This window comes from Tenrec ecaudatus, chromosome 12 (assembly GCF_050624435.1).
Source record: "Tenrec ecaudatus isolate mTenEca1 chromosome 12, mTenEca1.hap1, whole genome shotgun sequence".
Lineage (NCBI taxonomy): Eukaryota > Metazoa > Chordata > Mammalia > Afrosoricida > Tenrecidae > Tenrec > Tenrec ecaudatus.
In genome coordinates, this window is record NC_134541.1 from 30,427,655 (window position 1) to 30,491,504 (window position 63,850).

The 63,850-nt window shown below is 51.5% G+C and overlaps 2 protein-coding genes and 1 non-coding gene across 5 annotated transcripts; 2 read left to right on the forward strand and 1 right to left on the reverse strand.

Moving 5' to 3' along the window:
* Nucleotides 1-1,048: 1,048 nt before the first annotated feature.
* PDRG1 (p53 and DNA damage regulated 1) lies at nt 1,049-5,949 on the forward strand. 3 transcript variants are annotated; one of them, XM_075563809.1, is made up of 5 exons: nt 1,054-1,217; nt 1,832-1,907; nt 2,656-2,730; nt 4,627-4,707; nt 5,173-5,949. In XM_075563809.1, exons 1-5 carry the CDS (start codon nt 1,131-1,133, stop codon nt 5,253-5,255), a joined length of 402 nt encoding a protein of 133 aa, XP_075419924.1. In that variant the 5' UTR covers nt 1,054-1,130; the 3' UTR covers nt 5,256-5,949. The 3 variants fall into 3 exon arrangements, with proteins under 3 accessions (XP_075419927.1, XP_075419924.1, XP_075419926.1); XM_075563811.1 differs by having other exon boundaries at nt 1,062-1,196; XM_075563812.1 differs by lacking the exons at nt 4,627-4,707; nt 5,173-5,949 and adding an exon at nt 3,568-3,689 and having other exon boundaries at nt 1,049-1,217.
* Nucleotides 5,950-7,650: 1,701 nt separating this feature from the next.
* TTLL9 (tubulin tyrosine ligase like 9) lies at nt 7,651-54,239 on the reverse strand. The gene is made up of 15 exons (XM_075527848.1): nt 54,225-54,239; nt 52,275-52,318; nt 46,546-46,638; nt 40,490-40,601; nt 39,561-39,746; nt 26,800-26,868; nt 26,149-26,223; nt 25,288-25,378; nt 24,275-24,315; nt 23,541-23,628; nt 16,293-16,351; nt 15,420-15,616; nt 13,269-13,382; nt 12,045-12,169; nt 7,651-7,727 (listed from the first exon to the last, which is right to left on the reverse strand). The coding sequence occupies exons 1-15, from the start codon at nt 54,237-54,239 to the stop codon at nt 7,651-7,653; spliced, it is 1,386 nt and encodes a 461-aa protein (XP_075383963.1).
* Nucleotides 51,667-51,773, forward strand: LOC142423531 (U6 spliceosomal RNA). The gene has a single exon (XR_012779162.1). It is a non-coding gene; the product is annotated as a U6 spliceosomal RNA (small nuclear RNA).
* Nucleotides 54,240-63,850: the final 9,611 nt, after the last annotated feature.

The following is a 63,850-nucleotide window of genomic DNA, read 5'->3' on the forward strand; positions in this document are numbered from 1 at the left end:
TGGATGTCTTTTTTTTTTCATGAGTAAAGGTTTTTATTAAGGAAGCTAACACGTTGTAGTGGCAGTGGAAACACTCAGGATTGAGTTCTTTATCAGGATGTGTTACAAAATTCTTTGGGGTGTGTTAACAAATACCCACAGGAGCATAGCACTCTACTGGAAGCCTCAACCTGAAGGCATCCAGCGCAATCTCCGTGGGTCGGCAAGCCCTACTTCCCCAGTTCAGGGCCCAGTTCCACTCCACTCTGCAAGCCAGCCTCCCGCACAAAAGCACTCAGCTTGACGCGCTCTGTGGTTTGGGAAGTGCATTACTCTGTTCCATGCTTGGGCTCCTGATCCTGCTGCCGGGCTTCTGAGGATCCAGAAGGTTCACGGCAGAGAGGAATCCTGAGTCCAGAGGAATGGATGTATTCTTTGAAGTGGATCGCCAGGAGTTTCTTCCAAGGTGCCCACCTCTAGGTGGACTTGAACCTCCAACTTTTCAGTGAGCGGCTGAGCACGTTAATCATTTGCATGGCCCAGGGACTCTCTACCTGCCACACTCATCGCCAGTCTATTCCAACTCACACTGACGCGTTAGGGCAGAGCAGACCTGCGCCTGAGGTTTCTGAGACTAAGTCTTTCCAGAAGCAGTCGCCTCGTTCTCCTGTGAAGCAGCTGCTGAGTCTGCACTGCCAATGTCGTGGTTAACAGCCCAACGCTTAACACACTGTGCCACCAGGGCTCCTTCTACTTGCTATCATGCAAATTCCTTGTTTTGCCGTTAATTGTTGGAGTGTCTCACTTGGCTAACTCTCCATGAGGCTGAGGGACTTAATTTTGTTCGCTGCTGCAGCCTCAGCACACAAAACCGCCTGGCGCACTGCAGACGCTAACGTTCCAAGAGACAGCTTGAAGCGGAAAGACGCCGCGAGGCCGACACGCTCTCCGAACCTGCAGGGGGCGCTCAAGCCACGCCCAGGCGAAACCCCGCCCACGCGTCCGCCCGGCGTCCCTACGTAGGCGCAGAGGCACCGCCCTTCTTTTGATTGCGCTTGCGCGCCGGAAGTCTGTCAGGGTTGCGCAGGCGCAAGCACGGCCAAAGCAGATCAGTTATTTGTGCAGCGACCGGGCCCGAGCTAGCGGGCGCCATGCTGTCACCGGAGGCGGAGCGGGTGCTGCGGTATCTGGTCGAGGTGGAGGAGCTCGCCGAAGAGGTGCTGTCGAGCAAGCGACAGGTGGGCAGCCTGTCGCAGCTCCGGGGCGGGCGGCGAGGCCTGGCGGCGGGCGCTGGAGGGAAGCCCGAGGTCTGGAAGGTGGCTTCGCTTGGACGCGCAGTGAGAGCACCTGGGCTGGTGGGAGACGCGCCGAGACCGCAGACGGGGGCCGATGCGAGATTTTATGGGTTGTCAAACGCGTAGCACAGCGCCCTGCGTCGCTCCCGTTTTTCTCCCATGTTTAGTGAGCACCTACTCTGCTGGGCGACTCCTCTTTCAGGGGCAGCTGGTTGTGGTCCGGAGTTCGCTGTGCTTCCCTACTAGCTGTTAGGTTTTGCCCCCTGCCGCCCCAGTCTAGGCTTTTGAGTGTCTAGTGAGACTCGGTCTTAGTCAGCTGGAGACTCATCCCAAACCAGAGATTCTCAGGCTTGCTCCACCCAAGTGCCTCCAGGAGAAGTTTGGGAATGGGGGCTTTTAGCGTGCCCTCCTGGTGAGTCTGCTAAGCCCTCCGGCTTGAGGATTGGGGTTCCAGTGGATTCGGTCAGCACCTTCCTTGGGGGAGGATGCATTGTCTTTAAGGACTTGGAGAAAGTTGTGGGGGGGCTGAGTCTTTCCCCTGTCCGTTTGCTTTTCAGATTGTGGACCTGGACACCAAACGGAATCAGAACCGGGAGGCCCTTAGGGCCCTGCAGCAGGACCTCAGCCTCTCCGGTCAGTGTGATTTGCCTCACTGTGGCGTGGGGGCCTGGTCACTCTTCCTCTTGAGACTCACCTGGACCCTGGGAGAGGTCAGGCATGGCGCCACTGATGTGTGACAGCAGTTTTACTGTCAGCCTCGTGGGGACTTAGACAACCTTGAGGATGGGGACAAGTGTTGAAGGGCCTGACATAGACTGGCTCAGACTCTCCCCCTCTCCCCCCCAGTGACAGCGTGTTAGCTCCCAGCAGCCACTGAGCAATAAGGGTGAGCAGCTAGTACAGGGCTGTGGGCACCTAAGGAAAGAAGTTTGCGTTTTGTTTAAAGTTCAGTGGAAAGTGTAAAACCAACCAGTTGCTGCGCTTTTCCCCAGAGGGAAAGAAAAAGTTCTGCAAGGTCCACAGAGAACACCCCCCCACCCCAACTCTCCAGCATCATCTCTGCTCATGCCCCATTCACCAGCTCCTGCCACTTTTCCTAACCCCCATGGTGTGTTTTCCATAGAGCTCAAGCCCTCCCTTCTAGTCTACCCAGGTGTCCCATCATCAGGGAGACCTCCTCAGGCCATCAGGGACAAGCCCCCGCCCTGCACCCACCCCCAGTGTCAGACCCATCACACGTCTACAAGCTCCTTCTCTTCCCTGTCACATAAGCCCCATAAGGGTGGGGGTGGGGGTGTTGTGTCTTACGCCACTGTCTTCTCTGTGTCTACATCCGTGCTCAGAGAATACTGACCAAGGAAATGACCCTTTGCCCTTTCAGAAGACGTGATGGTCTGCTTCGGGGACATGTTCATCAAGATGCCACACCCTCAGACGAAGGCGATGATTGAGAAAGGTAAGGCATCCCGGGGCTTGGTCCAGATCCCACCCTCAGCCACCTCCTGGAACCACAGAGACAGGCTCTGGGCAGCCGCGGTCCAAGGTCAGACTAGCCCTGCGAGTTAGTGCCACGGCCTGAGGCAGCACCATGTCCACAGCAGGTTGTTTGGTGGGGTGGGGGTGGGGGCAGTGTCACTGTGCTCTGCCCAGTGGCTTTCTTGTAGAGGGGACCCACCTGTCCTGTAAGTAACAGTAAACTCACAAAACTCTACGCCTCCGTAAAATGAACTGAAGGCCCTGTTTTTCTTACATGAGAAATCGGCAAGAGGTAGCATCTGGCCTGGCACAGTATCTAGTATATTCTCGTGGTTGGTGCACTGGCACCATAGACTTTGTGTTCACGTGCCAGGCCAGAAGGCAGGCAGTAGGCTCTCTCCAGGTGTGGCCTATCCTGCTAGTTGGGAGCTAAGGGTGCCCCCTCCCCAGAGCCATAAGCTGACATCTCATTAGCCTACCGGATGAGTGTGCAGGGCCACCCGTCACAGCAGAGGGGCCTGGGAGAGAGTCCTTTTAGCCTAGTCGTACCCTGCATTAGAGGCTGCATTGAAAATGAGATTTGGGTAGAGCGAACCTCTAGGGCCTGCCCCTACCAGGGCACCCAGTATATGTGACAGAGTCCCCAGGCTCATCATGTGCCCTTGCTTCAAACGATTGAAACCACCACCCCCCCTACTTGCAGTAAACCCATCATCGCTGTCAGCTTCACTGTCACTGGCTGCAGGGGCCACTGTGACGGACTTGAAAGGCTTCAGGCCCTGTCTTACTCTAACACACTGCCATCCATCATTTCCAGCTCTCAGCCACCTGGGACAGGAGAACTGCCCCCACCCCCAGGTTTCAGAAGCTGGAAATAATTTTGGAAGCAGAGTTGTGTCCTGCAGAGCAGTGGGTGGGTTCTAATAGCTGACCTTCAGTTAGTAGCCCAGTGCTTTAACCATTTCACCACCAGGGTGCGGTCTTGGACTGAAACCCACTGCCATCCAGCCGTTTCCAACCCATGCGCACTGGCTACATGAGAACTGGGTGCAGCCGTTTTAATGAATTCCATCGAAAGACATGCTAGAGCAGGTCCCGTCAGTTACCCAGGATTGCCTGTACGCCAGTCTCCACAGCGGCCTCTGGAGGCTCTTGGGGGAAGCATAGTAAAGGCAAAAGCTGGGCTGACGTCTGTCTGTCGGTAGTATAACCCTGTGCTCTGCTTCCCAGACCAGGCAAATGAAGCACATTCTCTCCCCTGCCTTCTAGCAGACGTGTCAAGAGGACTAGCCAGGCTGCCTCCGTCCAAGAAGACAGGGTACCACTAGATGGTTGAGATACAGTGCCAGCAGTCACCAGCCTGTGGGGGAGCTCTCCGGATGTTCTTTGGAGCCCTGGTGGCCTAGTGGTTACACACGTTGGGCTGCTAACTGCAAGGCTAGCCGTGTCAAACACTAGCTCCTCGTCAGGAGAAAGCAGGCTTTTTGTTTGCTCTTAGAGAGTTACTGTCTTGGAAACTCACAGGGGGTAGTCTGCCTCGCCCGGGGGTCAATGAGAGTTAGAAAGGCATTGAGTTTGATTTTGGTTTGGTTGGAAAGCGCCCTCCAGCTTGCTGGTTGTAAATTCAGAGTGGCCCTCTCTTCCGAGGGATGCTGGACGGACTTGGTGCTCTTCTCTTGCGGGAATGTCCATGGCAGGAGGGCTGCTCCACCACTCACTGAGCACCCCAGGGGGTTCCGGCGGCATGCACACAAAGCTGGGAGCCTGGCTGGTGCACCTGCGCTGCCCCAATGCTCAGAGCCCTTGCTTACCAAGGGGGTGGGGGAGACCTTTGGGTGTGCCTGTCAGTAGTGTAACCCTGTGCTCTGCTTCCCAGACCAGGCTCACCTGGACAGTGAAATAGACACACTCCGGAAGCAACTTAAACTGAAGGTCAACCGCCTCTTTGAGGCCCAAGGTATTGATTACCCTGGAGGAGGGGAGTGGGGGTAGGGGAGGGAGTGGAAACCAGGGCTGTGGAGGGCCGTCAGTGAGAACTTTGGAGGGGCAGGAGTTATAAACCCCTTGGAACCAGGCAGTGGTTGTCTAAAGCCACCAAGAAGGGATGAACATAGGACAGCCGGGTCTCACAGCACAGACCAGGGCCCAGTGTGTGGCAGAGGCACTGTGGCACCAGGACAGCTGGCTCTGCGGGAACACAGAGCTGGGTGGGGAGAGAAGTCAGGGCTGGCCCACTGGGCAAGCCAGACACTCCAGAGCCCACAGTTCAGAGCTCTCTGGGCAGCAGCCGTGCCCTGGCAGGTTCTCAGAGGACCAGGGCACACACCGAGGCATCTGATGATGGAGGCTCAGGACTGGGGGTGGCGGCAGGGACGCGGCATCGGCCCCTCCCAGCCTGCTAATGAACGGTCTTCTCCCCTAGGCCAGCCAGAGCTGAAGGGTTTTAACCTGAACCCCCTCAACCAGGACGAGATGAGAGCCGTCAAGGTCATCTTGAAAGGATGAGGCTCAAAGACCCAAATGGGGGACCAAAGATCAGTGTCCCTCGGGGGGCTGGGGGATTCTCCCAGGGCCTTGGCCCCCCAGCCTGGAAGCCTGCCAGCAGAGGATCCTGTCCTGCCAGGGCCATGTGCACAGACCTCTACCCAGCACTGCTCCGAGAGCTGGTGGACCCTCAGCTGGCCAGTGCCCGCTGGGGCTGGTCGCTGGCTCCGTGGACCCAGACCCTTTGACAGGCCCCGGCAGCCAGCAGTGGGTGGCAGAGGGTGAGAATGACGAAGCCGACCCTTCTCAACAATGGCTCGCTGTTGGGCTGGGCGCCGGGAGCTTCATTCCAGCATTCCTCTCTGAGCAGCAGGCACGGTGGAGCCAGAGGGAAATGGGCTCCCAGGCAGTACTGTGTGTGTGCTGGTTCACCCCGGCCAGCTGTCTGTGGGGCACACGCTCCTGCCTGTGACCGCTCCTCCTGAAGTTTTGCCTGCTTGGTTCCAGAACGGAGCCCACAGGGGGCACTGCTTATCAACCAGGTGACTGCGCCACCTCGCTGCACACGGGCAACAAGGGCCCCTCCTGTGCCTCAGCCAGCAAGGCCTGCTGGACTGGCACCCGTTCTTCCTCCCCCGAACCCTGGCCAGCCGCGCTCAGAAGGCAGTGCCGGGGCCTGTGGTCAGTAAGGCTCAATAAATGCTTTCTAAACTAACAGACAGCTGGCTCCGCCTCCCTCCCCCCCCCCGGCTTCCATTGAGGGCACCCGCTGCTTTCAGAAGCCACCCATGGACGGGCTGGTTCCCGGGAAAGAAGCCAGGATTTCTGTCAGGAGTCCCCACCCCTCTGTGGACAGGGACCTGAACAGAGCCCAAGATAGCACCAGGTGAGGGCAGTGACAAAACAGGGCACACCCCACGTCCCCACAGTCTGGCCAGATCCTGGGCACTGATTCCCACGAGGAGTCAGACTTTGGGGCCTTAATAGTACACCTCTTATCTTTAACTTAAAAAGTTTTTTATAAGGCAGATAAACCCACACCTAGGATGCAGCATCCCCTGGAGGGATTTGGTGGGTGATTGTGCGTGTGCGCACGCAAGCACATTGATGCAGCCCTGATTAAGAACAGCGACGCTTTCCTGAGCACGAAACTGGAACTGGCTGCAAGATGGGGTGAGAGGGGCAAGTACCACCTGGTACCTGCGAGGCTGGGGGGCAGACAGAGACTTGTTCATGCCCTTGCACTCTGAGCCGACACTGCACATTGTAAAGTAGAAAGCAAGTAGGTTGTGGGGGTGCTCCAGGCTGGTAGACATTTCCCCATGGCCGCTGCCCGCCAGTCCGACAGCTGCCCTCTAGGCCAGAGATGTGCCCAATAAGTCTCTTTTCCTGGGATCTTGGAATCTGGAGGCCAGGCAAGGGTAGTCAGGGCTCTGTTGCAGGAACAGAGCCAAGGCCCCCAGACCTGACTTCCCTTTCAAAGCCCCCATTTGGGACAGTCAGGTCCTGCCATTTGCAGCTAACAGCGCTGCCCCCAAACTGGGAGGGGTTGGTACCCAAGCTGCCCAGGGTCCCTAGGAACCCTCAGGTCTCTGGGTATGTCTGGCTTCCTGATTCTTATCCACCTGACAAATAGGAGATTGGCTCATTGGTTCTGAGAGTTGGGAAACACCCGTGCCCCCCAGTAGGTAAGCTCTAGGTACTGTGAGGAGGGGACGGAGAGTGTGCTTGGAGCTTAGCCCTTTCCCAAAATAAAATTCACTGCCATCAAGTCAATGTTGACTCATAGTAACCCTTTAGGACTGGGTAGGATTGCCCCTGTGGGTTTACAGAAATAGAAAACTCCTTTCTAAGAGACTGATGGTTCCGAACTTCTGACCTTGAGGATTGCAGCCCAACACATAACCATTACACCACCAGGGCCCTTTCCTGGGCTCCCTTTAAAGGCACAGTCTAAAATTGCCTGCTTGGCAAACAACTTAGTCCTGGATCCTTGCTCCTGAGGGGTCCTTTCAGCCTTGAGCTCCCGAGAAGTAGCCAAGTGTCAAGAGCCGGGATGCAGCAGCAAGGCCTGGCGCTCCTTTATTAAGCCATGATCTCTGGAGCTGCAGCACTGCTGCATTTGTCCTCGGGCAGCCCGATAGAGCGCCAAGGTTATAGCCCATCCAGCCGTAGGGATTGGCCAGCTCCTGGTGCAAAGATGCCCGGGGGGAGACAGGATGGGTGGCATGGGGAGGGAGCTTCGAGGGACCCAGTCCAAACGGCCAGCAGCAGGCCGCTGAGCCAGCAAAGCTGCTGCCAGGCGGAGGGAGGGAGGTGAAGGCCTTTTGCTGGGCTGCGGCTGCGCTGGTGTGGGCAGTGGAGCAAGCACAGGAGTGGCGCCTCCCCCGGCCACTTGGCTCCAGGCTGCTGGGGATTAGCTGGACACTTTCTTCTGGCCCTGCAGGGAGCGGAACAGCTGCCTCAGCTGCTTTTTCCGATCATTGATGCAACCTGGAAGGGAAGTGGGATGTTTGCTGGGCCAACTGTCCTGGATGGGGCCAGGGGCCAGCAGGGGACTGCAGGCACGGGTGGCCTGTGGTCTGCATCCTTGGCCCTCAAGCCGGCGGTTGACCTCTGTGAGCATCAGTGTTCTCGTGTGTAGACTGGGAACACGATGCCTGCCTTTAGGACAGGATGCAAAACCAAACTCACTGCCATCGAGTCGATGCTAACCCATAGCCACCCTGGAGGACAGGGTGGAACCACCCCTGTGAGTTTCCAAGAGTGACTTTTACAGGAGCAGAAAGCCCCGTCTCTCCCACAGAGCGGCTGGTGGTTTCCAACTGCTGACCTTGAAGTTCGCAGCCTCATTCCTAACCACTACCGCACCAGGGCTCCTTGGACAGGATGCAAGGATCAGCCCGGGCTGCCCAAGGTGCTAGACCTGAATTCAATTCTTGCATCTTCATGCACAGGTGTGGGAGGTACAGACACTCCAGGTGACAGGAAAGGACACTGAGACTCAGCTTCTCTCCCGCAAGTCACACATGAAGGAGTGCCCTGGGATTTGAACGCAGGCCCAAGCGCTTAACTGCTTCCCTGGCACGCTTTTCTTCACCGTTTGCTCAGCGGAATGCATTCTGGACCAGCGCAGCGCAGGGAGCTCACAGTTGCTCAGGAAACAGTCTTCTTCCCCGTGTGCATGCTCTGCTAAGAGATGACTTGGGTGCAGGTGGGCCAGGGTCTCGGGGCAACATGCCAGGTGGTCCACGCAGAGATGCTACCCAGGATGTCATCTGGTCCCCTGCTTCCGGTTTGCTCTTGGAGCTGAACTGGAGGCCACTCCAGGGGCCATTTGAGACCTTGTCCCGAGTGAGAGCATTCGCAGAGGTAGTCTTGAGTGCTGCTGGGATGAGTGAATGAATCCCTGTGACCACATGGACTGACTGGAGTGCCATCAGTTTTTAGAACATCAAAATCTCCCAGCTGCCTCCTGGGCACTCACTCCCTACCCATCAGAGTTTTCCTGAGCTGAGAGTCACCGTGTAACCATGGGGCGACCAGTGTCACCATCAAGGGGATCTGCTCCACGTGGCAAGGCGCAGAGAGGCCGGAGGGAGTCCCTGCTGGCTTGCCCAGACCAAGATTTCCTGTGGCCAAGACAAATCACCCCAATTCACATCAACTCCTACAAAGATGGGACGCTTCCTTGCCTTAGGGGACCAAAAAAGCCAGCAACCGCATACAAAATTTAAAAAGCAAATGACAAACTCAGGGAAATGTTTACAGTAAGCTTGACAAAAGAGTAATAGCCTTAGCATATTACAGTCCACAGCCTTCACAGACCTGGGGAGGAAGGAGTAAACGTCCACCCACCGCACCCAAACAACACGGATCCGGAGCGTGTGGCAGTAGGAAGATGTGCAAAGGCAGAGACGAAACCCACACGTCTCAGCAACCAAAGGCACACGCGTCGAACGAGTCAGCATCTACACCTGCCAAGCTGGCAAACTCTTTTTTCCTCTCTTTAATTCAAAGCTGGTGAATTAGTGTAATCTTCCTGGAGAGCAATTTGGCTGCACTGAGTGCACCCCTGTGACCCAGGCGTTCTCTAGGAATCTGTCCTACGGGAACCGCTAGACTTTCTTCTGTAAGGGGAGGGCACTGTGGCGTTCTTGAGAAGGAGTGAAACACTGGGAGCGTTGCTAGGGTCCCATGATAAAGAAATCAGGTTGGAAAATTTTGCCCCGAGGAAGACAAAACTCCTTACAATGGGACTATGAACCAACATGCTACATGGTAATGAAATGGACATTGTCAAGGATTTAATTCTTCGGGACCATGGCAGTGGCAGAAATCACACCATATACTGCATCCGGAAAATCTGCTACAAAAGACATCCGGAAAGTGAGAGAGCAGAGATGTTACTTTGAAGACTGGTGAGCCCATCCACCCCATGGTACGTTCAGTCACCGCACATGCATGGGGGAGCTGGACAGGGACAAGGAAGACCAGGCAATGGGCACATGTGAATGGTGGGGACAGTGACCCCTGGCCCGTGAGACCAGAAAACAAACAAAACCAAACTCGCTGCCCGTCAAATCAATTCTGACTCAGAGTGACCCTACAGGACAGGGTAGAATGAGCCCGGTGGGTCTGAGGCCGGCCCTCTTCGCAGGAGTAGAAAGCCTCATCTTTTTCCCGTGGCGCAGCTGGGGGACTTGAACTGCTAACCGCTAGTTATCGACCCACTACACCCCCAGCAAATCCGCCAGAAAGCTCTTTAGAGGTGAGGGTGGTGAGCCTGTCTGAAGTACTGTGGCTATGTCATCAGATAGGGCCCATGGGTCAGTGGGCAAAGGGAAGACCCTCAATCAGGTCACTGACCGGTGGCTGCCGCACCGGGGCTCAAACGTAGTTTGGAAGGACGGCACGTGACAGGGCAGTGCTGTATTCTGTTACATGTGTGTACACAGTTGCCAAGAGGCGGGGCGAACGCAAAAGCACCGGACAACAAGCACAACCACCATGGCGGGAACCCGTGCAGCAGCGTGGCCACTCCGTGTGTGGCTCGAGAAAGGGGAGGAAGAGCCAGTAGTAGAGTTCAAGTCTTAGAGCCAGATGTGAGTTCAGACTTCTGGTTCGCCACTGGAAACAGCCCTTCGGCAAGTGACATCACGTGCCGAGCCCATTTCCTCTGCCACAAAAAGGCGGGAGAAGCCGCCTGAAGAGGAGCTATTGTAATAGCGATGTGGGTGCGTCCCAAATGGTGGTTCTGATCAACACTGTGGAATCACGTGGGAAAACAGTCCTTGGGAAAGTGGGCCCCAAACTCTGGCCAAGATGACATTGTGAAAGGAAAGGCATCAAAATACGTGCTTAAGTAAAAAGCTGTTGGTGTGTGTGCTTGGCTGAGGCGCCACCGGCGCGAAGCTACCTCTGTGGGGTCATGACTGACCGTCTCAAGTCAGGATCCCGCCCAGGAGGAACGACACACAGTGCCGCGGAGCCTCGGTGGCCTCGGATAGCCGGCACCCTGCCGTCCCCACCGGCCCACATGTGTGCGGACTAGGTACTGTCCGGAGTGCCCCTGGCCCAGGGAAACTGGGCGCGGCCGGAAAGGCAGCTGCCCCCTCGCCCGTCACGCACCGCATGTTCGTGGGGAGCCTGGTGCTAATCCATTCATAGACTACCTGCTTCTGGGTCGGGGTTTCGTATGTAGCAGAGCAGCTCCCTCGCTGCAATCTATTGAAAGTCAGCCCTCCACACAAGGGTTTGTAAAAAAAAAAAAAGCTGGGAAGAAATACACCAGATTAGGACCTGATGCAAGGGGCTTAAGTGGAGAGCAAATGCCTTGAGAATGATTGGGGCAGGGAATGTATGGATGTGCTTTATACAATTGATGTATGTATATGTATGGATTGTGGTAAGAGTTGTATGAGTCCCTAATAAAATGTAAAAGAAGAAAAGAGAAAAAAAAAAAAAAAGAAATACACCAGATTGTTCAGCCTGGTTATGTCTGGGTGGTTTCTAATTCCCTCCTTTAGTTTTCAAATCGTCTACAATGAGTGGGAATTCTTTTTATAATCGGGGAAATTCAAAACCAAGCTTCAAGTCAAGTCCTTAAATTCTCCAAACATATTATGGGTGTTTCTTTTGGGCTCCTTTCCACTTGAGTCTCTTAAACGCCACCTTCCCTTGCAGCTGCCGGATGCATCATCTCTGCACCCCGGCTCTATTCCAGGCATATACTGAGATCATGGTGACACCTGTCGCTGTCCAGTGAACTCTGACTCGCGGCGACCTCACGTGTGTTAGGATAAAATCGTGTTCCACAGGCTGTCAGTGGCTGGTTCTGAAAAGCAGACTGCCAGGGCTTTCCTCTGAGGCACCTTAGCAGTGGACTTGAAATCTCCAACCTTTCATTAAGCAGCTGAGCACGTTCCCTATAGATGGAGCCCCAGTAGCGTACTGGGTTACGTGTTGGGCTGCTAACTGCTAGGCCAGCAGTTCAAAACCACCAGCTGCTCCTGGGAGAAAGACAAGGCTGTCTACTCCTGTCAAGAGTTACGGGATCGGAAACCCACTCGGGCAGTTCTACTCTGTCCTGTCAACTGGATGGCAGAGTGAGACAGAAACTCATCTCCGTCTCAGAGGTGAGGAAACCCAAGCACAGAGAGACTAAGGGCGTTGCCCGAGGTCACACAGCTGGTACACAGCAGATTGAATACAGTCTAACCAGCAAGATGGCTGCTTCCTAAACCCTCAGGCACCTCTATGACACACGCCCAGCGTCTGCTCCCTCCCCAGCCCCACATTCCCACATACCTAGGTGTGTATTGGTCACAAAGTTCCCCATCCCTGGCAGGTCAGGAGCCCCCTCCTCTCTGCTGACAGGACCGTCATTCCACATGAGGTCAAAGCCCCCGACTCGCTTCTCCTTTCCTGTGAGCCTGGAAGAGTTCATGGAGGTACATCAGGGGTGGGGGTCCAAGGCCATGGCAGGTCCTTTCCCCACCCTAACTGTGCCAACCGTGCCCAAATTCCTTTTATGCACTCACTCACTGGACATTAGGGCCTTGGGCCAGGGTGGGGAGTGCTGGTTGTCTAGCTGTGTCCCCAAGACTCCCATACTTGCCCTTGGTAACATGCACCTACTTGTGACTTGGGGATTTGAGGCCAATTTCCTCCTGAGACAAGACTCTGTGGGTCCCAGGCCAGGCACTGGCCAGGCTCAAATGTTTGCGGAATGCTCTCTGTGTGCTCAGCGCCCATGCCACCTTCCTTCGGCTTTTCTTTTGAGAACCTTCTTCGCCCTCTCCCTCACCCCCAGTCTTCAGGGCTTGGGTGGGATTCACCCCACACCGGCTGGGTCACAGTGACTGGTTCAGAGATGGGCGTGTGACCCAGTCCCCACCAATGAAAGGCAGCCCTGGCACTTTTGCTGGAATGATTGGGATGAAGTGAATACAAGGGAAAGGAATACAGGGAGAGTCAGCAAGAGATAGAGACAGACAGACAGACAGAGCACATAAGCCAGGCATCGTCAATTGAGCACCTGGATTAAGCCATTCCTGAAGGTAGACCCTGGATTTTACCACTCTGTGAGTCAATAGATCCCTCCTTGGCGTAAGCCGATTGGAGGTGAGTTTCTGTTGATTGCTCTTGAACCTGTCCTGACATCTATCTAATGCAGTGGGGGTGAATCTGACACAGACCCCACTTCTCCAAGATGATATGCCAGCCCCCACCATCCCAACAATAAATGTCTCACCATGGGTTCTCTTGGTAGCAGCCCACGAGGTAGACAGTGCTTCTCATTTTACAGATGAGGAAACTGAGGCTCAGACAGGCGAAGTGACCAGCCCACTGTCCCCAAGTCAAGGACATTCTACTGGACGGAGTCTCAGAAAGTACAGCTGTCTGGAAGATCCTCAGCTCCTCCATCTGTAAAATGGGTCAGGGCCACCCCCGTGGGCCAAAGCTCTCTCAAGCACCAAGGTTCAGTGGTCTCTCCCCACTGATGTGTGGGGGCCAGGCTGCTCCCCTCACCTGGCCTCCATGTCCACGACATGCAGGGTGTCTTCCAGGAGGCACGTCTTGAGCTCATAGTCCTCCTGGCTGCTGGCCGTTAGCGATGGCGAAGCATTGACTTCCAGGAGCCACCTGGGAAAGGAGGGCGAGGACAGCCCGAGGGTGACCTAGTCCCTAAGGCCCTGGGACTCCAACCCAAAACCTAAACTCACTGCCATCGAGCCGGTTCCGACTCATGGCGACCCTATAGGACAGGGTAGAACGGCCCCTGTGGGTTTCTGAGACGGCAGCTTTTGGCAGGAGTATCAGGCCTCATCAGTCTTCTGCGGGGCAGCTGGGGGCTTCCAACAGTTGACCATTGTGGTTCGCAGCCAATGCTTAATCAGGTCGCCACCAGGGCTCCCCCTGGGATGCCGCTGAGTCTGAATTTCACTGGCTGGGCCCCCACCGCCTCCATCCAGGGTCGGTCCCTCCATGCTTCCTTCTGATTTCAAGAAAGGCTCCCGTGGCTAAAACTTTGGGAAACCTTTGACATAAACGCCAAGCCCTCACAGGGGCTGGGTAGACAAGTTAATGAAGCTGGGGGCGTGCGGGACTGGTTATTGGAAGGGGTGTCATGCTCTTTCACCGTGTTGTTCCCTTTTCCCATAGAGACGGGAGCACATGGACCACTTCTCTTTCCTCTTAGTTTCGCTCTAAGGCGGACACCGGCCAAAGTTTTCCGACATGACAGCCACCTGCCTGGTCAGGGAGTCAGGGCACCGTAAGGGAGGGTGGCGACCGTGGGGAACTGGCACGGGCACGCCACGCCTCCAGGGGTGACTAGGGCCAGCTCTGGCAGAGTGTTGCCCTGGGGAGGTGTGAGCCCAGAGGAACCAGAGTGTTTCTGGACTTTTTCCGAAAAGCCAAGTTTCAGAGTTTTGAGTGAACATCTTCCAGGTGTTAAGAGAGGGTCAGTGAGCTTAAATTAAACACAAAAGCATTCTGAGGGCCGAAACCAAAGTATCTGCAGGTGAAGGAAAACAGCAGCCGGGCTGCCACTTTGCCCTGTCTAGCTTTGTGTGACTAATCACTCTACAGGCAGGACCTGGGCACAGAGCAGGAGGCCCACGGAGCAGGTCAGTGGGAGCCCAGGGTTCCCAGGGGGGCTTTCCATGATACGCTGCCTCCTTGCAAGTGAGCCTCTCCGTCCATGGGTGCTCTAATGCCCCACAGCCATGGCCCACCGGGCTGGGGGACCCTGTTTCCATTCCCACCTCATACTGCTGCTCTTCCCAGTAGCCACAGGGAGACCTAAGGTGGGGGTGGGTGCCTGAGGCCAGCAGTGCCCGTGGGGACAACTTGGCCCTGGCTGTGCTGTGCGCTCCCTCCCTGCCCACTGGGCTTCCCTACCCTATCCTGCCAGCTCAGGCCTGGGCTGCTCCTCAGCTTACCCACCCCCTAGGGCACTGTGGGCTGCACCACATTCTTGGCAGGGATTGACCCTGTCACAATATTCCCTTTCATGGCACTCTGCAACCTCAAAGCGCCAAGACGCCCAGTGGGTGGTCCTGTGCCCCACCATTCAAAGGGGAACCCCTGACTCAGCGATGTTCAGGAGCAGGCCTCCTGGCCAAACTCCCTGCTCTCGCCCCTGTGGGCAGTGTCCCTCATTCCTTATCACGGCCCTACCAAGTGCCGGGGGGCTTTAAGAAGTTTGTTGGGGGAAGTCCCTTCTCTTTCCATGTTTCCACCAGGGTTCGGAGGCCTGGGCATATAGGTGCCAGCCATCTCCATTCTCTCCCACTCACTGGCATCCAATCCAGGTTGACTCATGGAGACCCTGTAGGGCAGGGGAAACTGCCCCTGTGTGGTTCCAAGACTGTAACCCTTCCAGGGAATAGAAAGCCTCGTCTTTCTCCCGAGGAGCGGCTGGTGGCTTCCAGCGGCTGACCTTGCTGTCTGCAGCCTCAATGCGTGAGCACTGTACCACCATCCCCATGGGACAGATGAACAAGAAGGTGCGCCCAAGGCCACGCGCCATGGTCAGCGGCTGCACATTGATTCCAACACCGGATGTCTGGATGCAAAACGTGAGAGCCCCGCCCCTGGACTTACACACACACACACACACACACACACACACACACACCACCACCACCACCCCCAAGCCCGCGCCTGTCTGCTCACGGCTTGAGGTCCTGGTCGATGAGGATGTCGTAGCCGTAGAGCTCGAAGCAGTGCTTGTCGCTGATGATGACCTTCTGCACGCTCTGCAGGCTCTTGACAAAGATGTTGTCCATGTGGCTGAAGAGCGTCTCCACCGCCTGTGGCCCATGCTTGGACGCCAGGTACTGCCGGAAGCGCTGCAGCATCCACTTGCAGCCCTGAGCAAGGAGGAGCCTCCAGGAGCCCCGCCAGCCTGAGAACCGCGCTCAGCCCAGCCCAGGGACCTGGGGCGGGAGCCCTGGGTGGGGATTCTGGGTCCGTCCTCCTGGGGAGGGGCGGGGGTGGAGCAGGGTCCAGATTCTGCGGGTCCCAGGGAAATGGCGGCCCTTTTTGGACCAGAACTGCGCTGCCCCAGAGTTCCAGCCCAAATGGCCTTGGGCAGGCCTCCTCTCTCCCGAGAACACACTGCGCCAATGAACGACCGATACTGGGCGTGCACCAGGCTGACTGGCTGCATGGGGAGGAGTTGGGGCTAGGAAAAGCAGGTGATGCTCATGAGCTGGGAGCTGGCCCACCCCACACCTCTAGCCTGACCCTCGGCTGCCCAAAAGCCTGAAGAGTTACATCTGAACCTGGCCTTACACATTAGTATGCAAGTGTAGACGTCAAGGTAGGCAGGTGAGTTGACCACACGATTACGGATTTACCCATGGGGCACTGGGTCTTCATCTGTACCCTTGCTCTTGGCTTTGCAAATGTGAGTGGTGGCCTGGCCTCACTCGTGCCTGAAGATCTCAAGGGGGCCTGCTGTTCTGGACCTCCCCCCACACTCAATCCAACCCCAGTCCTGGCAGGCTGGCACCTGGGGAGCAGGGGCCTGCCTGGCTTCCTCACCTTCTCAGGGTGGTAGTCGGGAGACGTCTTTTGCACAGCCACGTTGGTGAGGTGAACATCTGGCAACGATGTGTGGTCAAGGGCCAGAGTGGATAAAGAGAGTGAGCCCTGCCGTGTGAAGTTAGCCCCCAGGGACAGAACCCAGACCCTCACCTGGGAATAGATGGGGAAAACTGCAAAACGGCCCACAGGTCAGGTGTGGGGGCTTCAGAATCCATCGGGCCTGGGTTCAAATCTGTCCTGCATCTTTGTTAGCTGTGAGGCCCTGCGAAACTCCCCAACTTACTGAGCCTGTTCCGCCCCCTATTCAATGGGGCTACTTGGTGGAGAGACCAGTACCTGGAGAAGGACGTCAAGCTTGCTAAAGTGCGGGTGGGGGACAGCCAAAACGAGGGAGGCCCTTGGCGAGATGGACTGACACGGTGGCTGCCACAATGGTTCACGCAGAGCCACCCGTGTGAAGATGGCGCAGGAACCCGGGGTGTCTCCTTCTGCAGTACGTGGGGTGACTATGAGTCAGAGCTCGACGGCACCTACCAGCACCACAACCACCACCGAGTGGGCATGGTCTGTCTACCTCTCAGGGTGCTTTGAAAGGTCAGATCAGAGACTGAGTAGAAAGTGCCTTACACAGTACCTGGTATAGTCGATAGGATATCCTGGTTTTTCAACTCAGAAAAGGATAAACGGTCTCAAAAGCTGGGAATGTGATAGACTGAGGATTTATGCAAGCATAGGCTGAGCTCCCCGTCACTAGAGGGGTTCCGGCTGGGTGGCCTCTTTGTGGGGCCATGGGAGAAGTGAGTCCAGTCTCGGCGTGGGGCCCAGATGGCCTCTGAAGTCCCAGCCCCGAGAGTCTGCCCCTTGGCACCATTACCAGCAACACCCCTGATGATGACCCTCAAATAGCTCCATGCTCACAGACATCATCTCACTGGTCCTTTGGATGAGCCCCACTTCCCAGGGGAGACCTTTGAGATTAAGCAGAAGTCAGAATATCCTTGCTCAGACTCTTCCCTCTCATCGCCCAACAGGATGCGCCCCCCTTCCCCCGCCCAAGCCCCATGAAATGGCAGTGCACACAGGACTGTCTCCAGGATGTCTTTGGGACATTTCTTTTTCTTTTTTTTGGGACATTTCATACTAGGAGGAGTTGAGGTTTAAGTTACTGATTCATGTTTCTCAATCAAAACTCAAAATCGATTCCGACTCACAGCAACCCTAGAGGACAGAGTAGAACCACCCCTTAGGGTTGCCCAGACTCTAAATCCTTATGGGAACAGACAGCCTCCTAAGGAGTTTGAACTGCTGACCTTGTGGTTAGCAGCTCAATGCATAACCCACTACTCCACCAGGGCTCACTGAGCCACGTCTAATTCCCTCACATGGTTTCTCTGTGCCCGTGGCTCATCGGACGAGGCATGGTGGCCTCAACCCCTCTACAGCCAGTGGGGGTATGAATGCCCACAGTCTGAGTCACAATCACCCCAAAGCGAGAGCAACTTGGGGTCCACCGGCAGAGGAGAGCATGCATAAAGTGTGGTCTGTCCCAGACGAGGGAGTGAAAGAAACCATGCAGCATAGAAAAGGTTCCATGATGTGTTTTTCCTACTTAAGTAAAGACAAGTGGGTCTTGGTCTATTTCAAAAGGAAGCAGATTACTGAAAGGGTGAGGGCAAAACATCCAGTCAGCTGCCTTGGGGCTTCAGAAAGCTCATGGAAAAATAGAACGAAAAAACAATGAGATTATTCCATGACCTTTTTGAAACCCCCTCATAATAAAAATTGAGTACGAAGACAAAAAGGAATGTGGTCCTGAAACATGCTACACATACCAAAGCAAACAAAAGCAAACAACTCGCTGACACTGAGCTGATTCCAATGTAAAATGACCTTGTAGGACAGAGTAGAACTGCCTCCGTGCGTTTCAGAGATTTTAAATCTTTGTGGGAGTTGAGCCTTTCTCCTGAGGAATGGCTGCTTGTGGTTTTGAACTATTGTCCTTGCAGTTAGCAGCCCACTGTGTAACCACTACGCCAGCAGGGCTCCCAATTATTGAGTGAGTCCGAACAAAATACAGTGAAGCATCAATAAAACACACAGGTTTGCCTACTGCTTCACACAGTGCTGCTGCCTGCAGGAAGGGGAACTTGCCTGGAAGAAGCTGGGGGCTGACCGAGGAGGTGGGGTGATAGGTTAGAAGACCTCCCAGTCTCCCCTCGTCACAGATGAACCAAGAGCCTGGTCTTGATGGGCCAAACAGCCAAGGGGCAGAGTAAAATGAATCAGCAAACCCAATCGGCTGAGCCAACGCTGTGAAGTGAACAAGAACCAGCTATGGAGACAAACACAAAAGGCAAGCAGCACTCCAGAAAAGATGGGTAGCAGAGGTGATGGGAGGAGTGTTTGCTCACAGGCAAAGCCCACATAAATGAACAGAGACACAATGACCCAAAGGGAGAGAGAGAGATGAAAATGTGAGGGAGAAAACAGAAGCAGCTTTCAAGATTCCCGGGGCAAAATGCCCGTGGTTTCTAAGGAAAGCAGATACATAGATACTGTCTGTAACTCCCCACTCCCCAACCCCCCACCCCCATAAAACAATTCTCTGCAACACTACCTAAGTCAACAAGTCAGAATAACTTAAAACCATGCCTAAAGGATGGTGGAAGGAATTGTAAAAAGGAGGGAGCCCAGGGCCATCCTGAACGATATTGCTAACTACAGGGTCGGCAGTTCGGACCCACCAGATGCTCCTTGGGAGAAAGACAAGGCTGTCTTCTTCTGTAGACAGCAAGTGTTCCCGTAGAAAGGCCTCAAAATGGGAAAACAGCAACGTGAAAGTTCTAAGGGAAAACTCTATTCAAGTCCGTTACGTTTCGAGAACTGTTTGCTATATTATCTGGAAAAGCATTAGTTGTAAGAACAGTACTATATTATCAATGGCCTCCTGGTCCCAGGTAGCTTCTCTTTAATGGGAGGCTTCGTTGTTTTCACAGTGAATGAGTGTACATTATTTCCTACCCCTGCTTCTCAATTCTTTTCATTAAAGATTTAACATTTTAAATGATCTTCCGTCGTGTTAACGCTTTTCATCTTGGAAAGTTCATAACAGGCAGAAAAGAACATAACAGAAACCATGTCCTCCCCACCCAGATTTAGAAGCTACTCCTATGTTACCTTACTTACTTCAAAGGCCACACACTAGCCTGTTCAATCCATAAAGCAACTGGATCGCAAAATAATAGCCACATTGTTTCTACACAACTTAATATGCATGTGGTTTACACATAGCTCTTCAAAGACCACACCCACAACACAACAGTATTCTCTGCAACACTATCAAAGCCCCCGGGCAGGGACAACTCAAACCATCTCTCAAGGATGGTGAGATGAAAGAGGAGGGAGGAGCCCTGGTGGCATACTGGGTGGGCTACACTGCTAACCACAGAGTCAGCGGTTCGAACCCACAAGATGCTCCTCGGGAGCAAGAGGAGGCTTATGGAAGTTGCAGGGAAATGGGGAGCTAATAACAATGAGTACAAGAACATAGAAAGTATTCTAAGATCGACTGTGGTGACGACAGTACAATTCTTCTTAATATGAATGAACTATTGAATTACTGTATATACTCAAGTATAAGCCGAGGTTTTTCAGCACATTTTTAATGCAGTTTTTTTGTGGTAAACTTGGGTGCCTTGACTGCTATTCGGGTGGGCTTATACTCAAGTATATACAGGATATGATTTGTGGGTCATACGCCACTAAGACTCTTAAACAACACTTAGAAGATAAAGCCTAACATTCCACTCTTGGGTACACGCCCCCAAAGACTCGAGAGCAGAGGCTCAGACAGACACTGCCCTCAGAGTTCAAGAGCCAAGAGGTGGGGTCACGTGAGTGCTCATCACCAGACGGAGGGTGGACAAGAGGGAGGAGAAATGAAGTTTTGAGAGTTGCTCTCATGGATGGAGCTTGAGGATGCTTTGCTGAAATAAGTGGTATGACCTCACCTATCTAAAGAGACCATTTGTTAGTGGTTATCAGGAGTGGCAGGGAGGGGGACAGGAAGTGGTGCTTAGGGAGTACTGCGGTTTGTTTTACAGTGATGGAAAAATCACATCGATGACAGGTCGAGTTGATTAGTGTAATTGCTGTCGATGACACAGGACGCCTGTCAAAAGTTGGCGGCCAAAGTCGAATGATAGGGATACTTACCGCCATGACAGAAAGAGACGGGTACAACAGAATACTTCACAGGGCTTGGTTACTTGGTCTGGGCGTTGGGGTCATCGTTTCGTGGGGCACTCTAGTTAACTGGCCCATGCGATGGGCAGTTTTCGTACCTGTGCGGAGGTAGGGATGGAGTCCAACCCTATCAATCAGGTCACAGGCTGATGAAACCTCCTTGGGTACGTGGCCTTTTTTAATAAGAGAGACACGGATAATTTCTCTCCTGCGCTAGCTCTTCGCTGTCCTGCTTGCTGACTTGTGCACTTGGCTCTGAGAGGTTGGTGGCCCATGGGGTGGCTCGGGGAGCTGGGGTGCCCTGCCATACTCTTAAGGATCTTGGATCCACATGACTGCGTCCACCAGCCCGTGACCTCTAAGCATCACATTCTGCCTTCCTGCTTCACTGCTGACAGCTGCAGAGTTCGGAGACGGGTCCAGCTAGTCTCTGGCCTATGGACTTGAGTTCAACTAGGCTGGGCTGCTTCCTTCTTATACACAGCCTATAAGTGTACATAGTGCTCCTGTTCTACATCCCAAGACTCCTGGTGGCGCAGTGGCTATGCATTGGGCTACTGACTGCAGGTCGGCAGCCTGAAAACCACCAGTCATTTGGAGTGAGGAAGACGGGGCCTTCTGCCCCATAAAGAGTTACTGTATCGGAAACTCACAGGGGCAGCTCTACCAGGTCTTATAGGGTTGCTAAGAGTTGGCATCAACTCGATGGCAGGGAGCTTTTTTGTCTGTCTGTTTTGGTTCTGTATCCTCGTTCTTTGCCTACTGCCTGGGGTCTTCAAAGCTTGCAATCAGCCATCCAGGACACGAGAGTTGGGCTCTATTCACCTGGAGCAAGCGAGGAAGACAAGGAGGACATGGGCCGTGTGCCTAATTGCCTCCATAGACAACTGCCTTCTTTGCCCTGGGACCAGAAGAACTGGACGGTGCCCGACTACCACTACTGGACATTTCCATCAGAGGGTCTACAGATGAACCTCAGTAAGAGGGGGGAAACACAGAGCAGGATTTCAAATTCCTGGAGACTTCACACTTTCAGGGGCCATGCAGTCTGGAAAACCCCTAAAACGGTTTTCTGGAGCTAATCTTTAAACCTTAAACAAAAATTATCCTCGGGAAGCAAAAATTCCCTGAAGTCTTCTTAAAACCAAACACGAGTTTAGCTTAACGAGTAAAGAATGTCTGCCTTGAGCATTGTGCTCGGAGAAGATCCATCTCTACGGGATCAAATTAGCAGCAGCAACTCCAGAGATTAGAAAAGAACCTTAGGGGGCAGTGAGTCTATGTTAACGGGGGAGGAACAGCTGGGAAAGGAGGCTGAGGACGACTGCACTTCTAAACGAATGTAATTAATGTCACTGAACTGTCCACGCAGATGCGGATGCAGTTGAATTGGCGTCAAGTTCTGTTCTGTAGATGCTCAGCAACATCATCAACGACAACACATTAAATAAGTGATAACAATTAAACACAACACATGAAAAAATTTAAAGGAGCCTAACTCTATTCTAGAGTGGTTCAGTGGAGAATTCTCAGAAGGTGAGAGGGAAGCCAGTTCCATTCCCAGCGAACGCACCTCCAATCCAAGCCATCCGTCTATCGTCAGTGAAGGCTTATGTGAAGGTATGACGCTGAGCAAGTCTGGATGACTCTTTCAGACTGAGACGGACTAGGAGGACAACTTGGGCACAAGCTAGTCCCCCAAAGCAGCCAATGAAACCAGCATCAGGGTCTATTGGTGCATGAGTCCGGGGCCCACTTCCTGGCAGCAAGCCACCACCACCACTTCAAGGGAGCTCACGCACAAAGCGCATGCACCGCCTCGGACATATACTAAACCAGAAACTGAGGCCAGGCTCGCAAACTGGCTGATAACATCGGCTGGAGTGCCCGAGCCTGGGCCCCGCCTAGCAATATCACCCTCCGTTTCTCTAGCAATATCACCCTCCGTTTCTCTCAAGGCCACCGGCCAGTATCCAGGCCTGCTGCCTCAGTGCCTAAATAAATTGTTCTTGATTCTCCAGTCCTTTTCTTCTGATGACCAGCCTCAGAATCATCATTCTCCCCTGCCCCTTTCTATTGTGACCCCTCAAGACACTTGAATGGCACCTTCCCCACTCCTGCCCCCCAGCCTCGCAGCTCTGCTACCAGCGTCCATCTCTTTTTCCAGTTTCTCGTGTGCCCTCCCCGTGATGTCTGCCCAGAGAAGCAGCTGCAGCTGTAGGGGTCAGCCTGCATCAGGTCCACGCTAGGCAGATGCCTCGGCAGGCCCCTGTGGCTAAGGACATCTGGCTGCAAGAGTGGACTGAGGGAAGCCGTCAATGAATGAAGGGATCAGTCTGAGGATAAAAACACAGACCCACTTCCCCCAGAGTCCAGTGTGAGTCAAGGACTCCATGGGACGGAGTAGAACTGCCCCATCGGGTTTCTGAGACTGTCCATCTCAATGGACACATGCTGCCGCATCTTTCTCCCTCAGGGTGGCTGGTAGGTTTAAACCTCCAACCTTGCACTTAGCCCACTGCCCCACCCAGGCTTCCTGAGTCTGAGTCCACTGGCATCAAATGGACTCCAACCCTTTGTGACCCGGCACAGGGTTTCCAAGGCTGTAGGTCTTTACCAGAGCAGATCTCCTCATCTTTCTTCCTAGGAGCAGCTGGTGGGTTTGAACCACTGACCTGGTGGCCAGCAGCCCAATGCTTACCCAACAGACCACTAAAATAGTCCAGAAAAATCCATGTAATAGATCAGCCATGCCCTGAAGAGGCAGACACTGCCTGATCCCACGTGCAGAACTGAGAGTCGCTGGAACATAACCAAGATGATCAAGGGAAGAATGGGGGTGAGTTCCCTAGAAGAACCCCCCCTCCCACCTCACTGTAAGTCCCCCACCCCAGGGAAGAAACCGGGCCTGTCTTGGTCATGCGGTATGGGCAGTTGCCAGAGCAGAGCTTGGCACAACAGCAGTGGAAGGAATGCGCCCTGGGGGACAGGCCAGGATACACTGGTCATCGATGCTGCTCAGCGTGAAGCGGGTATTGGAGAAGCGAGCGAAGCCATCACGGTAGAGCCAGGCCCGCAGCGGGATGTACTGCACAGACGTGGGGTGGGGGTGGGGGGGCGAAAGAGAAGAGTAGGCATGTGCGTCACACCTCAATTTCTGCCCTGTGGCAACCGTCCTGTCCCACGCCAGCCCTCAGGCCAGCACCAGCCTCAGAATGCAAAGAATCAACCCAGCTCAGGGTGCCTGCTGAATGGAGGCAGGCGTGTAAGCAGCATCGTTAAAAAGAGGAGGCTCAGGGACCAGGCTACCGGTTCCAGTCTTGGCTGTGCCCCTCACGGGCTGTGGCCCTTGGCGAGATCACTCAGTTTCTTTGCCCCATTTTTTTTCTTTTCATCCGTAAAGTGAGGATAATAGAACTGCGCTGATGAGGCCAGCAGGGTTGGAAGGGAGAGGCTGCGGCCCCAGGACACACTGGTACTTCGTAGGTACCTGGTGAATGCTAGCTAGAATGGGGCTACAGGATGTCTGGGTGGATCCAGGGGCAGGTGTGGGGCAAATACAGACTTTGGGGCAGGATGACATTTGTACACCTCTGCCATCCCCACCCTATTTCCAGATGCCCCCAGATAGAGATGAAGTCAGCAAGCTCAGACAGGCTCCACTCCGCACCCCCGACCCTGCGGCCCCTTGCCACCTGCCCTCGGCTGTGGGAGAGCCCTGCTGGGCAACTCACCGAGATCACCAGCACATAGACGCGCAGGTCAAACTTGCGACCTGTCGGGAAAGGACAGAGTTATGGGAGCTGGATTGGTGTGTGCTGGACACCTCCTGCTGCCAGGCCTGCTGCGCTAGGTGTGGGGCTGCAGCAGTGACCAGAGCCAGATCCCAGCCTTCCAGGGTCTCAAAGGGAGGCCATACAAGGGGTACGATGTGTGTGTGTGTACAAGGGGTACGATGTGTGTGTGTGTGTGTGTGTGTGTGTGAGTGTGTGTTGGGAGGGTTGGGAATGGGGACAGGAAACCCAGGAAGGAAGTGGGAGAAACAAGGATACATTGGGCTGCATTGCCGGCATGAAACAAAATGTGTATGAATCGCTGAATGGAAGACTGATCCGTTTGTAAATCCCTCAGTTTGCAATTTAAAGTTAAGTTGGGGGTGGGAGGTGGGCAGGCACAGAGGGACAGGGAGAGGGTGTACTGGGGGAGGGCATCTCTGAGGAGGAGGAGGCAGGGCGGGGAAGGAGGAGGAAGAGGAGGAGAATCCCTTTAGACAGAAGGCATCTGCATCAGAGGTCACAGGGCAGGGCAAGGCAGGAGCAGAGGAGGAGAACAGCAGAGTGTGGGGGTGGGGGCCAGTCAGGAGGGAGAGAACATTGGCAGGGATCAGAGCAGGGGTGGACAGAGGTGGACAGACAGATGGAAGAGCGGTGGGAGCCGGATGTTCGAAAGGCAGGGGTTTCGACTCCCCTAAGGAGCGACAGCCTCTGAAACTCACAGGGGGCTGTTCTGCCCTGTCCTGCAGGGTCTATGTGAGTCAGGCTGGCAGTGAGTGAGGAAGAACTGGGCCTGTGAAGGCACGCCAGCAGAGGGAACTGTGGGGACAGAGGCTAACAGGTGGGGAGAGTGGGCCAAATCCTCTGCACCCTTATGCCCACCGTCAGGCTGGGCAGCAGTGGACGGCTGGCCAGGGTCACTAACTGGCTGGGAGCTTGGCGGAAGGGGCAGGGCAGGAGGTGAGCCCTCTGACCTCCGATCAGGTAGGGATTTTCAATGTAGCGCTGGGCTACATAGTTCTCCACGGGAATCTCCTCCTTCTGGTCATCGGAGCCTCTGTTGTCCTGGTTGGAATGATCGCCATCATCATCATCGTGTTTACGGAGCATGTCCTGCATGCTAAACATTGGGGTCTTCTGCTAGGAGGACCTTGTTGGACCCTTTAATCAACCCTATCGAGTCTGTCCTAATGTCATCCCCATCTCACAGATCAGAAACTGGAGCACAGAGAGGGAGAGTGACATGCCTCCAGTCACACCGCCAGTCCGAAGTACAGTCTGGGCCCAGAGCCTAACCCTTTGGCCTCTAGGCCTTCCTTGTCCAACAGGGTAGCCTCCAGTCACACGTGGCTGCTGAGATGAACATTTAAACGGGTGAAAGGGAAAGGAAAAATCCAGAGCCTCCCCTCGTGGTAGGAGACCCATTTCCACAGTGTCAGAGCAACAGATAGCTCTGCACTGTGTCTCCATCACGGCAGAGGGTTCTGCTGGCCAGCGCTCCCTGGACAACCAACCACACAGCCTCCTTCCTTCCGATTCTCTCCAGCCCAGCCCAGCGCTGGAGATGGAGATGGAGATGGGCTCTCACAGACAGGCGCAGCCCCTTATAGTTTGCAGAGCCCCACCTCACCTCTCGCCCCACACAGCAACTTTGGGTGGGAACCCCAGCTACAAAGACAAGAGTCACACATCATACAGGCCACTCAGCACTCGGTGCCTGTCGAGCCATGGCATGCTGGGTGAGGGGTGTGTGTGTCTGTCTCCAAGGGGGAGTTTGGGACATCTGCAACCACGCCCCACGGGTCTGCTCTTCCTGCCCCGCCCCTCACACTCACATGACTGCCAGATGGGTTGAAGGTGGTTCGGGAAGGCTGGCCCTCCAGGCTGGCAAATTTCTTCCCAGCAGTACCCTGGTGGTGTTGAGGAATTGAGACACAGGAGGGGCGGGGGACTCGTTAAACATCTCTCTGGAGCCTGATGGAAGAGCAGTTCATTCATCTTGCTCCTAACCCCCCCTCGGGCTGACGCTCAGAGAGGTCCAGCGACTTCCCCCAAGTCACCCAGCTGCTGAGGCAGGATTTGCGTCAGGATTTCTATGGCACTGAGTCCTGGGCTAAGGATGGGGTGGAGGGAGGGACAGAGCTGCCTCCGAGGCTCAGTCTAGGACCTCCAGGAAGACAGCTAAAGTCCCCTCCCCTCCAGCCCCTCCCCCTTCCCCTCACACTCCTCATCCAGGTGGCCTGTCGCAAGGACTGGGAGCATTTAGTAAGTACCCCAGGGTTGATGTGTTATGTTAGCGACTCACTGTCTTCCATTTCTTGGCTGGGGGGGGGAAGGGGGGGATGAAGGACCACGCCCAGGGTCACACAGCTATCAGTAGCCAAGGCAGTCTGGCTGTGGAGATGCTGGTTTCCCTGGGTAGGCAGACCTTCTCCATCAGCCCTCAGAGCCACCAGGGGAGAGTGGGGCCCCTCCTGCCCACTCACCTTCCTCCAGTCCATGATGTCCTTCAGCTTCCGGAAAAGGAAGATGCCTTTCCCCTGGGACCGAGCCACCTGGGGGAGGAGGGGTGCAAAAAGGCAGCTCTCGGTGCTGTGTGCCCATGTCACCTGCATGTCTCCTTCTCCACCAGCCCCTTGGGCCTCCAGCCGTCCCCAGAGGAATGGCCTCGCCCAGCCCGGAGTGGGCAGAGATGACCAGTCTTCCCATCTCTGTTAGGTCTCATCCTCCCCTCTACCTTCTCAACAGGGCCAGCAATCCAGTCTCTGCCCAGGAAGGCTGTGGGGATGGGCAGATGTCAATGGATGCAAGACTTCCAAATAGACAGATGATGATCCATGGCACCCATCAGAATGGCAACAATTAGTTGAGTGGTTACGAGTTGGGCAACTGCCCCAAGGTCAGCACTTTGAAACCAACAGCTGCACGGGAGAAAGCCAAGGCTTTCCACTTCCCCACAGAGCCCCTGCAGGGCTGTATTCTGGGGCGAGTGCTAGGGACAGCTGGGGCCCATCCTCAGGGATGTGGCTGAGTAAAAGACAGTGTCAGAAGCAACTACAGGAAACAGCAGGAACAGGTCCTGAAAATAGGGTATCCAAGGCAAAAAGAGCTGGAGCGAGATTGCATCTCAGTAACAGACCTGTGGAACACCCTGCCACCCACCCACACACTAACCTCTGGTCTGCCTGGACAAGGCCATGTGGCAATCCCCAGAGAAGGTGCCTCTTGGGGAAAGAGAGTGGGGGCTGGTTATTGGTGGGGGCAGAGGGAGAATAAAACAAGGGAAAGCCATGGCCAGACCATTCACAATGACATAGAATATGCTGAAGACTCTGATGAGCTTACTTGTCTACTAATGGAGTTTAATACCATCCTGGGTTCTGACTTCTCATCCCCCAGGACTGACAGGAAAGCAGGGATCACATGGGAGTGGCCTCCTAAGCGCCCAGATCCTGACCTGAGTTGGTTCGTACCAATGGCCAGGTAAAAGCCATGACCCTTGGTTCACAGATAAGGAAACTGAGGCTCAGGGGAATTGCCACTTGCTTGTCCACACAAGCTATTGAGTGACTGAGCTGGTGACTCCAGGCCTCCTGGTCCCAATTCCATATCAACCAAAATACCTCTGTGGTTACCTGCTTCTATGAGCTAGCCCTGTCTATGGAACAACGTTGTTATTCTTTTAAATAAGGAATGCATTCAAGTGACTCAAATGCAAAGGGGGAGCCAGCCAAAGCTTCCCAGCCCTGTTCCCAGCCTCCTAGTTCCCTGACAACCCCCCACCCCCCACCCATAGGGCAGCACTGTGGAAGTTCCCTGTTGGGAATGACCCAGTTGTATAAGACCCCCTGCTGTGAGTCAAGAGATATGTATAGCAACCCTATAGGACTGAGGAGCATTGCTCCTTAGGGTTTCCCAGACTGTGAATCTTGACTGGAGCAGACAGCCTCATCTTTCTCCTGGGAATTGGCTGGTAGCTTTCAACCACTGACTTTGTGGTTAGCAGCCTGGTGCTTAACCCACTGCACCACTGGGGCTTCTTAGACACCTAGAAGCAAATGCACAGGTTCTTTTCTCTGTTGTATCCAGGTGGATAGCACAGCATGGTTCTGCCTCTTGCTTTTTTCCCCACCAGACAACATTCTCCAGAGGCACCCCCCCATGAGCACATAAAGTGCAGTGTTATATTTTTCGTGGCTGTGTAGTATTCCACAGCAGGCTCCATCATGATTTCTTTATGCCATCCCCTCCTGATAGCATTCAGGCTGCTTGCAAATGTTTGCAAGCACAAACAATGCTGCCGAGAGGCTATTTGTTGTACGTCCTTGCACAAGTATGCGCCTGCTGGTCTTTGATCTTCCACTCTCCACCTTTAGTCAAGAAACCTCATCCTTACCCTGCAGGACCCTGCCTTTCCTGGGATGGTCTCCTGAGAATCCTCCCCAGTGCTGAGGAGGGGTGGGGGTCCCTCCTCTGAGTTCCCATCACCACCTGCTCAAGGCTGCGTTAGGATTGGCTTTTACTAGACCGTGAAAAGTCTGGGCTGTAGGCCAAGACCTAGTCATCACCCGGTGCCCAGGAAAGGTCCTCTAACAGAGAAGGTGCTTATCGTACTGGGCCGGGGAGAAGACAGAGGAGGAAATTAGAGACTGACTTAGCTCACAAAGACATGTGATTGCATGAATAATACAAAAGACGATTAAAAAACCATTCGTAACAGTCCTGGGACTCTATCACTCCATGCTTTTGTTGGAAATCAATTTTCCTTCCTAATTAGGCTTGGCTTCAGCTAATACTACGATCAGCCTGGCTTTGCTAAACCCCAGCATGGATGATTCGTAGCTTTGCACAGGGTCTTGGAGCTGGGTGGTTCTTTCATGTCATACAAGTGTGGTTCTCGCCAAAGCCATTGCTGCCTCCTACAAACGGTCACCTGCCAGACTTTGCACACGCACAGTGCCAAGGAGCTCACTGCCTCCTCCCCCACCGCAGCCTTTTTCAGGGCAGGAGAGCTCTGTTAAGTGGCGCTCCAGAAGGTAAATAGGTGCCCATGCTGTGCTGCTGAGGAGCCCTGGTAGGATCATGGTCACTCTTTGGGCTGCAAAGTCAGCAGCTAGAAACCCCCAGCAGCTCCAAGGGAGAGAGAGAAAGAGATACGGTCTTGGAAACTCACAGGAGACAGTTCTACCCTGTCCTATAGGGCCTCTGATTTGACATTGGCTGGTCATTGAGTTTATTCTATGCTGCGCATTGTGCTAGAAAAGTGACCCCCACGGAGCTTGCACAGCCTTGCCTGGGTTGAGCTAATCTTTGCCAGCTCTGCCTTCTAGAACCTTCTAGAACAAATCTGAGTCCTGTACCCCAGAACAGCCCTTTAATGACCTGCAGCCACACCCTGGGTCCCCCTGAGTTGTCTTTTCTCCATCTCTCTGGTCCATGGGAGGCCTTGGAACAGTGGACAGATCTGTCAGGTAAGACTGTACAGGCCGACCACTGCACAATGGGCTCCCAGTCATGGGGTGGAGTGGGAGCTGCAGTTAGACACTCTGTATTAGCTGATGAGAAGCCTCCGCATTGCTACAGGCCAACACACTTTACATTGTTTTCTGTGGTGCCCATGAGATGGCACCTTGCCCATCACCCCGTTGTGGGTTGCTAGTTGTCCGTTTGGCTCCAGCTCCTGGCGCCCTTGCCCGTCTACAGGTGCAACGGGTTGTCGGGGCCCCAGACCATCCTCACAATTCCTGCTGTGCTTGGGTCCCTTGTAAGCCTCTTGGGTCAGCCCATCTCTTTGGGCATTCCTCTCTCTCTTCTTGCTGACCTGCTACTTTATGAACCAGGGTGTCCTTTCCTAGCAATTGACCCCTTCTGATGACTTGTCCAAAGTAGGCGATCAGCAGTCTCGCCATCTTTGCATGTACACTACACGCCCCGGTTGCAGATGGTCAATGTTCTCGACCAACACCACCATTTGAAGACCTCCATTCTTCTGGCTACCTTTTCAGGGTCCGGTCTCTGCATATAAGACCATGGCTTGGGTCAGGCAGACCTTAATTATCACAGTGCTATTTTGGCTTTTTTTTTTAAATAACTTTAGACAGGTCTTTTTTTTTTTTTTTTTAAGCAGACTTCCCCAAGGCAGTGTTGTTTGCCTAGTGTAGATGCCTCTGTCTACAGGAACATAAATGGCTGAGAGCCCAGTTGCTTTGCTCTGAAATCCAAGGTTGGGCGTACCCGCCTTCACTGGCCAGGGTTGGGTTTGCCCTGAACCCCAAGGTTGGGTTTACCAGCATGCACTGCTTGCAGCCAGTGAAGGGCATGGCAAGGTTTTGAAGGACTCTTCTGCAGCTCACGTCGACGTGAAGCCTCCCTGGCTCTGCTGAACTTCACCTAGGTTGCAGAGTGGCCCGAGATGGCCCTCGCCACCCCTTTCCATCTCTCCCCATGAGCTCAGATTTGCTGTGAGGTTTGGTAGCTCTTCCAGCCTCACCCTGCTGCCTCCCTGTAAAATGCCAGCATGTTTACTTCTGTCTTGGCATGTGTTTCTCAGAGGGCCCAGCCTAACACAGGCAGATAACGGTTTTCCAATATAACTGGTTGATAATCAAAGGTACTTTATTGTATGCCTTTCAAACATTCTTTGACGAGGTCCAGAGATGTTTCCAGATGCCAGAGACCCAAGGCAGAAGAACTGTTCAGGACCTGTTTCTGGTGGAAGCTCTTGTTAGCTAGGCTTTCTGCTGTTTGCCTCGAAAGCATCTCAATCCTTAGAGAGTGGGATTTGGATCAACTTGGTTGAGCCAGGGGTCTCAGTGGTTTGGCAGTTGAGACCTAGACATCCCCGGAGTATCACCCCCTTACTGAAGTGACAGATGGGATGTAGTTGGAAGGAGGTCTGGGGGTGAGGGGCAGGGGCTTGCCCATTTATGAAGAGACGCTGTGAGAAGCTTGCTTGCTTTCTCCTGAGTCTATATTCTGTGTCAGGTTCATCAACCTTCAGTTCTTTGGACTTGAGCCAATCAATGGCTTGCCATATTGCCTGCCGATTCTTGGAGCCATCGACAGCCTGCCACCTAACCTGATGACCGTGGACTCAACCCCCACCCAGACTGTGGTGTTCTTGCTGCTTATCCTGAATTCATCAGCCCCCCAAGGCTACATGAGTCAGGCAAAGCATCCCGCATAACATCTGACCCGCAGACTTGTACCCAGAATGGACTGATCCACTTCTACAACTAGAAGCTTCACAGAGAACCCAGGCTGACCCAGATGGTTTCCATTCAATGGAAAACGCTGGGTGGGGCAAACAAGTGATGATGGGAAACTTAGTGATGATGGGGAATGATTGCACAACAGGCTGAATGCACTTAATGTCACGGAACTGCACACTTGGCAATGGTTGAATGGTGAAATGGTTTATACACACACACATGTGCAGCAACAATAGAGCAGCTTTGCCTGTCTTGCAGTTTGAACAGAGGTTCCAACAGAAACCAGCCCAGAGGGTACCAAGGGCACTCACATCCTCAAGTGACGTGTCAGGCCAGCTATGCTGGACATGCAGGCACGGTGGACAGAGGGAGGCTGGTTGGTAAGAGTGGCCCTGATGATGTGTGTTCTGCCCACTTTTTGGCCTGAGCTGGTGGGAAGAGAGAATGCTTTGATGGGGGTAGAGAGAAAAAAAGTTTGAATTGATGCAATTTTTACAAGAGACGGAATGTTTCGAATGCCAAGCCCAAGTTGCTGCTCTCATCTCCCCGGAGAGCAACAGCAAAGCTCTGAGGGGAGGCTGGGTCTCAGGCAGTTTGGAAGGAGGTGGTCACCACAGGGCCATGTGGAGGGGGTTATGGGGCCCCTCCCTAGGCTGCCCAGCCACGGCTGACTTGGACGGCGACAGCTCCCAGGAAACCAGACAAAGGACAGCTGAGAGGGCAAGGCCAGTCCACGTGACCAGGTCAGCCAGGGCAACAAACTCCTACGTGTTGACGAATGAGGACCAGTGGGTGAATGAGGACCGGTGGGTATGCAGGCAGGCCTTGTTGTGATGAGTGAGGGATTTATGGACACTTCCCAGAATTCAGGGTCAGACTCTGGTTTTTACACTTCCTCCACCTCCAAGGAATCCAATGGGATCTTAGAGCTAATGCCCAGAGGTCCCCAAACTTAGCTGGCTACTGTCCCCTTTTCAGAAAACAAAAACCAAAAAGATTCATTGTTCCCCTGGCAATTCAAACCTTTTGTCTAATTCAGAATAAAGTGTGGGTATCTGCTTTGCAGCCACCACCCCCGCCCCCGAGTGTTCCAGTACCCCAGGGGGTGGTATCACCCACTTTAGGAAACACTGCACTAGCCCCAAACCCAGAAAACCAGATCTACTGTCACTGAGTCCATTCTGACTCACGGTGACCTACAGGGCAGGGCATAACTGGCCCTCTGAGTTTCCAAGACTGTCCATCTCTACAGGAAGAGACGGACTTATCTTTCTCCTGCATAGCATAGCCAGTAGGGCTCCAGGGCCTCTGTGCCCAGTGCTTCTCAAAGCATGGTACCCAGGCCAGCAGCATCCTTGTAACCTGGGAACAGAGGAGAAAACTCATCCTCAGGCCTCACCCAGACCTGGAGGTCTGAGGCGGTCAGGCCCAGCAAACGGCTTCAACGAGCCCTCCAGGAGATTCTGAGGCCTGGGTGCGTGTGAGAACTCCCTGTCCTACAGGCCCTACACAGTTGGTCCACACGCCAATAGCATGAGCATCACTCAGGAGGGGGTCGGGCTCTCAGGCGCCACCCAGAACTGCCTGGTTAGACTCTCTGTCAACAGAGCCCGGGGGACTCGTGGGCACACCAACATCTGCTTGTTTGGTTTCAAGTATCATTGATTTTATGGTTGCTGTCGGGACTATACACAGTAACTCCTACTCACACTGCCTGGAGTCGATTCTGACTCTAAGTGACCCTCTAGGACAGAGTGGATGTGCTCTGTAGGGCTTCCGAGACCATACATCTTCACAGGGGCAGACAGCCTCATCTTCCTCCCCGAGCATGGCGGGTGGGTTTGAATCACCAGCCTTGTGTGCAATGGCTTAACCCTTAGCCCCCTGCCACCAGGACTCCTTACACACGGCACAGTGGACACCAATTTAGCAATGTGACATGGACTTCCTCATGGGGTGCAGCCATCCCTGCTCTCCTTTTCTGACTTGCTCCCCGACTACTGACCTAGCTCCTCGGCCCCTGGAGGTTCCTACTGATTGAACCTTCTGAGTTGTCCTTGTCAACTTGAGCCCTCCCCCAGACCCCCCGCTCCACCAGACAGTTCCACAAGAACATAATTCAGGCACAGTTGTAAAAACCCATCGGATTCCTTCCCCATCAGGATCAAGTACCTGTCTCGTCTGAGTGGTTATCGAAAGAGGAAGAGTAAAATCGAAACTGGCTTCAATTTTTTGTGACACATGAGCTAGTTTAGAGCAAGCAGACAAAAAAGGCAGCCCTTTAAAGGAGTGGCGCCAATCCGAGCTGAATGTAACTCTTCTTAGGTCTTAAGAAAGCCATCAGCAGACCTGTTCGGCTTCTGGTTTACAACTCACCTCAGGATCTTTTCCCGGGTTCTTGCTGTGATGGAAGGAGCCCTGGTGACCTAGTGGTGTCGAGTTGGGCTGCCAACTGCAAGGTTAGCAGTTTGAAACCACCCAAGAGAAAGACGGGGCTTTCTACTCCAGTACAGACTCACTGGCTCGGAGACCCATGGGGGCAGTTCTACCTGTCCTGCAGGGTCGCTGGGAGTCAGGCTGGACTCATGGACAGTGAGTTTGGTTTACAGGAGGCAGCTGTTTGTGGGGCTCCTTCCTCAGCTCCTTGGCTCTTTGTGCGTCCCAAGAACAGAGCACAGAGAAGGGGCTCCCTGGCCTCAGGTAGGAGGATGACAAGGGTCAGTTACTGAGCATCTCAGTGCCCCGCCCTTTGCTTGCAGAGCTCTGCTGAACTCTTCCGCGATCTGGCAAGGCTCAAGAACTCAAATGTGACAGAGGAGGAAGGAGACAGACAGACGGGAGAGGGGACCCGGCCACCCCACAGCTTGTATCGTGCCCACTCTTCACACTTCACACCCGAACACACACACACACACACACACACACACACACACGGAACACACACACACACACACAAACACACACTGCCAAGATCCCTCCTCCTAATCACAGCTGTCGTGTCTGCTGCTAACAAAGGCTGTGGGCTGGGAAAGAAATCAACTTAATGTGCAAGTGCTGGTTCCCAATTAGCACAAATTACCATTCGTCTGAAAGGATAATGCTGGAGCTGGAACCCATTCCCTGAGGGGTGGAAAGGAGGGGGGCAGTGTTCCTCTAACTCCTACTGCTACAGGCTCAGGCCTCCTCTCCACAGCTTCCAGGAACTCAGCCCTCCACCAGCCCCCAGAGAGGCAGTGGGGAAGGGGCGGAAGGTGGGCAGGGAAAGGATTTAGGTGGCCTGGGTTCAAATCCTGCCTCAGCCCGTTGGGAGCCTCCAGAGATCTGAGAGCACCAGTCCCCCCAAAAGCCCCGCGCTCAATCTGCATTAACTAGGTCTTTAGCAACGCTATCAGACGGACTCAGTCCCACATTGCAGCTTGTTCTCCTGGTCTGTAGCCCCACAAGGAAGGGCTGCTCCCCCACCCCCCCGCACGCCCCACTCCACACACACTCCCTTCCCTTCCTAGGGCAGGGTACACTGCCAAGCCAGGAGACCAGAGCAGGGCCTTCCTTGATGCTGTCGGAAACACTCTGCTTTGGGGCCAGAGGTGCCTGGCTGGCAGGGAGGACAGGCTGAGCACCTGGGAGAGGACCTGCCACTCTTGGCTTCCAGTCTATTTCTTGATTCCCACGGGGCTACCTCCAGGTGCAAGGCCTTCGAACATGCTGTTCCCATTGCCTGGGATGTTTGTTCCTACCTTCACCCCTTCTCTAGGCTGCCTCCTAAGGGGTCCTTTAAGTTACAGCTCACGACTCCTTAGAACGTGACAACACTCATTTAATGGGACCTTAACGATGTGCGTTAGTTGTTAGCTCGCTGGATTACACGGGCTCTCTGAGCTGGTCTCACGTTGCAGATGGGGAGACTGGGCACAGAGAAGTTGAGCAATTTGCATGAGGACACACAGCTTAGTACTTGCCTCAGGGATAAGGCCCTCCAAGCTCAGTGTCTCCCTTCTTCAGAGGGCCTCTGGCTGCTCCCTCGGCCACCCCATTCCCCATAGAGTCACTCACACATGCCCTCAAGGAAGGCAGAGACCAGACACCTGACTTGCTAAGAGCTTTCTCCCAGTGCCTGGCAAGTGCTTAGTAAATTTCGGTGGGATGCTGGAATAAATAAGACTTAGTCTCCACATCTCTAAAAGAGGAGTGGTAATGTGCCCCCACCCCCCACCCCAAGGCCTTAGAGGGCGCTCTGGTGGTGTAATGATTGCAGGCTGCAGCCTGCAATGTCAACAGTTCAAAACCACTCTTCGCTCTTCAGGAGAAAGACCCGGCTTTCTCCTCCCATAGAGAGTTAATCTGGGAAACTCACAGGGACAGTTCTACCAAGTCTTATGAGCCGGCACTGACCCGATGGCAGCAAGTAGGCAAGTGAGTGAGTTGAGTGCCCTTATAAGGATTTGGGTAATGGCCAGAAATCAATCTACATAGTATCTTGGATTGAATCATATGCCCCCTCAAAGTAGGTGTTGTAAACTCGACGAGGCCATGATCCCAGGATGGTGTGACTGTGGCCTGTGTCATCACCTTGCATCTCCTGAGGTGGTTGTTAGTACCCTCAAGTCTGCTCCAGCCAGGTGACTGTACACACAACAGAAGGAAACACCGGCCAGTCCTGAGTCGTCCTTACACGTGTTGCTACGTCTGAACCCATGGTTACAGCTACTTTGTCAATCCATCCCGCAGAGGGGCCTCTCTTTTTCACTGACCTCTACCAAGCACAGTGTCCTTTTCCAGGGACTGGCCTCTCCGGGTAACATGTCCAAATATTCCCCAGTCTGCTTTATTCACTATCCAACTTGCAAATGCACTGAAGGAAGGCGATTGAAAATACCGGCGCACCTTAGTTCTCAAAGTGCCGTCTTGGCTTTTGAAGAGGCCTTTTGCTTCCATCAGGGACCCTTGGTGATGTCGTGGGTGATGCACTGGGCTGTGAAGCACAAGGTCGGCAGATTGAAACCACCAGCCACTCCTCGGGAGAAGGATGAGTCTCTCTGCTCTTAAAGAGAGTTACAGTCCTGGAAACCCAAGGAGGAAGTGCTGTGCTGTTCTGCAGGGTGACGATGAGTCGGAATCGACTTAGACAGTACGTTTGGGTGTGGGTTTGAAATCCTTGGCAACCTCCATATTTATCATGGTGTTTATTGGTTCAGTTGTGAGGATTTTTTATTTTCTTTCATTTGGCTTTGTATTGTGAGTTAGGTGAAGGTTTTCAGTGCAGCTAATCACTTGATGCTGCACAATTAAGACACATTCTGATTCAACCCATCATTGCAATTCTCTCCGTGGGGTAGCACCGCTCACCCCACTCTCTCCCTGGGCTTTCTGCTTCCGTTGCTCCTTCTTCCCTAACCCTCTGCCTTTTTCCTTGGGTCAGTCCACCCTTCCGATTGTGCAAGGCTGATTATTCTATTGTAGAGGTGGTTCAGTTCCAGATCTGAAGGGCAAGGGCCATAGTCTGGGGGCCCATCAGTCTCGACCTGACCAGTAAGCCTGGTCTGCGTTGATTTTGAATCGGCCCCATCTTTTCCCCCACTCTATCCAGGGCCTTCTACTGTGCCCCTTGTCAGAGGAGGTGGTGGTGGTAGCCGGGCACCATCGAGTTCTTCTGGTCTCGGGTGGTACCGGCTGGCGTTGCATTCGCCCACTGGACTAGGTGTTTCCACGTGTCTTTTGATTTTCATCCCTAGACCGATGGTTGCACCTTAGATGGCTGTTCATGAGGTTTTACGACCCCCGTCGCTACTCCCCAAATGGTGTTTGCTTGATGTTGAGATATAACTCATGCGGAAGGCTACAATCTCTGATCATCAATAAGTGCTTCAAGTCTTCTTTGTTTTCAGCAAGTCAAGCTGTGTCATCTGCGTATTGGAAGTTGTTCACAGTCTTCCTCCGATCCTTCATTTTCCTTCCAGCTTCTCAGACCCTTTGCCCATCATTCGGACTGAACAAGGCTAGTGAAAGGATACAGCCCAAGCACAGATCTTTCCTGATTTTAATCCACAGAGTATCCCTTGGTCTGTTTGAATGGCTGTCACTTGGTCTATGTACAGGTTCCACATGAGCATAATTAAGTTTCTGGCATCTCCCTTTGTCACAATGTTATCCATAATTTGTTAAGATCCATACAAGTACCTTCGAATAGTCAATAAGCTGCAGGTGACATCTTCCTGGTATTCCCTGCTTTCAGCCAAGATCTGTCTGACACCAGCAGTGATCGTCCTTATCCCATGACCTCTTCTGAATCTAGCTTGAATTCCTGGCAGGTCCTTGGTGATGTACTGCTGCGACCATTTAAAAATGATCTCCAACCAAATTTCACCTATGTGTGAAACTGATGACAGATAATTTCCGTATTCTGTTGGGTCACCTTTCTTTGGAATGGGCATATGTTACAGAGGGTTGGCTAAAGAAACAAAGCCAGGACACTAATGATCTTAAATATATTTATATATATATATATACATAACATAAGAAATAATCAGTTAATTAATCTATTAAGCAGTACAAATGGCTCAGTGCAACTCATTTCTGTGAGACAGTTAATACACTGCCAGTCCATCAAGTCTTGAGGGCCGCCAGGTAGTCCTCTGTAGAACAATTCAGAATATCTGGCCACAGGCAGCAAACAGCAAGGCAGGTCACCAACATTCCCCCGCTCAAGCAATGTATTCTCCAGTAGTGTGGTGAAGCAGGTCTTGAAGTAGCCTCAAACTACAGTGACACAGTCCATGGGTTAGGTGTCCCACAGGTAGGGTAGCTTAGAAATTGAGGCACAGAACAAACTAAGGCAGCTGCACACCAGTCTGATCATCAAAGAGCAAGAGACAGAAAGGCAAGGCTTGCAGAGCCATTTATCTCTCTGCTCTTCAATTAATCCCACATGTGTTCATTGGCCATGTTGGCACAATAAACCTTAACTATCACAGGGCAGAAAGATGGAGCTCTTCCGGTCCATTGGCCAGGTAGCTGTTTTTAACTATCTTGACCTAGGGGAGTGAGCTCTTCCGTGCTGTATCTGTTTGAGGAAACGTCTCCATTGGTACTCCACCAATTCCTGGAGCCTTGTTTCTTGCTCATGCCCTCAGTTCAACTAGAAAAGTCTACCTTCAAGACTGCTGGTTCCTCATCACATTCTACTCCTTGAAACAGTTCAACTTCAGACCATTCCTTTTTGGTGCAATAACTGTATTCTTCCCATTGTGTGTGTGTGTGTGTCTGTACTGTAAATCCTAGACTATGTATGTCAAAGAGGCAGGATTAGGGAAGGCTGTTATCTTGAGTTACAACCTTATCAAGAGAAGTTGGCTAAAAAAACAAAAACAACAAAAAAGGAGAGTATGGCTGAAGCCCCACCCTTACTCAAGTCTCACCTCTGCTTGAGTCACCTGGTATCTTACGAGAGATGGAGGGAAAGAGAGGGACCAGACTACCGCCAAGAAAGATGGGCCTGCAGGAAAGCACATCCTTTGGACCTTGGGTTCCTGCGCTGATAACCTGCTAGACTCAGGGACTGTCTGATGTCCAGATATAAAAGAAGATCGCCAAGGAGCGTTAGGCCCAGAGAATGTGAAAGGAGACAAGGACTTTCCCCTCCGGCCAACAGAGAGAGAAAGCCTTTCCTCTAGAGCTGCAGCCCGGAATCCAGACTTCTGGCTCTTAAACAAGGAGCCCTGGTGGCATCTGACTGCTGGCTTCAAGGTCAGCGGTTCTAACCCATCAGCTCTGCCTGAAAAAAAGATGAGCCTTTCTTCTCTGGTAAAGATTTACAGACCTGGAAACCCACTGGGGCAGTTCTCTGCCCTGTAGGCTTGCTATGAGTCCATGCACTGCAGAGGAGAGAGGGGAGAGGGAAGGGCACCGAAGGGGGCGGGGCATTGAAGGCTAAATGCCCAGGCACAGTCATGTCCAGAGATGGGCCTCAGAGTGGTGCTCCTGCCCCAGGACTCCTCTATCCACCCCACATCCTCCTGTCCCTAGACCCAGGCACTCACGGGTTTCATGATCCAGGTGATGCCAGGGTTTTTGCGGAACTCCTCCACAAACAGGTGGTATTCGCATGGCATCTCGAAGGTTTTGGGGAAGAAGTCGCATTTGGCTGCCTCCAGCTTCCCAGCCTCACGCTCCAGCTGTTTCCGGAACCGCTTCAAGTTCTTCACCATGTAGTTCTTGCGGGTCAGCTGGACCGCAGGGTGAGCAGGCCATGGGTGCTGGTGCTCACCACCCTGCTTTGCCTCCCAATCCCCACCACCATTCTGTGGCCCCCAAAATGACCACCGTTGGAATAGTAATGTTGAGGGACAGCCAGCTCTCCAATACCGACCCTCACTGTCCAGGTTAACCACTAAGTGACACCAGCCTCTTATAGCACCCCGCCTCTCTCCTATCGCTAGAACCCAAACTTCCCAACTTGTCTCTGCTCTGAAGTCACCCACCATCTCCCAAGGACCCTGCCACTTTGGTCCTGGCACCTCAAACCAACCTGCCCCTTGCATCTCAGGTGTGAAATATCCACCAGCCAGGGACTTCACACACGAACCCCAAGCAAGTCTGCCTCCCAGGTCTTAGACCCCAGCTCAATGATCTAGTCTGTACACCCCCACTTTTCACCTCGCTCTGACACGTTCCTTTTTTATCCTGCCACAAAACCACAAACAGCCACCATTGAGTCCACTCCAAAACATGGTGGCCCATCTGTGTCCCTGTGGTAGAATTGCGCTCCTGAGGGTATGGGGGCTAGTTGACTGCCAGCCTTTCTTCCTAGGCACAATGGGCCTTTAACCGTTCGGTTAGCGGCCAGGTACATTTACACTACCCAAGGACTCCCATTCTAGTACCCCCCCCCCCCAAGGCTAGCTCCTGCTCACTGCCCATCAGCGGCAAGGGCTGGCTGACCCAGTGCCCTCCGGCCTGCCCGGCTCACCTCATAGTGGTTTCGGAAGTGACTGATTCGCACGTGCTCATCCATGTAGGTGTGGTCAAAGTTCTCCCGGAGCCAGCTCACATCACACCAGTAGAAATCCCACTCCCCTTCACTTCAGGTAGGTGGGATGGGGGTGGGGGGCAGGATACAAAAGTTATTCCCTGAAGTCTTCAGGGGACCTTTGCATAACAGAGTCCCCTGTGCATCCCTGCCTGATTCACAGGCCCCCTCTTTTGTCCCAAAGGACCCCGAGAGTCTGGTGTCTCTGACAGGCCCCCTCTTTTGTCCCAAAGGACCCCGAGAGTCTGGTGTCTCTGCCTGCCTTTCTAGCTTCACTCCGCACAACTGTTCGGCCCTTTGCATGTCGGATCCACACCTGGCAGGTGGCATTGTTGAGCATTATTTCAACTTCCCAATCTCAAGTGCTTTTAGCACTTAGCCAGGCACAATTCAATTCTCAATACTGACTCATCAATCTTCATAGCGACACTAAGTGGTCAGTCCTGTGATTACCAAGCCCATTTTACAGATGGAAAAATGGAGGCACAAAGGGCTTAAGGAGCTAGCAAGTGGAAGACCAGGACTTGAACTCAGACCATTGGGCTCCAGAGTCTAAGCTTTGTGTCTGGAACCTGTCCTGTTTTGTAGTTGTCATTGTTGTTTTAAGGTTTATCCATCTGACACCAAATTGATCTAATTCACTCATTTAACCCATCGTAACCCCTTCCATTGTGAACACACCACAATAGATTTGTCCATTGTTCCAATTAGGGTGTTTGAGTTGTCTCCCTTGTTTCCCTACTGCAGACAAGCAGGCTGAGTATGGAGAAAAACCTGGGGGGGGGGTGTCAGTGGGGGGAATAGATGAGAAGAAGGCATGACCTGGAGGTGATGGATGGACCACTAAGATTTCAGTGAGCAGAAAAGCATAGGTGGGCTTTGTTCCCAAAGATAGCAGCATAGCTTCCCCTCCCCAGATTCCTGCCTGGGAGGTAGCTCAGGGATAAGACTTCAGAAGGCCCTTGCGGAACAGTCTCACTGAGGCCTCAGCAGACAGCCAGCATTCACAGACAGACTCGGGAGTCTGCAGACACCCCACACACACCACCAGGCAATTCCCACTACCCTGTGCCCCCCCGTCATCAGCACTTCCCAGCGGAGCTCCAGACACTTCAAAGTAGAAGCAGCTTCCCCCACGGTGTCTGCCAGAAATCTGTGTGTGCGCGCGCGCGCGCGCACACACACACACACACGGGCTGGGGGCATAAGACTGGTGCCGTTTTCAGCAGCTAAGCATCACAATTTATTAGACAGTCATAACACATCGACAGCCAAGCCCTTGGCCAAAAAGCTGGTTGTTCGAGTCTACTCAGGAGTGCCTTGGAAGAAAGGGCTGGTGATCAACTGCTGACAATGACGCCAGCTCTACTCTGGCACACATGGGGTCGCTGTGAGGCAGAACCGATTCAATGGCACCCAGTCACAGTAACTGGAACAACAACCAAGATGTCTGTCTGTTGGGAATGGAGCTCTCTTGGGAAATGTCAAGGTGCTAGAGCAAAGACAAGGTTGGTGGTTCCAAACCACAAGCTACACCTCAAGAGAAGGATGAGGCTGTCTGGTCCTGTAAACACTGGCAGCCTCAGAAGCCCCACAGGGTCGCTACAATGTTGGAATGGACTGACTCTATCGCTGTGATGGTTGAGATCCACATTGCTTCTCATTCCTCGTGGCTGCTGGAACCAGAGTTTTTCCTGAATGTCACGCCACGTTAGGCCCAGCCAGCCTAACTGTAGGCCCGGCCATCAAGGCGAGAAGAGGGGACTGAGAAGACTTCTCACCTCCCATGGCTGGGCATCTGCCCCAGAGACTCATAAACACGGCTCCTCTTCTCCCCCACCCCTTTGGACAGGCCGAGAGGCAGTCAGCCTGAGACCAAACGGTGACATCCCTCAGCCTGGGGACCCTGGGTCTCCCATGGATCTGTAATGCCTTTCAAATGGGACACAGACATCTTCGAAAGGTCTCCAGTTGTGTGCTAATTTTAATATGGATTGGGGGGAGGGGTGCATAAATAGCAAGACAATCCCCATAATTCTACAGATAATTATCACAGTCATTTATCCAAGTGCATTCATTTAAGGAAAAAGAGTAAGTCCGTCTCCAGGAAACTAACGAAATGCACACAGCGTGTGCAGTGTGCAGATCAGGTAGCACATGCAGACGGGGAGTCAGCAAGGAGTCCCAATACATTAATGAAAACCTGGCTCTTCTCCAAACCTCCCCTCTGCGAGGGCCGCAGACACGGTGGTTGCAAGACACGGGCTAGTGGCCTGACGGAAACCCTCAGGCACCACAAGAGCTGCTGGAGATGCCGGGCCGCCGGGAAGGGCCTTGTCCCGATTCTCCATCTCCACCCCTAATACCGTAAGCAGCCCTGCAAGGGGCACTGGTCCAGGAGACAGGGGCCTATGTGACTATCCATTGACTCCTGTGTGACTCAGTTTCCCCATTAGGAAATGAAGGTGTGAAATCTTCTGAGCAAGTTGGTGAACTTCAATGAACACACTGAAGGAAAGACTTTCCTTGACAAAAGAGTGTCAACCACAAAATATAGAAGGGGTGGGAGAGGTAAGAATTACCGTGAAAAAGAGAATGACCATTTTAAAATGATTGTTTTAGTGACAGATTTAGGCAGGGATCTTCAAGGAATGCTAAAACCATTGTGTGGACGTTTATTGGATCCAGGCTATCTGCATAGTCTCAAAGTGTCTGCGTACAAGACACGTCTTAATTATAAAGAACCTAACAAGAGCTTTACAGGGGAGACGGCCGGCAGACACCAGCCACCCCCACGTAGTGATAAGCGACCTCAGCATCAGGAACCTGTTGATAAGATGCCGGGGGAAAGACCGCCTCATTCCCGTGGTGGTCTTGCCAAAATGCACAAGACCATGATGAGAAAACAGGAGAGAATCCCAAATTCTAGGGCATTCTACAGGGTCTGTCACAGGGCTGCGATGACTGAAGCCACACACTGAGCTGCAGCCGTCCGGTCAGATTGAGCCACCTGCGGCTTCATGGGAGAAAGGTGAAGCCGTCTTCCCCCATAAATGTTTCAAGGCTCAGAAACCCAAGGAGTCTGTAGGTCACTGTGCGTCATAGGCCACTTGAGGGAAGTGAGTGTTTTTTTTAATCATTTAATTAGGGGCTTATACAACTCTTTTCACAATCCGTACATGCATCATTTGTTTCCAGTATATTCATACATACGTTGCCATCAGCATTCTCAAAACACCTGCTTTCTTTTTTTTTTTTTTAACACCTGCTTTCTACTTGAGCCCTTGGTATCAGCTCCTCATTTTTATCCCCTCCCTCCCCACTCCCCCTCCCCCTGAACCCTTGATAATTTATAAATAATTATTATTAGGGCAGTGAGCTTTTAAAGCCACATGCCAACTAAATGCATTGTGGCGGTAGGGGGCAGGAGGGAACTGGTGACATTCAAATAAGGTCTATAGTTAACAGTAACATCAAAATTTTTAAAAATGATACTAAAAAAAATCCCAAAAAAACCCAGTAATGCTAACATCGACATTAATTTCCCGACTTTGCCACCAGAGGAAGTGGTGTACTATTTCTGCAACTTTGGATAAATAAAATAATTTCAAAACAATAACAAAAATCATTATGTTGTCAGACTCCTCTCTCATACCATATAAAACATTCAACTCAAAATGGATCAGAGATCTAATTCAAGAACTAAAATGATAAAACTCTTAAGAGAAAGCATATGAGTAAATCTCCAGGACCTTGGATGACAGTGGTGGGTTAGATGTGACCCTTAAGGCACAAGCAACAAGATTACAAATTGGAAAAAATAAAAATAAAAAAAGATTACAAATTGGACTTGAACAAAATCAAAACTTTCTGTGCTTCAAAAGAGCTCCCAGCACAGGGACAGATACACCCTTCGGTACCAAAATGGGAGTAGCATACCAGGAGGGTAGGGAAAAGGGGGGGGTACCAATCAAAATGACCCACATATAACACCCCCACCCAGGGGGATGAACACCGGAAAAGCAGGGGAAGGGAGACCAGTCGGTGTAACACATGAAAACAAATAATTTATAAATTATCAAGGGTTCGTGAGGTAGGGAGGGATGGGGTGGGAGGAAAAAATGAGGAGTTCTCTCCAGCCCACCCTGCCTTTTTCTCTTTTCACACTTCTCTCCTTCTTTACAATCTGAAATAACTCTCCCTCCAGTCAGTCATAAAAAAAAAAGAAATAAAAAATGAGGAGCTCAAGTAGAAATATAATGTTTTGAAAATGATGAAGGCAACAAATGTACAAATGTGCTTGACACGTGGATGGATGGATGGATGGACAGATGGGCTGTGGTAAGAGTTATAAGAGCACCCAATAAAATGATGTAAAGATAACAATAATAATAAAACTTCTGAATTTTAATTGGTGCAATTTCCCGAATTCTAAGGGAACAACATTAAAATGAATCTTTATTAAGAAAAGAAAAAAAGACACTACTAAGGAAGCAAAAAGACAACTCACAGAATGAAAGAAAATATTTGAAAGTAGCTGATAAGGGTATACAAAGCTCTTGCAATTCATCAATAAATAAAGACAACTCAATTTAAAAATGGGCAACATATCTGAATTGACATTTCTCTATAAAAGACACACAAGTGGAAACAATCACATAAAAAGATTCTTGACATTCCTAAGCACTGGGGACATACAAATCAGCACTACTAATAGAGCTACAATTAAGAAAAAGACAGATAATAACAAGTCCTGGAGAAAATGGGCTGGAACCTGCCTACGTACATTGCCAACGGGAGTGTAAAATGCTGCAGCTGCTTTGGAAAGTGGCCTGGCAGGTCCTCAAAAAGCTCAATACATCACAGCTACATGACCCGGCAGTCCACTCGTAGGTACATCCCCAAGAGAAATAAAAGTGCGTGAACATAAGCAAAGCGTGTACCTGCCGATCAACACCAGCACTGTTCATCACAGTCAAAAGGGAAACCGACCCCGAGGTCTCTCAACTGATGAACGGATCGATAAAATGGGTATATCCGTTCACTGTGGTAATGTTCAGGATGGACCTTGAAAACATGATTACCAGTAAGAGGAACCCCAAAGGCCACATACTGATTCTATTTATATGAAATGTCCAGGATGGACAAATCTACAGAGATGGTGTCATGTCCTGAATTTTGTTCTCTCCAAGTATATATCAACTTGTCTGGCTCACGATTCTCAGTGGCTTGGCAGTTAGGTAATGACGTAATCACCACCACCACCACCACCCCCCCGTGATGTCATCAGCCAATCAGCTGCAAGGGGGGTTGGAGCTCCCCGCTGGCATGAGACCAGGGCCTGTCTACGGGCAGCAGAGTGGAAAGATGGAGTGGGTTCCACATCTCTCTGGAACACCCAGACTGTCTCTGAACTGCCAACATCTAGAACTGAACGTGAGAGACAGAGAAACTCCTAGTCTGTTGAAGCTGTATTTGCATTGGATCTTGGTGACTTGAATCCAAACTTTGACCCTAACTAATATTAGCACCTCCTCTGTAGCAGGCACCGGGGGTCTGGTCATCTCTTTCTTCTCAGGGCCTACCACACACTTAGAAGCCAAGTAACTTGTTCGCTGCCACCGAACTAGTAATTAGCCAGGGGAGAAAGTCCTTAATGTGGCCCTCTCTGAAAGATTCAAGTCAAGGGGCCCAAAAGCCATAGGACTTGGCTGTGGAATCATCAAACTCAACTGGGTTTGACTCCCATGCTCAACACTTACATGTTGTGTGGTTTTAGACAACTGGCTTAACATATTTGAGCACAATCACACACTTCTGGATGGCTGTGAGACTTAAATAAGGTGGTATCTGTAATCCACATGACACACTGTCGGCAGCGGTTCCTGTCCTGTGCGTGTTAGGACAGACCCAGAGGCCACCGGGGGAGCTGGGAGAACAGCAGTGGGAAGCAGGACCGAGGGAAGGAGGCATGGGGCTGGCGGCGCGTGTCTTACTCCTTCACTTCCACCCATCCTGGCCTGTGGCGAAGGACGTCCATGAGCGTGTTCATAAGCGTGGTCTTGAACCGGATCAGTGCTCTCTGCTCGCTGTAAGACAAGTCAAGGAATCAACTCTGCCCTTAGAAAGGCCCGCTCGCTCTCACTCACTGTCGACAAGTTGATGCCGATTCATAGTGACCCATAGGGCAGGGCAGGATTGCCCCAGTGAGTTTCCAAGACTGGAACTCTTTACGGGAGTAGACAGCCTCAGCTTTCTCCCTTGAAGCAGCTGGTGGATTCGAACTGCTGACCTTGCAGCTAACAGCTCAACATGTAACCCATTATACCACCAGGGCTCCTCTTAGAAAGGTCCAGGGGTAGGGAAACCCGAAAAAGGGAGAAAGGTCAACTCTACACAGAGAAACACTGGAGCTGGGAATTGCAGAACCTCAGAATCTAGCATCACAGCATGGTAACACTTAAACATAACCAAACTGAGACGTACAGACTCTATGAATCATTGAAAAACCAAACCTCAGCAACCGCTTACTCACTGCTAATGATGCACCAGGAGCCCGGTGCGGCGGTGGTTACCTGTTGGGCTGCTACCCACAAAGCCAGCAGTTTGAAACCACCAGCCACTCCTTGAGAGAGAGGCAAGGCTTCTGACTCCAGTAAGGAGTCACGGTCTCCGAAACTGACAGGGGCAGTTCTGCCCTGCCCTGTAGGGTTGCTATACATTGGCACTGACTCAATGCCAGTGAGTTATGATGACCATGTACCCAACTTGGTGGTAGTGGTAATGTGCAAGGTATGATCTGGTTACAATGCAAAACAGGGAGAAAAAAAAGAAATGCACTATCATCGCACTGATTCCAACTCATAGTAAAGGGTTTCTACGACTGTCGACCTTGCCGGGGGCAGACAGCTTCATTGTTCTCCCTTGTAGAGGCTGGTGAGTCTGGACTGCCAACCCTGTAGTCAACAACCCCACGCCTCACCCACAATACCAGTGGGGGAGCTCCTCAGTCACTGTGGTAGTGGCACAAGTCCATGTCAACTGGGAGATACCTGAAAGTGCAGGGTGGTATTCAACCTGTCCATCAGGTCGCAGCCTGAGGGTGCCTCCTTATGGGCGTGGCCTTCTCATAAGAAGGGCCCTGCGAACCTCCCCTTCTCCCTCAGCCTTCACCTTCCTGCTGGCTGACCCTTGTTGCTGCCAGAGCCCTGGAGGTGCATCCACCGCCACTGGATCCATAAGACTTTGCCCCCACCAGCCTGTGATCTTCCTGCATTCTGCATCATTGCCTGTGACTGCATGAGTCTGAAGAGGGGCTTATGGACTAGGACCAGACTTATGGACTTGAGTTGGACTGGGCTGGGATGTTTTCTCAATATATACTACTTCCTGATCTAAAGCTCTTGCAGATATGAGTGTCACTGGATTAGTTTCTCCAGTCAACCCAGCCTAACACAGTTACTTTACAAGCACCAGCTAAAGTTTCTGTTAAGTGAGGAGAATTTGCAAACCCCCTTTCCTGGCAGTCACCTGGAAAGATGGGACAGGTGGGATTTCCCAATTCCTCCAGCTAAATGCAATGAAACCTCCTGAACCTTATATAGAACAGCCAGAAACTGTCAATCGGGCAAGAGACATCAAGAAGCCGAGGGAAAGTCAAATAGATAAATGCGAAGAAATCTGTGTACACAGTGCCGTTAGACGTCCAAAACTAAAGACAATGAAACTCCTGAAAGCTGCCAGAGGAAACGATGTCTTCCGGCGAAGAGCCAAACAGCCCGAGTGAAGGCCAATTTCTCGTCTGGAGCCAGGGAAACAAGAGGAAGCGGCACCGCATTTGTCAAGTGCTACAGGAAAAGGACACGTCAACCGAGGGTCTCACCGCCCATGAGAGTCCCCCCAGGAATGCGCCCAGGAAGGAAGCGCGCTCATCTGTGACCGCCAAGCCTATGTTCAGAGAATGGCTAACGGGAGTCCTCCAAACAGGAAGGAAATGACTGAAGAAGAGATTTTGGAACTTCAAGGAAGACTGAGTAATGGACAGAGTAGAACTATGGGTAAATCTACTTTCCTTCTCTTGAGTTTTCAAAGTTACATCGGGCCATTGAAACAGAAAGCGTGGCGCGAATAAGCTGCTAACGCTGTGCGGAAGAAATATCTGAAGCAATGACATTATTAATACAGGAGGTGAAGGCCTGAGCTCAGAGAACTCTCCCGGCCTTGGAGGCAATCCCAATTCATAGTGGTCCCATAAGACAGGGCAGAACTGCCCCTGTGGGTTTCCTAGACTGCAACGCTTCAGGGGAGTAGAAAGTCTCCTCTTTCTCCTGCCCAGTGGCTAGTGGTTTTGAACTTCTGACCTTGTGGTTAGCAGCGCCCAAAACACAACTCACGATGCCACCAGGGCTCCTAAAGGAATTAAAGGAAGGTAGAATTTCTACTCACAGCGGAGGAGCCCAGATGGTAGTATCTGACTCCGATTCATGGCCAAGGTTTTGGTTGTTGATTTTTAAGGCTTCTACACGTCACTTGAGTAGGTCAGATGTTGACGCCTGGGGACTGATCTTATGATGTGCTCTGTAACACCCACACAACTCAACCTCACGGCCATGGAGCCGACTTGGACGCACAGCGGCCCGACTGGACAGGGTAGAACTAGAACTGGGTCCAACCGTGGGATTCCGAGACTGCGACTCGTCAGAGTGCTGGCCTTGCACGGACACTCCACCGCCAGGGTTCCCTGTGAGACCCACGTCGCTGTTGCTGTCAGGTACCATCCAGTCAGTTCCGACCCGGATCAACCCTCTCTAAGTACAACAGAACAAAACCGTGCGGGGTCTGCACCATCCTCACAACCGTCCTTAGGCCTGCGGCCATTGTTGCAGCCACTGTGGCGTGTCAATCCATCTCTTTCGGAGCCTTCCTCCTTTGCGATGCCCCTCTACTTGACCAAGCATGGGGTCCTTCTCCAGAGCCTGGTCCCTCCTCACAGCATGCCCAAAGTACGTGAGACGAGCCCTTGCCCTCCTTATCTCTAAGGAGCACTCTGGCTGTACTTCTTCCGAGAGAGATGGGTTGGTACTTTTAGCAGTCCATGGTTCTTTCAATCTTCTTCTCTAGCACCACAATTCAAAGGCCTGGGTTCACTTCAATTGGTAATACAAACATTAAAAGACAAGTATTAATAGAGTGGATTAAAAAAAACAACCAATATGACTCTACTAAATGCTGTCTTCAAGAAATCCGCTTCAAACATAACAGCAAACGCTTGTTGAAAGTAAAAAGATGGGAAAATGTCTATCATGTAAACATCAATCAAAAGGAAGTAGGCATAGCTATTTTAGTGTCACATCAAAGTAGACTTCAGAGCAAAGAAAATTACCAGAGACAGCACATAATGGTAAAAGTGTCAACCTACCAAGAAGACATCGCAACACATATTTTAATATTTTATTGGCATATATTTTAAAAATCACACAATTTAGTCATTCAGTCATATTAAGATTTGTGCAATCATCAGGAGCCCTGCTAGCATAGTGGTTATGAATTGGGCTGAGACCCGCTTGGTCGGTAGTTTGAACCCACCAGTAACTCCGTGGGAGAAAGACTGGGCTTCTATTCCCGTGAACAGTTACACTCTTGGAAACCTGCAGGGGGTCGCTATGAATCAGCATCGACTCAATGGCAGTGGGTGTTGTTGAGACTTTTTTCCAGTGCAATCATCACCACACTCAATTTCAGTGCATTTACTTATACTGGTTCTCAGCTCCCCATTTCCCCCTGCCATGCCCCTATCCAGCCACTGTCTCAATAGGTCTGTCTATCCTGGCTTTTATATACATAAAATAATACAAAACAGAATCGTAAAAAGAAAACAAACAAAAACCCAAACAACAATGACAAGACACAACCTATAAAAACATCATTCAAAGAGAAAGCCGAAAATATTAACAACTGTAAAATAGGTCCAAATGAAGATCACCTTTTAACCTAACTACATCTGCCATTAGCAACTTTACGATACTCTCCGTCTGAAACGAGGCTGGTCCCATGCTTCTTCTGGGGCCAGAGGGAATCCACGGACACTTAATCCATGTGGGGACCGTGCCAGTAGACTGGGGGCTTCCACTGTCACCCATCGACTTCTGCAGACAGGTGCTCACAGGTTAGCTCTGATAGCTGTTGTCTGAAGCACTGTGGTGAAGTTATATTTGTATTTAACTGGTCATTGTAGCAACACCCCTCTCTTAATAATCAATAGAATGAGACAAAATTAGCAAGGGCCCTGAAGAATGGAATAACACCTTCCACAAGAGGATTGTGCTGATACTTATCGAACAACTGGCCCAACGGCAGATTACATACATATTCTTCTCAAGAACTAGAGCAAACCTTATTTTAGCCCGCAAAACAAACCTTCACAAATGCAAGCAGTTCGAAACAGCGCAGAGGGTGAGTGAGACAATATAAACTAGAAATCAATGCGCAAAGAGTATAAGGAACCTTCTCACACCCTTGAAAACGAAACAGCCCATTGCTCCACAACCCATGGGCCAGAGAAGCCCAAGGTCAAATTTCAAAGCACAGTTACAGAGAATGGAAAGACAACAAGATATTTGCTGTGGTGTGAGCAATACAAACCCCCTCGTCTGGCTTCCCACAACATCTTCAGTCAAGCCTACATTGCTTACTCCTGCTTCTGTGCGTGTGGGTTCTGTTTAGAGCAGCGGTTCTCAACCTGTGGGTCACAACCCCTTTGGGGGTTGAATGACCCTTTCCCAGGGGTTGCTTGATTTATAACAGCAGCAAAATGACAGTTATGAAGTAGCAACAAAAATAATGTTATGGTTGGGGAGGGGGGGTTCACCACACATGAGGAACGGTATGAAAGGGTTGCAGCATTAGAAAGGTTGAGAACCCCTGGTTTAGAGAATCCCAAGAGGTTACTGGTTCAGAGGGAAGCACAGGATGGAGGCAGCATTGACACTGAAGTCATCGCATGATTGTTGAAAGAGGCATGAGAACATATATACACTGGGAGTCCAACTACCTGTGGCACTAATTGGTAAACTAGTCAGTCTCTGAGCTTCGTCTTCATTTAGACGACAGAGACTATAGTGCTCGCTTCGGCAGCACATATACTAAAACTGGAACAACACAGAGAAGATTAGCACGGCCCCTGCGCAAGGATGACACGCAAATTCATGAAGCGTTCCATATTTAAAAGAATCGTAATAAAATAAAACAGGCAAAATAATAGTACCTACCACCAAGGGGGTTGGGTGAGGATTACATAAGACGATGAATACAAAGTGATTAGACCAGGACTTGGAACAGTAAATACTTAACAATAATACTTTTTAAGTTATTATTATGCTTTAGGCTTATATAAGGAGCCCTGGTGGTGTAGTGGGTTATGCCTTGGGCTGCTAACCATAGGTCAGCAGTTTGAAACCATCAGCCGCTCCATGGGAGAAATATGAGGCTTCTGCTCCAGTAGAGTTACAGACTCAAAAATCCAAGGGAGCAGTTCTTCTCTGTCCTATAGGAGTTGGATTTGACTCAATGGCAAGGAGTTTGATCTTGGTTTGGTTCATATTAATAAATTTGCTATTCGTATCTAATTTATCATTATTATTGAAGAAAAAAGATAGGGAGGGAGGGGAGGAAGGAGGAGAAAGGAAGGGAGTTCTGTGCACTAGACTGCAGAAGAGTAACCACTCACCGCTCTTTTCCCCGTGACAATCCATGGCCCTTGTGATTTTGATTCTGCAATGAGAAAAGAAAATTAAGCTCCCACTTAAATAAATTCGTGTTCACATTTCCCCTGTGGTTCAGGACCTAATGCTGCTGTCATAAAAATACCTCAGAGAGGTCGCTTTTAAAAGTTCTCAGCGTTCTGGGGCAGGGTGCGGGGTGTAAAATTCTAAATCAAGATTTTGGTCATGTCGATGCCTTCCTGGTTGGAAGCGCCAGATAGTCCTTGCTTCCTTGGCGATCCTCACATGGAATCTGAACATGTTCCTCTGTCTGTTGTGCTTTACCAAGGAGAAGTAACTGGATTCAGAATTCATCAGAATACTAGCTGATTAACATAACAAAGAAGATCCTTTTTCCAAACAAAACACCTGTGGATGACAGGTACCACCGGGGTGAGGTTTCCACCACAATTTAATCCATCCATTGGGGAACACAATTGAATCCATGAGATCCAGGGTCATTTGAAAGAAACCACAAAGTCCCAGGTCAAGGTGCAGGTGACCTTTGCCTCTCTCCAACAACAACATATGTCAGTGTCATGAAGAAGCAATCCACTGTCATTCCAGTTTTTCATGGCGACACAGATATGCCATACCTGGTAGTCACAGACTAGGCTGCTGTCAACCTGTGTATCCCTGGACAGGCTGCAGTTTGTCCCTTTTGTCAGAGGACAAAGTCAAGTTGATCAGAGGTAGGTATTTCAGTCAACGTTTATCTTTCCATTTTCAAAATACAACTTAAGAAAATGTTGTGTGTCCAAATCTACGAGCTGGATCGTGAATAGCATAGTGATAGTTAAGGTGGAGAGAAGAACAGATTTACTATTTATTTAGAAATGTGAAGGAAAAGGCCTTGTTGCATGTCAGAGGTCGGGGAGATGGGAGAGTCAGGGTTGGGGCTGGAGCACCTGGTGGGTGGTTCAGCAGTTGTCATCTGTCAAGCGTGTACTGAGGACCTGTTGTTTGTCAGCTCTGTGCTGAGCACTGGGGCTGCGTGGAAGAAAAGTCAAGCTGGATGCTTGCTCTCTCGGAGCACATGGTGTACCAGGAAAGGCCCACCATAAACAAATACTCGCATGAATCACCGTGGGACAAAGGCGAAGGCCAGAGCACGCAGGGCACATACACTTGTTTTTCTGCTGGCAGTAGGAGTTCAAGAAATGAAGGTGCCATTCATGAAAGATGGGGGGAGGGTTGAAAAACAGATTGGGGCCAGGGAGCTGGATGCCAGAGAATCCCTCCCTGGAGCTCTGTCATGGGTTATGTTTTGGGTTGCTAACCCAAGGTCATGAGTTAACACACAGTCACCACCACCCCACCCCACCACCACCATCACCCCCTCCCAGCCGCTCTTTGGGAGAAAGATTAGGCTGTTTTTGCTCCCAGGAAACCCACAGGGACAGTTCTCTGTCCTCCAGGGTCGCTGTGAGTCAGAATGGACTGGGTGGCTATGAGTTGGGGCTGGGGGTTGGTGCCTTTGGATTTCATTGTCCACACTTAGAACAGGAAATCAGCCTGTGAGTTCTGGAGGGCAGAGGCTTGCCCGACTCACTCCACTGTCCCCCACTGTGGTTGGCTTGGCAAGACACTAGTGGCTTGGGCTAGATGGGTGACCAAATGAATGACTCGCTAACCGCTTTCCAGGTCAAGGTATCAGAAGCCCTGAGATGACCCTGGAGTCACAGAAATCGCCAGCCCGACCTAGAATCCAGGAGCTCATCCCTCTCCCGCCCGCGGGCCCAGCCCACGGGCCTCGCGCAGCGGCTCTGCCGGCGCGCGGCATGCCGGGACTTGTAGTCTCCCCGGGGTCCCGCGTTCTCTTCGCCCTCCACGGGAACCCCTCCACGAGGACCGCCACCCAGTATCGAGGTGTCTGTGGAGAGGACGGAAGCGTCTGGGTCCGGTGCCGTTCTTACCTTCGGTCTCGACATAACAGGACCTCCGCCTGAGCCGATCAAAACCGCGGCGGCGCCGGGCGCAAGCCGGTGCGTCTCGTTGTCTAGGCGACGGGGGGAGGTGCCCAGATCTGACGCCCTGATTGGATGAGCCGAGGACACGCCCCTCCCCGCCCCCAGCAGCCTTGCGAAGCGCGCAGTCTCCCGCCTAGTGTATCCCGGGGACCGTCCTCCGCGACCCCTGTGGTTTTCCTCTCTCGAGCGCTCCCCTCGACCCTGCAGGGCCGGCGTCAAAGGCCACGTGCAGCTGCACCTCGCTCCGGCTCAGCGCGCTGCTTGAAAAGTCAGATTTTGACACTTCCTCACTAACTCACTAGCTTACATGGCCAGTCTAATGCGGCCAATCTGCTCTCCGCTAATTCTTTTTTTAAAATCATTTTATTGGGTGGGTGGGGGTGTCTTACAAATCTTATGACAATCCATCATTCAATTGTAGTAAGCACACTTGTACATATGCTGCCGCAAGATTTCCAAAATATTTTCTTTCTACTTGAGCCCTTGGTATCAACTCCTCTTCCCCCGCATCCCTGAATCTTTGATCAATTATATATTTTTATGGTTATTTCGTGTCTTACACTGTCCGTTGTCTCCTTCACCCACATTTGTTATTCGTCCCCTGGGGGGCGGGGATGGGGGTGGTGGCAGCTATACATCCAACCTTGTGATGGGTTCCCCCATTCTCCCCCTCCCCTATCCCCTACCCCTATGCTATGCTACTGTTCCTGAGGGGTTTATCTGTCCTGGATTCCATGTATCAAGAGCTCTTATCTGTACCAATGTGTGTACTCCAGCCTAGCTGGATTTGTAAGGTAGAACTGGGTCATGGTAATGAGTAGTGGGAGGCAATCAGGAACTGGAAGAAGGATGTGTGCTTTGTCGGTGTTGTACTGCACCCTGGTTGAATTGTCCCTTCTTTGTAACCCTTCTATGGGGGAATATCCAATTGTCTACAGATGGACTTTGGGTCTCCCTTCCAACTTCCCTCTTTCACAACGATATAATTGTTTTGTTTTGGATCTTTTGATACCTGATACTTGATCCTGTCTATACCTCATAATCATACAGACTGGTGTGCTTCTTCCATGTGGGCTTATTTGTTTTCCTGATAGATGGCTTCTTGTTTAACATCAAGCCTTTAAGATCCCAGATGCTATATCTTTTGATAGCCGGGCATCTTCACTAATTCTTAAGCACCGATTCTATACCAAGACTCCCTGAACTTCTGCCTGTGTTTTATCCACTCCCATCCATTCTCTGCACTGCAGCCAACAGGGCTCTTTAAGTTACAAGACCTAGCCACTTACAACCTTCCGTGGTTCTGCCTGACTGTTTAGCTAGGCCTGGATGGAATTCCTTACCTGAACCAGGCCCTACCTGGCCTGGTGTCTGAAGACTTTGCCAGCCTCCTCTCTCCCTGCCCCTTTGCCCCTGTACTCCCCATCTGACCTGCATTTATTTAGTAGTTCGATCTTGATCCCGTACACACTAACCTTCGGCCCCAACCCCACTCCCACATCGAACACATTTATCTCAAAACCTATTTATCAAACCCTTGACATTCCTTTGGCTGTTGTCTCTTTTCACTCTCTACCTGGTGGGGCTTGTCCTCTAGCTGGACTGAGAACCACAGGGTCAGCGCTTCAAGCCCATCAGCCACTCTGGGGGAGGAAGCTGGCGCTGCCTGCTCCGGGAAGGATTGACCGTCTCAAACGCACTATATGGAGTCACTGTGAGGTGGAATTAACTTGATGGCAGTGGCTTTATTTTGGTTTGGGTACCCAGACCTGGGTTTACATTTCATCTCAGAAGGGAGTGGTCTTCTGTGACTGCTCATTTCACTCAGCAGTTCCCTTTGATTTAAAGTCTCAGGGGCCCTTTCCATGAGCACCAAGAAGGCACCTCCCACAGTCTCCCCAGAGCTTCCGCAAAGCTCCTGGCACTTGGCAGGTGGTCAGTAATGCTCTCTTGGATGAGGGAACAATGAGGAGACTTTCGTGAAATGAGTACCCACATGTAGAGCTACAGACTATGAACCAAAAATGCAAACAGCAATTATGTTCTCTAACAAGGGAATCCCAATCTGGTAGGAAACCTGACGGGCCTAATTTCATTGAATGAATGGAAATGGTAATTTTTACAAAGTAGATTACCCTTCTCTCCCCCTCAAAAAAAAAGAAACCAACTTTGAGATGGAGTGGGATGCAGGAAGCTTGACAGGGAGTGCTCCTCGAGCGCATTGCCCGTGGAAGAGAAGGAAAGAAGCAAGACGGAGCAGAACCTGGGCTGAAGTGCAGTCTGTCTCAACAAAGGCTGAACCAACCTCATGGGCTCCTAAGCTGCTGGGTTGGTCTTTATCTCCCCCACTGGATCCGTGACCGTGTAGGTGCTGTCTCTAGGAAAGGGAGCTAACCTTCCGTAAGCCGGATCCCTGGATCAGAAGCAATTTTTGAAGAGAATCCATTACCCCAAATATTGGGCGTGTGCCCTGGAGCAATGAGCCTAATTAACAACCGCTCGGAGTGGAACAGAGAAAGGGTAAAACTGTTTATTAGGAGGCTGGCCAACGGAGCAACAACTGCAACACAGGCTCTTTAGTGGGCGTTTGAAGTATTCCAATGTCCAATGTTCTAAGTGGTATTTATATGTATTTTTTTCTAACAATATTAATGACATGCAGACTAAAAAAAAGACATAAGACACAGTAAGTACATAAAGCATGGTGGGTGCACAAAAGAATTCTAGAATTCGTTTTACTGACATCTACTATCCAACTGGTCACTCCTTTATAAATTGTCTAGAAAGCTCTCAAAACTCAACTCACTGTCTTCGATTCAATTCTGACTCCCGGTGACCCTGCAGAGCAGGGCAGAACGGCCCCTGTGGGTTTCAGAGACTGTTCACTCTCTATGGGCGTAGAAAGCCTCATCTTTCTCCCACAGAGCAACTGGTGGTTTCAAACTGCTGACCTTTCGGGTTGCAGTCCAGTGTGGGCGCCTTTTTTTTCTCGAAGTGGGGTTCAACTAGTAATTCACATGCCAAGCATGTGCTGGGCCCTTGGAAACAGTCAAAATATCCAGTGACAAATGTGGAACAAATGGCTGCAGTGTGCTGGCAAATCTTGCCCCTGACTCCTCAGCTGGCAGTTGAAATCTGTCTGCCGGCAGCTCTCCCCCCGGCGGGGGTAACAACCCTTCTGTCCTAAAGGAGGATCTAGATGGTCTAGATGGTCACCGACAGTCTTCTTCACTGTTCGGAAACTTCCCTCTACAGGTGACCATATTTTAGGTAGGTCTTCTAAATCCTCCAAGAGCATAGTCCTACGCAATAGAATAAAGTAGAATAAAAAGTTAGGAAAACCAGCCAACACACACGTGAGATCACTAGCTATACGAGAGATGGAAATCAGAACCATGATGAGCTACCACTTCACACCGGCCCTGGTCATAAAGGTTTCAAACACACTAACAGCTACTGGAGAGGATGTGGCGGGATCAGAACCCACACACATGCTGGTGGGACTGTAAGGCTGCATGACCACCACAGTGCTGTCTGGCACTTCCCCAAACAGATGGAAATAGAGAAGCCACGACATTCAGCTGTCTCTCTACTCAGCATATAGCCTACAGAAAGAAGGATGATTGAACTATTGTATAATGTGTTGATTACAGCTCAAAGAAAACTAATTTTTTTAAAAATGGGTATCGCAACACTATACACAACAAGTATAGTGAGTATACACAACAAGCAGATGGAAACAAGCAAAATATCCAGCAATGGAGGAAGGGGTATGAGATAGTTCATTGTGCCAGCCTGGCCGATAAACACAAGTGGGATTAATGGAAGGGCGGAGAGATAAGTGGCTCCGTGAGCCTCGCCTTTCTTGTCTCTCGCTCTTTAATCATTGGACCGGTATGCAGCTGCCTTGCTTGTTCTGTGCCTCAATTTAAAGGGCACACTACCTGTGGGACGCCTAGCCTGTGGACTGTGTCACTGTAAGTTGAGGTCCCTTTAAGACCACACGATTGAAATTTACATCTCTTGAGCTGGGACTGACAGTTGGTGACCTGCCTTACTGTTTGTTGCCTATGTTGGGCTAGCCTAGCTCTCTCTCTACAGAGGACTACCTGACGGCCCTTTGTACTGCTTTATAATTTAACTGTTCATTTCTTGTATTATATATCAATCTGTTTATAACTTAACTGTTCGTTTCTTGCATTCTATATCTGTTTATAATTTAACTGTTCATTTCTTGTGTTATATATCTATATTTATAAATATATAATTATCAGCAATTTGGTTTTATCTCTCTAGAGAACCCTGTCTAACACATAATAAATACTAGTAACATACACTAGTAATAAAGACTAGTGCGTGCGCACAATGGAGTACTATGCATCCCTGAAGATGAATGATGAAATTGTCAAACACCTCGTGACGTGTGGACGAATCTGGAAGATGTCATGCTGAGCAAAGTTAATTCCGTAAAGACAAATATTGTATGAGACCACTATTATTAAAGGGGGAAAAAATCAAGGAAAAGCCTTATCACAGTAAAAGCAGCAGACTTTGATGGTTACAGTGGTGATTCGGTTAAGGACCCTGAGTTGGCGGATTATCCTGGATGATTTGGTGAGCCCTAAATGCAAGGAATCCTTGTAAGGAGGAGGCAGAGGGAGACTGGGTGACAGAAAGACACAAGAGGCCCCATTGCTGGGTTTGAAGTCGATAGGAGGGACCCCACCATCTGTCTTCCGTTCTTGGTGCTGCTGCCTCTTCTCCTGCCATCTCTCTGCAGTCTCTCCGCCGTCCCTGATGTCAGAACTCCGTCTCCTGCATCTAGGAGGTTCAGCACAGGGTTCTCAGGCTCCAAAGGACACGCTCCACTCCTTTCTTTCTCGATGGTAATGAGATGCCTCTTTTCACTTTTGTGTTGGCAAATTTTAAACTGAACAAGATGGCAAAGCTGACCAGTTCCCACCTAGAGTTTTCTACATCCTACCTGCATGGTCCCACCCCACATGGGTGCTGGGTACCTCGGTTACATTGTTATCACGTTAGTCAGTTCTCTTGGTGGGCCAAACACCTCACATTTGCATGGTCTTACTCAATCATTTGAATTGTGGTGCTGGAGAAGAAAGTGAAATTACCATGGGACTGCTAAAAGGACAAACCGCTCTGTCTGGGAAGAAAGACAGCCAGAGTGCTCCTTAGAGGCAAGGACAGTGACACTTAGTCTTCTATCCTTTGGACGTGTTGTCAGGAGAGACCGTCCCTGGAGAAGGACATAGTGCGTAGTGAAGTGGAGTAGGCCCTCTGCACACTGTGGCTGCCACAGTGGGGTCAAGCTTAGGAACTCACGTGAGGGTGGTGGTGTGGGTCGGGCAGCGTTTTGTTCTCTTGGGCACAGGGTCACGACGGGTTGGAAAATATGCGATGGCACAATGATAACAACAGCAACAACCCCATCATTTGGTGGGAGTCACAAAGACTGGAAGAGCCATCGCCAGTCATTCATGGCCCAGACTCCCTGGATCTGTATGACGGTGTGAGCATGGCCCAGCCAAGCACTTGCTTTCAGCCCAGTGAAAGTGAGCGTTTCTGGCCTCCAGCAGAGAATGGGTGTGCGGGTTGTCTTTAGCTACATCCTTTGGTACGGTGGCTTTAGGAAACAAATGGGCTTTGAGGCTCATTTCAGAATTCTGATCCTAAGAAAAGGTAAGAATATAAAGTGTTGTTCTAAGCTACTAGGACTCATATTCTGGCTTCTTTAACAGCATTTTGGGGTGCCACCCATGGCGTGGAGCAGCTTGAGAAATCAAGTTTGCCACCATTTTCCATGTGTCCCATTGTGTTAGGCTGGGTGGAGTAGAGAAACAAATCCAGTGACAGCCATCTCTGTGTAAGAAAGAGCTTTCTATCAAGAAGTCATTCTATATCAAGAAAACATCCCAGCCCAGTCCTGATCAGGTCCATAAGTCCGACACTAGTCCATAAAGCCCTCTTGAGACTCACGCAGCCACAAGCAGTGATGCAGAATGCAGGGAGATCACAGGCCGGTGGATGCAGAGGTGTGTGGATCCAATGGTGGTGGGAAGCATCTCCAGGGCTGACCCAGGCCTCCGAGTGGCTTCACAGGAAGGTGAAAGCAGAGAGGGGGGAGGTTCCCAGGACTCTTTATGCGGAGGTCATGCCCACCAGAAGGCACCATCAGGCGTTGACCTGATTTACAGGCTAGACTCCACCTCTACTCTAATTATGTTAGCTACCACAAGCACGCTGCCCCCTATGTTGAATAACTGCTTTCATGTCTGCGACTCAGCGTGATCCTCAAGGCAGGGCGACTGAGAGCTGTCCTTTCCTTACCCTGCTGCCAGTCTATCTGTGTCCTGACCATGGTGCCAAAACACTCAGCTACGCCATGGCCGGTCCCTACCTCCCAGCATCCCAGCTGGGCTCTGCCAGCAGCCTCCCCCCTGGTCTCCCCACTCGGCCCCTCAGAGCCCACTCCAGGTCAGGTGTCCTCAAACTACGACCCGCGGGCCATATGCAGCCCACCGAGGACATTTATCCCCCGCCGGGTGTTTTTGCCCCATTTGTTTTTTTACTTCAAAATAAGATATGTGCTGTGTGCGTGGGAATTTGTTTATAGTTTTTTTTTTTAACTATGGTCCGGCCCTCCAACGGATTTGAGGGACAGTGAACTGGCCCCCTGTTTAAAAAGTTTGAGGACCCCTGCTCCAGGTAATCGCCTTAAGATGGAAATCAGATAGCAGGGTCTCCCCGTGGCTTTCCACCATCCAACTCAAACCAGCTCACTGCCATCGAGTTGATGCCAACTCGTAGCGACTCTACAGGACAGGGTAGAACCGCTCCTGTGGGTTTCTGAGACTGTGACTGCTAATGCGAGTAGAAAGCCCCATCTTTCTCCCACAATAGTTTTATCAGCACAGACTTCACATATCATACAATTTAATCATTCAGTCAGATTAAGGAGACTTGGGCAATTGTCACCACCAGTCACTCTTTACGGGAATACAAAGCCCTGTCTTTCTCCCTAGGAGCTGCTAGTGGTTTTGAACTGCTGACTTTGTAGTTAGCAGCCCAATTCATCTCCATCAGGGGTCAGTATGAGTTATCCTAGTGGGCTTTCCACTATGAAGAAGAAAAATAGGAATTTCGGATCTCAAAGACCCATGGTCCTAGATATTTGGGTCCCCACTCTCCCCCGAGCCTCATCTCTTCCATCTCCCCACTTTGGCTGCTCCCACCCCTCCAGTGGCAAAAGCTCTTCACAAAAGCCAAGCTTTCGCAGTGAATGTACAAATGTGCTTTACACAATTGATGTATGTACTGATTGTGATAAGGGTTGTATGAGCCCCAAGAAAACAATTTTTTTTTAAAAGCCAAGCTTTCCCCACCACAGGGCCTTTGCCCAGGCTGCTCCATCTGCCTGCAGAATGTTTTCTCCACTCCTGAACAGCCAGTTCCTTTCTACATTCAGACTTACTCCCAGAGATCCTCTCCGCCCCTTTTCCAAGGCCCCATGTGTTTCCTGCAGAGGAAACTGTGGTCATTTGTAAATGTCCATTACTTGTCCACTGCCTCCCTTCTGGAGCTGAGCTGTCCAATGCAGGAATGCTAACTACACAAGGCTGTGAGCACCTGAGCGTGGCTAGTCTGAATGCAGAAGTGCTGCAAGTGTAAAACACACTGGATTTCACAGACCTCATACAATTAAAAGGAACTCATTCATATGGATTACATGTTAACATGAGAATTTGGGGATGTATTGGGTTAAATAAAAATATTACTGCAACGAATGTTTACCTTCCTAATGTAGCTACCAGAAACATTGTAATTACTCATGTGCTCTCATCCCATTTTTTTAAGTGAGAGAGTGAGAGAATGAGTGAGAGTGAGTGAGTGGGTGAGTGAGTGAGTGAGAAAGTGAGAGAATGAGTGAGAGTGAGTGAGTGTGAGTGAGTGAGTGAGTGAGAAAGTGAATGAGTGAGAGTGAGTGAGTGAGAGTGAGTGGGTAAGTGAGAGTGAGTGAGTGAGTGGGTGACTGAGAGTGAGTGAGTGTGAGTGAGTGAGTGAGAGTGAGTGAGAAAGTGAGAGAATGAGTGAGAGTGAGTGAGTGAGTAGGTGAGTGAGAGTGAGTGAGAAAGTGAGAGAATGAGTGAGAGTGAGTGAGTGAGTAGGTGAGTGAGAGTGAGTGAGTGAGTGCTCTCATCCCATTTTTATTGGGCAGTGCTGTTCTCAACTGTAGGTCATTGAAGACAGGGACCTTTTTGTACCTTTTTGTTCACTGTTCTGTCCCCCACAACCGCCTCCCCCAAATAAGCAAACCTCATTGCTATGAAGTCTATTCCGACTCATAGTGACCCTGTATGTCAGGGTAGAATGGCCCCCATGGGTTTCAGAGGCTATAACTCTTTATGGGAGTAGGTAGCCTCATCTTTGTCACCTGGAGTGGCTGGTGGTTTCAAACTGATGACCTTGTAGCTAGCAGCCCAATGTGTTAGCCACTATGTCACCAGGGCGCCTATGTTGTGTCCTCAGTGCCTAGCACATAGTAGGTGCTCACTTAGAATTTATTGAGTGATTTGGTTTTTATGCCTATCCTGGGCGAAGACAGGATACCCTGTGAACTTCAGGAAGAAAGAAATATGGAGACCATTTCCTTTTTCTCCAATCACTGCCTTTCAGACAAGCTCTGTCCACTTTCCCTATCATGGGCTGAACTGACATTTGCCTCACAATCCCCTACTCCCAGAGATGAGAGGGTAAGAATGCAGGGTGGTGAGGGGTGGTATTCGGGGTGTAGGGGAGTGTGGGATGGTGGATGAGTGAGGTGTTGGAGGGCTGGGTGCTGGTGATAGAAGGATGGGGTGGTAGAAATGAAGGAGTGGGCGATATGAAGGGGTAGGGGGTGAGAGGGCTGGGGGTGAGGGACTAGAGGGTGGGGAGGGTGGTGATGAAGCAGAGAGGGGGAAGTGAAGGAGGGCAGAGGAGTGGTGGTAATGTCTGAAGGCACAGCACTGGTCAGCTGCTTCTATTTCAATGCCCTGGTGTGGGAGGTGCCTGGTCACAGTTCTCTCACGTTCTTCAGCTGGAAGGGCTTTGCCTAGACCTTTGAGACACACACACAGGCTAGCTGGGGGCAAGGGCATTGTGGGGGGTCCACCCAGCAGCAAGTCAGAGGTGGAGCGGAGGCTCAAGCTTTAGTTTCCAGATTCATCTTTCAGGACTCTTGCCTCTTCCTACGTCCTGTGATAGTTTGCTGTAATCCCAGGCACTGCACAAGTGCTGGCCATAGACACACACACACACACACACACACACACACACACACCTCTTACTACATCCTGTGATAGTTTGCTGTAATCCAAGGCACTGCACAAGTGCTGTACACACACACACACACACACACACACACACACACACACACACACACACACACACACACACACACACACTCCTTCCTAGGAGGCCCTAACAGTAGTTACACTGGTCCCAGAAGAGCGGTCCCTATCTTTAAGAGGGCCAAGGTGGGTTAAAGTAGAGCTGGAGACATGGATGGAAAT

What these genes read in the sequence shown, in the direction of transcription:
- PDRG1 (XM_075563809.1), top strand. Translation starts at nt 1,131, where the DNA reads ATGCTGTCACCGGAGGCGGAGCGGGTGCTGCGGTATCTGGTCGAGGTG. An exon ending in TGCTGTCGAGCAAGCGACAG is followed by an intron (nt 1,218 to 1,831) that starts GTGGGCAGCCTG and finishes TTTGCTTTTCAG; the next exon opens with ATTGTGGACCTGGACACCAA. An exon ending in GCAGGACCTCAGCCTCTCCG is followed by an intron (nt 1,908 to 2,655) that starts GTCAGTGTGATT and finishes TTGCCCTTTCAG; the next exon opens with AAGACGTGATGGTCTGCTTC.
- TTLL9 (XM_075527848.1), bottom strand. An exon ending in ACATCATGGACTGGAGGAAG is followed by an intron (nt 26,224 to 26,799) that starts GTGAGTGGGCAG and finishes CAACACCACCAG; the next exon opens with GGTACTGCTGGGAAGAAATT. An exon ending in GAGCAGCATCGATGACCAGT is followed by an intron (nt 16,352 to 23,540) that starts GTATCCTGGCCT and finishes CATCGTTGCCAG; the next exon opens with ATGTTCACCTCACCAACGTG.